Genomic DNA, 72,089 nt, shown 5'->3' with positions numbered 1-72,089 from the left:
TCCTGTTATTGAAAAGTTAGTGGAGGTGCTGGGGATGGTTTGCTGGAGATTGTGCTGTGAGCTGCCTCAGACATTCAGGGAGACCTGAGGACTTGCTGACCCAACTATGGATGGAACATGGGGACTGTAGTTACAGCATCTGGGTTTGTAACATGAACAACAAACGGAGCAGTGGCTGCAGATAGGAGAAGCTCTGGAATCACGGAGTGAGTGTGAGTGAGGAAAGGGATCTGCTGTATCCACCACAGGTTTTCGAGGAACAGCTTCCCAAGTTACACTTAACCCAGGAGCAGAGTGTGAGTGGAGCCTGTGAACAAGGAGCTGGTCACAGAACGGAGTCACCTCATTCAACACAACCTGCAGGGGGAGGATGGTGCTGCCAGTGACTGTTAGGGTCACTGTTTCATTCAGCTTCGATGATCCGTAACTTTCCAGGCAGGAGTCGGTGACAGCTCCATCATCTCCCATTATATCAACATCACTGGTGTCGTTCTGTCAAACTGATTTAGACTGATTTATCCGGAGTGCCTGCTTCCTGTTTGATAACCAGTCCTCCCCAATTCCTGTGTAACACATTCGAAGGGCTGAATAAGAACAAGGAACATCAGTCAGTAATCCAGCCCCTCCAGCCTGCTCCAGCACCGAATACAATCATGGCTGATCTCACCGTTGCCTCTGTTCCTCTTTTCTGCCATCTCCATCCATCTGGTCTGTTGTTGTAGATTGCAGCACATGAACAATATCCACTCCACATCTACTCTTTCAAATACTTTTAGCATTTTACAGACCTCAGTGACGTCTCCTTTCACCATTCTAAACTCGAGAATATCGGCCTGAACTGCTCAATCTCGCTTCATAAAACAGATCCCTCATCTCTGGAATCAATCTAATGAACCTCTTCTGATTTACCTCCAATGCAAATGCATCCTTCCTCATCCAAACTGTACTCCAGTTGCAGACTCACTAATGTCTTGCATAGCTACAGCAACACTCCCTACCTTTATAATCTATCCTTTAACAAATAAAAGCTGAAACTACGCTTGCCTTTCTCACTACTTGCTGTAGCTGCAGGCAGGTTTTCTGTGATATACACGTGAACACATAGACCTCTCTGCACCTGAGCACTTTGAAGTTTCTCCGCATTTAGATAATAATTTGCCTTTCTATTTCGCTGGCCAAATTGAATAATCTCATAGTTATTCACTTTAATTTTCATTGCCAAATGTTATCCCATTCACCCAACCTATCCATATTGATTTTTAAACCTCTTACACCTTCATTCCGAAGTAATTTCCCACCGATATTAGTGCCGTCTGAAAAGTTGGTTATAGTATTTTCTGTCCTGTCAACCGAGTAATAATATTGACGGCAAATAGTTAAGGCATGAGTACAGAAATCTGTGGCACCCTACAAGGTGCATTTGTCAAAAGAAAATATCACATTTATTCCAAATGACTGCATTTTGTTGGTTCGCCAATCCTCCATGAAAGCTAATAAATTACCCCTAAACCCATGTTGTCTGATCTTACTGTTACTCTTTGGAGAAGCGACATATCCAATCCCTTCTGGAAGACCAGAAATATTCCATCTCCCGGATTACCACTATCCACCTTGTTTGTGACATCTTTAAATACCTCAAGCTAGCAATTCAAACACTATTTAGCCTTCGTAAAACCACGTTGACTCTGATGGATTGTGGTTTAAATTTGCAAATGTCCTGAACAATGGATTCTAACAATTTGCCTTAAATTACTGTAGTTTATCGTTAAACTTTACTCCCTAATGTATACCATTATTATAAGTCCTCCCCATTCGAAAACCTTTACGTATTCTTTGAATTCCTGTTTAATGGGCACAAGGCTTTAAGAGATCTGCTCCAATTGTTGTGTAAGAGCCATGTGTGGCTTAATGGACTCATCATCCTGCTGATGTACAATATCGATGGGCTGACGTCTTTCTGGTGTTCCCATGTTGTCATCTCGAAGGCCAGAATGACCTCCTCCTGTTGATGTGTTAGAGGATTGGGCGATTTTGGAATCTTCATGTTGCTGTGTAACAGCTCGAGTGGATGTTTGGTCTTCTCATATTCCCACATAACAGGCTGGAGAAACTGAACGGTCTCCTCATGCATCCCTGAGATGGGACTGAGAGAGAATTGATCGGCTCCTGTTCCCTTACAACAGACACGTGCCTGAATTATCTCTTCCTTTCTCATAAATAAGTCTCAGATAGTTTGTATCCTTATACAATTCACTTGCAATATGCTCAGTGGGTCGTACTGGTCTCCTGTTATCCCAGTGTATTAATCTCCAGTCACTGTGTGGTCTCTTCCAGTTCCTGTGTAACAGACTGAGCAGCCTGAGTGGACTGATCCTGTTGCTCTGTAATAGGATACTGGTCCATTATCGCCTACTCTGGGTCCAGTGTTATATGCTCGAGGGGCTGATTGCCCTCTTGTAAAAGCATGTAAGGCTCCAAGGGCTGAATAGCCACGTTCAGTTCTGGTGTAACGAGTCCTGAATATTCTTCTGTTGTTCCTGTGTAACAGGATGGATAATGGCATGGATTTCTCCATTATGCGCGTAATTGGCTTCTGTTGCTGACTCCTTCTGGTAATCTGTGCTGCAATAAGACCATCTTTCATTCTTGTAAAGTCCAATGTGCATTAGATCAACCTGACCATCCTTTCATTATAAACTAACAGCTTCATTCCACGAATCAGTTGGGGGAACAATCTCAGAACGGCTTCCAGTGTAACAATATCCTTTCTTCAGTGAGGAGATTAAATCTGTACACACTACTCCAGATGTGATCTCACTAAGATCCTGTACAGCAGCAACAACGCTTCACCAGCCTGTTCCCACCTAAGGTTCCCACCCAGGTTAGAGCAGTCTCAGCTGTCGCGGGAGTACACAGCATTGTTGAAAGATTATTGTCCTTCTCTACTCCACCAGCATAACGGGAGATCTGGAGAAAATCTCACAATAAATCTTGAGAAGAGCATAAATAATGTGGCGAGATGATTTCTACCGTTAATCTCCCCAGAACCAACTTCACTGAGATTTCACTGAATCATGTAAGGTGGAGCTCAGAAACAGCAATGAGAAGCAGACATTGATGGGAGTTATATATCAAAGTGAAAGCTGCAATACAAACTTTGGGCATGTTATAAAACAGGAAATGAGATATACACGTTTGTGGGTACTGCAGTAATAATGTACTGTTTAAATTATATCTAAGCTGCGTTAACCCAACTGAAAGCTAATGCTGGGAAAAATGGATTTCATGAGAATGAGTGAGATGGCTTGCATTAATATTATTTCGAGAACCGAGGTCGAGATCAGGATATTTAGGAATTGGTGTTGGATGATCAGTTGAAAAAATTGAAAAATTTGCTGAAATGACCTTTTGGAAACATTGACCTCAATTTTTTATTTGAGATTAAATTCCCTACAGTATAGAAACAGGCCCTTCGGGCCAGCAAGTCCACATCAACCCTCCAAAGAGTAATCCACCTAGACCAGTTTCCCTCCGATTAATGCACCTACCACCATGGGCAGTTTAATATGGCCAATTCACCTGACCTGCACATCTTTGGACTGTGGGAGGAAACCGGTGCACCCGGAAGAAACCCACGCAGACGCAGGGAGAATGATAAAACTCCACATAGACAGTCACCCGAGGCTGGAATAAAACAGGGGTCCCTTTTGTTGTTAGGCTGCAGTGCTAGACAGTGAACCACGTTGCTGCCTGTATTAGTTTTCTGATGTTGGAGTACAAGACCGTTGTTTCATTTGAAGTAACCGTTATAAAGCTGAGTCATGCAAGCCATGAAGGTGTGAGGAGAAAGTGGAGACTGCAGACGCTGGAGATCAGAGTCGAAGAATGTGGTGCTAGAAAAGCACAGCCGATCAGCCAGCAAATTAGTAGCATGAGAATCGACGTTTCAGGCATAAGCCCATCATCAGGAATGAGACTTGTGGGCCAAGGGGACTGAGAGATAAATGTGAAGGGGGTGTGGCGGGTTGAAAATGATAGGTGATGAAGGGAGACAGAACGCCTCATCTACTGCATTCATTAAGCCCGATATGGTCTTCTCTACAGTGGCAAGACAGGACGTCAACTTGTGGATCGTTTCAGAGACCATCTCTGGTACAGCCGCACTGGCCAAATTCACCGCCTTGTGACTAAACACTTTAACCGCCCCTCCCACTCCACAAAGGAAATGCAGGTCCTGGGCCTCCTCCATCACCAAAACCTAACCAACAGAGTAATGGAGGAAGGACGCCTCATCCTCTGCCATGGACCCTCCAACTTTAGGGGATCAGTGTGGATTTCACGAGTTTCCCCATTTCCCCTCCTTCCACCTTATCCCAGTCCAACCTTGCAACTCGGCACTGCCCTCTTGAATGTTCCTATTTGACCATCTTCCTTCCCACCTATCCACTCCACCCTCCTCTCCGACCTATCACTTTCGCCCCCCTCCCCCCATCTACCTATTAGATCAAAGGAAGCAGCTTAGAAAAATGCCAAGTATTGTAGTAAGCCAGTGGATTCAGAGAAATGTAGGACCCAGCAAAGGAGGAAAAAGAAACTGAGAAAAAATCATAAGAGAAAAAAACATGCCAACAAAAATAAACAACATAACAACTGCGAAAAAGCTTCTATCAATGTATGAAACAAAAATAAAATCAAGGTTAAACGTGGGACAGTGAATGTGCGGGCAGGATAATTTATTGTATAGAACAGAGACATTACAGGGAAAAGAAACAGTTTCTTTATGTCTCTCTTCATGGGAGAATATCCAGAGATTTTCCCAGAAATACCAAGTGATCATGGGACTTGTGCAAGTAAAGTTTAAGATTATTCATATCAGTGATGAGGTAGTATTTGAAAAGACAGCTGGATTGAGTGTTGATAAATCTGACAGACCAGATTTACTTCATACAGAAATTTCAGTGGAAGCAGCAATAGTCATATTGATTGCATTACGGATTTTCACGTTATTTTCCGACACATTCCCGAAAGGCAGGTAGCCAATCGGGATAAGGGACGGTCATAAATATTATCCGCCAGTTTAAGTAGGGATGACGATGGAGAGTGGTGAACTACAGACCAGTAACTTGTCATCTGCAGTCGGGTGTCTGTTGGACTCGATGACAAAGGACATGCTACTAGATATATCGAATGTCATGGCAAAACTGGGGAGTATGATAATGCATCGATGAAAGGAAAGCCAGAAATGGCAAACAATGTTTGGGACAGTTTGAAGATGATTTTTGTAGACATCAGCAATGAGTAACCAATGGATAATGCATAGTTGGATATTCAGGATCATTTTTTTAAGAACTCACATACTAATATCATAAGGAAAGTTAAAGCAAAAGGTATTGGGCAGAACATATGCAAATGGGAAAGTAAAAATTAGGTTTACATTCATGTGAATGTACCTGGAATATAGAAGCTGTCGTGCACCCGTTGCATAGCGTGTTGCTGAGACCAAACTGAGAGTATTGTGTACTGCTGTGGAGTCTCCATCTAAAAAAAATATACTGAGTAAAGAGGAACTGTAAAAGGCATTCTCCAGATTAATCCCAAATATGGCAAGATTGTTAGATTGGGAAACTCAGCCTGTGATCTCGAATTTCAGATAATGAGAAGTGATCGTAGTGAATCTTAGAAACTTAGAAACATAGAGGGGATTGAATGACAGAGGGACATGGAGAACTGGAAGCAGGCGCGATTAGGGAGAATCCCATGATATTCTACACAGACAACAAGTAGAACAGAATAATCAGTGAACAGTTAGTGTCCATCAGAAATCAAGGGGGCAATCTGTGTGTGAAGCTGGAGAGCATTGAGAGATTGTGACATGAGAGCTTCACATCTGTTTTACTTGGGAGAAGGCGGAGGCAACGATAGAATTCAAGAAGATGGATGGGGAAGCTCTTGAACAGATTGATCTAAAATGCGAGCAGGAATTTGAGGCTTTGGCTGGTAGAATATTGGACGGATGGCCAGGTCTGAGTGAGTTGTATCGCAGGCTGCTATTGGAGTCAATGGAGGAAAGATTGAATTTTCCTGAATGAAAAATTGAATTTGAATCTGACCATAGGGGAGGTGCCAGAGGGCTGGAGAACAGCTAATGCGATTCTACTTCACAGTAAGGATGGTAGAGATAGACCAGGGAACTATAGACGAACGATTTATTAGATCACTGTTCGGGAAATTACTGGAGAAATAAGGGAAGGAGAAAATTGAACTCCAATCAGAGTGGCAAGGCTTGGTCAGGGATAATTATCATGGCTTTAGCAGAGGGAAGTAACATTTAATGAGGTTGAATTGGTTTGAGGAGGTCTCTTAATTAGTTTTTCAGCAAGGACATTGACAAAGCTCCACATGCGAAATTGAAGAATAAAGTAAAATCTCATGCAATCAAGGATAGCTTGGAAGTTTACAACGAAAATTGTCTTCGTGGCAGGAGACAGAGGATGGTGGAGAAGGCTGTTTGTGTGACTGGAGACCAGTGTCCCCTGGTGTACTACAAAGATCAGTAATGTGTCCCTTATTGATTGTGGTATTCATAAATGGTGCAGATGTGAATGGGGAGGGGGTTGTTGGGTGGATGGGGTGGAGGTTGTGATAAGTAAGTTTGTGTTTGCCCGTTTAGTTGACAGTGATGTTGGAAGGTCTTGTGTTACAGAAAAATACAGATGGATTGGATCAATGGCAGATGGAATATAAAACTGATAAATATGAGGCGACGCAGTTTGGAAGAAGGAAGCAGACAGAGGAGGACTCAATGAATGGCAGCACATTAGGAAGCTCAGAGGGTGCTTCTCCACACATCCCTGAATGTGGCTGGACAGGCTAATACGTTAGTTAAGAAGTGGACCTTGAGTGTAGCATTTATTAATCGGGGTGTAGATTATAAGAACTATACAGGGCTTCGGTTAGGCCAAGATGGAATATTGTGTGTAGTTCTGGGAGCCACATTACAGGAAGGATGTGATGGTACTGGAGGTTGTGCAGAGGAGATTCACCAGGAGGTTCCCTTAGATGGAGCATATTAGCAGTGGAGAGAGGCTGGATAAGCTCAGGTTTTTTAGTTTGAAGCAGAGAAGGCTGAGGGGGATGTGATTCAGAAGGATAAGATTATGAGGGGCATGTACAGGGTGGCTAGACAGCAGCTGTTCCTTCTAGTCAGAGTGTCAAGAACAAGGGAGCACACTTTTAAAGTGAAGGGTTTGAAGCTTAGTGAGAATTTAAAGGTTGTTTCTTTCTCACCCTGAGGGCGTTGGGGTCAGGAATTTATTTCCTGAGAGGAGAGTTATCACGGGTATCCTCACAACCATTAAAACGTGCTTGAACGAGCACTTGGAAGTGTCATAACATTCCCAGCTATGGGCCTGGTGTATGAAAGTGGGACTACTGTAGATCATGCTGTATTTCTGACAGTACAGAATATATACTCCTGTGAGTGTATGGCTGTACAAGGTCAATAATTGAGCAGCCTAAGGCAGGAATTGATGGGTTCTGAAGAGTATATTCACAAGGGTTATAAAAGTGAACTGTAATAGCTTGTCAAATTATGACAATGCGAGAAATATCATAAAACAAGTGCAGCTTCCTTACAATCTGAAACCAGAGAATGGAGAATGGGGAACAGGGAAATGGCAGAACTATGAAACAGCTACTTCACTTCTGTCTTCACAAAACTTTCTAACAATACTAGGAAAACCAAGTCTGGTATGGAAAACGATATAGTACATGGAACATTTGAACATAGTAAATAAATGGGTTAGGAGCAATTAATGGGGCTGAAGTAATGATCATAGAAAACACTAACATAGATTTATGAAATGGGAATTATTTTTGATAAACAGACTGAGAGACAAATGAATGAGAAGCAATGGACGTGAAACATCTGGATTTTCAGAAAAGAATTTTGGTAAAGCTCCAAGCCCAGTTTGCAAAATCAAATCTTAGTGAATTGGGGCGAATATGTGGACATGTTTCTAGAATGGAACAGCTGGCAGAAATAAACAGACTCATCAAACTAATGCATGACATTATCTGTAAGGCATGATTCTGTGAGTATGACTATGTCGCAGACACCCCATCACCTTCCCCAGATATCTCCTGTCTCACCAACAGGACAGATAATAGACAATAGACAATAGGTGCAGGAGTAGGCCATTCAGCCCTTCGAGCCTGCACCGCCATTCAATGTGATCATGGCTGATCATTCCTAATCAGTATCCTCTTGCTGCCTTATCTCCATAACCTTTTATTCCACTATCTTTGAGAGCTCTATCCAACTCTTTCTTAAATGAATCCATAGACTGGGCCACCACTGCCCTCTGGGACAGAGCATTCCACACAGCCACCACTCTCTGGGTGAATAAGTTTCTCCTCGTCTCAGTCCTAAATGGTCTACCCCGTATTTTTAAGCTGTGTCCTCTGGTTCGGCAATCACCCATCACCGGTAACATGTTTCCTGCTGCCAGAGTGTCCAATCCTTTCATAATCTTATATGTCTCAATCAGATCCCCTCTCAGTCTTCTAAACTCAAGGGTATACAAGCCCAGTCGCTTCAGTCTTTCAGTCTAAGGTATCCCGCCATTCCAGGAATTGACCTCGTGAACCTACGCTGCACTCCCTCCGACACAGCAGAAGAGGCGGTACAGTGGGATACAGTTGGAAGGGAATTGCTCTGGGAGTCCTCACAGTGACTCCGTGTCCCATAAAGTCTCATGGCGTTAGCTTACACATGGGAAAGGAAACCTCGTGCTGATTACCATGTACCAGCCTCTCTCAACTGATGAGTCAATGCTCCTCCATGCTGACCAACACTTGGATGAAGCACTGAGGGTAGCACGGACGCAAGATGTACTCTGGCTGGTGGATTGCAATGTCCACAATAAGTGTGGCTCGGCAGCAGCATTATTCATTGAGCTGGCCGGGTCCTAAAGGATATAACAGCTAGACTAGGTCTATGGCAGATGGTAAAGGAACCAACAAGAGGAAAATACATACTTGAGCACATCCTTACTAATCTGCCAGTTTCGGAAGTATCTGCCCATGACTGTATCGATAAGAGTGACCACGGCATAGTCATTGTGGAGACAAAGTCACATCTTCACATTGAGATTAACATCCACCGTTTTGGGTGGCACTATCACCGTGCTAACGTCAAGCAGATCTAGCAGCTCAAGTCTGGGCTTCTATAAGGTGCTGTGGGTCAGCAATAGCAGCAGAATTGTACTCCAGCAAAACCTCATGGCCTGACATACACCCCTCAAAACAATTACCATCAAGCCAGAGGATCAACCTTGGTTTAATGGAGTGTGCAGGATGGCAGGAGCAGCACCAGGCATACCTGACAATGAGATGTCAGCCTGGTGAAGCCACCAACCAGGGCAACGTGCGTGCCAAACAGCATAAGCAGTAAGTTATGGACAGAGCTAAGTGATTCCCACAAACGACGATTCAGATCTCTGCAGTCCTTCCACTTCTAATTGAGAATAGTTATGGACAATTAAGTAAATCATTGGAGGAGGAGATTCCACAAATATCCTCATCCGTAATGATGGAAGAGCCCAGCACTTCAGCGCAAAAGATAAGGTTGATGCATTCGCAACAATCTTCAGTCAGAAATGCTGAGAGGATGATCCAACTCAGCCTACTTCAGTGGTCCTCAGCAATTCAGTTACCAGTCATCAGCCAAGTCGATTCAGTCCACGCGATATCCAGATTCAGTTGTAGACACTGAATACTCCAAAGGGTACATATCCTTACAATATTCTGGCTATCGTCCTGAAAACGTGTACTGCAGAACTTGTCACTGCCCTAGCTAAGCTGCTCCAATATCGTTACAACAATGACATTTCACCGATTACGTGGAAATTACCCAAGTATCTCCTATACATATAAAGCAGAACAAATCCAATCCGGCCAATTACCAACCCATCAGTAAAGTGATGGAAGCTGTCAGTGCATTCAAGCAGCACTTGCTCAGCAATAACCTGGTCAATGACGCCCAGTGTGGGCTCCACCAGCGTCTCTAAGCTCCTGACCTCATTACCTTGGTTCAAACATGGACAAAAGAGCTGAATTCAAGAGATGGGGTGAGAATGACAACCCTTTACAACAAGGCTGCCTTCGACCAAGTGTGGCATCAAAACACCTTAGCAAAACTGGAATCAATGGGCATCAGAGGCAAACTCCCCGCTGGTTAGAATCATGCGACAAGATCTGGACAGTATCCAGGCTGACAAGTGGTAAGTAATATTCAGGCCACACAAATGCCATCACCATCACCACGAAAATATAATCTAACCACTGCCCCTTGGCATTCAATGGTGTTACTATCACTGAATCCGCAGTGGACTACAGTGGTTCAACAAGGCAGCTCACCACCACCTTCTCAAGGGGCACCCAGGGACAGGCAATAAATGCTGGCCCAGCCAGTCACACCCAGATTCACGAAATGCATAAATTGAAAAACAGCATTTTTTTTAACAGAGACAGTTGCTGAAGTATCACAGGGATCGGTGCTCGGGTCCCAGCTGTTCACAATACCCAATCAACATTTGGTTGTGGGAATCAAGTCCAATATATCCCAACCTACGGACAGAACTAAAGGATGTTGGATTGTGAGTGGGTGAGGAGGTTGTAAAAAAGCTTCTAGCTCACTAAGGCAAATGGAGTGAATGGACAAATATGAGGCACACGCAGAGCAAGGTGGTAGAGGTAACGGTGTGCCCTTTGGTGGGACCAAGAGATTGGCATTCTGGATCAGTGGTGCTGGAAGAGCACAACAATTCAGGCAGCATCCGGCGAGCAGCAAAATCGACGTTTCGGGCAAACCGTTTGAAAAGGGATTGTTTGAAACATGTTGATTTACAAAGGGACATATGCTTCTTTTTGTTGTTTCCTTCTGCACAGCCCTCCGAGGTCCCTGAAACGCAGTGAGGTCTGAACCCAGAAGGAAATACGGTAATGACATTGGCACGCTGCCCCGTGTACATAGACCCACCAAGTGGGGAGCTGTAACATTGCAAAGGATCTGGATCTCCCTATAGATCAGTTACTGAAGGCAATATTGCAGGAACAGAAAGCAAATAGGAAGGTAAATGGTATGCTGACCTTCATTTCAGGGTGATTTGAATCTACAAGATGTAGGTGAGAACCCATCTCAAACATTGTGCAGTATTGTGTGCAGTTTTGAATCTCCGTACCTAATAAAGGGCAAACCTGACATTGAGGGGAGCAGTGAAGGATGACCAGACTGATCCCTGGGATTAAAAGCAAATTACTGCGGATGCTGGAATCTGAAACCAAAACAGAGAAAATGTGGAAAATCTCAGCAATTCTGGCCGCATCTGTAAGAAGAGAAAAGAGCTGATGTTTCGAGTCTAACTGACTCTTTGTCAAAGCCTTTGACAAAGGGTCAGTTAGACTCGAAATGTCAGCTCTTTTCGCTCCTTACAGATGCTGCCAGACTTGGTGCGATTTTCCAGCATTTTCTCTTTTTTGATCTCTGGGATTACAGGCTTGTTGTGGGAGCAGAGTTTGGAAAATGGGTGGAGATCTCAGTGAAATATATAAAACTCTGACAGGGCGAGACACATTGGTAGCAGGGATGATAATTCCCAGGCTGTGGTGTCTAAAACAAGGGGCCACAGTATTAGGTCCAGATAGGCCATTCTGTATGAGATGAGAATAAGTGTCTGTACTCAGAGACTGGTGAACCTGGAGAATGCGCCCGAACCTGGAAGCCAACACACTGAATATAAATAAGGATTTAGAGACAGTAAAGGGATGAGGGGAGAGCAGGAGTATGGTGTGGAAATAAAGGGCCAGCCATCATTATATTGAATTGGGTAGCAAACTCAACAGACCAAAGGGACTACTGCAATTCCTAATTTATAGCTTCCTAAGGTTAATCGCATTAACCGATATATTCATTGTGTGGGATCAGTACATTATGCAGATGTTTGAACATGAACGACAATGAGGAAGGCTCAATGTGTTGAATGGCATACTCCTTTCCCGATGTTTCTGTGCAATCTATGGGAAAGCTCTGTAAATGTTGTCACAAGCTCTCGGATGTTAGGAAGGAGGTCTCTGCAGGGTAGACAGGACTGTGCTTCCTGTTCCCTTTACCGATACCGAGACTGTTGCTGGGTGTTCTGTCCAGGTTTATCCTTTAAGAACTTAAAGCAGTTTGAGACAATAGAGTGTCTTGCTTGGCCTATTCAGAGACCATTGAAGAGTTTATTACATGTCTGTGTGTCTGGAGTCACTTTTAGGCCAGACCAGGAAAGCACGGGAGATTCACTTCCTGAAAGTACATTGGAAAAACAAATTGGTGTTTACAATCGACATTGACTTCAAGGTCACTGTTACTGACACCAAATTTTGCATCTTAATATTTTATGAATTGTTTTTAATTTCCTCCAGCTGCCAGAGCATTAGCCTGGTCTGGATTACTAATCCTGTGACTTTTGCACAACAGCACCATCTCCACATGGGGACTTATCAGAAACCACACTGAGCAGGTTATTTCTGTACCTGCTTTACAGCTCTGTCAAAAAGAACTCCCACCAATTTGACTATCGTGCTAGGTCTGAGGGTTTGGTAATTGGTCAGATTTTAATTACTCCTCTCTTAGAGAACTGGGCATAGCTGAGTAATTTTCCACATTGCCAGGGATATGTCAAGGTTGGAGATGGAATGAAATAGCTGACCCAGGGACACGGCTTGTTGTGCAGCACAAGTTTTCAGTCCTATTGCAGGAATGGGGTCAGGGTCCATTGCCTGTGTCATATCTACTGTGTTCAGCTGTTTCTTCATGTCACGGACAGCAAATCGGATTGGTTGAAGACTGGCATCTGTGATTCTCTGGGCATCATGGCGAGGGTGAGGTTGATCATCAACTCAACACTTCTGGCTGAGAATGGTGCAGATATTACATCCTTGTGCTTTAAGCTGGTGTACAGGGCAGTTCTGTTATGTAGTATGGGGATATTTATGGAATCATGTCCTCCGGTCATTTGTTTAATCGTCCATCACCATTTATGACTGAATGTGGCAGGACTGTAGAGTTTCGATCAGCTCTGTTGGTAGCTTTAATGTGTTGGCATCACGTTTAGGTTCACATGATTCTGACTGTGACATGTTCACCCACAGTCATTACTGAGCTATCGATCGTGTTGATGGTAATGACAGACTGAGGGGATTATCCTGGGCAAAGATGTTACAGGTTGTGGTTGAATGGTGTTCTGTTTCTCCTACTGCGTTCAAATGTGTTCAAATACTGGGTCTGATGCCAGAATTTTTATCTCCAATAATATGACAGACACTAGTTTTGGAAAGAACCCAGCAGGCCAACATATTGAAGTCCCGGTAGAAAGGGATTTAACTGAAATAAGTTGGACACCAGAAGCAAGAATTTATAATACACTTCCTGATAAGAATGAGAGACTAGAGTCGAGAATTCCAGAAAACAAGGGAACATTGAGAGAAGGGGAACATATCACTTTAGATGAACATCAAATAATGTTTTATAAATCTTATACATCATGTGCATCATTTTTCGATAACCGTGTCTCCGTTGTTCATTTAGACTGCTATGCACATAGGAAAAATGTTTCTTATCTGCACACACATTGAGTAAACAATGTATAAAAGATAATTTTTCCACCATTGAAATGGTCCTGTTGTCGTGTTACCAGTATACATGAACACCAACTGGCCACCAAAAAACACGACCCATTATCACTATGTTCCATACATACAGACAAAGAAGGGCACCACTTTGATTGGGACAACACACACACACATACGAAGACACGCAAGGTGGTTCTTAGAGGAATGGCATTCTAACCAGAAGTCCATCAATAAACGATTAATTTAGATCCTACCTATCTTCTCTTGTAACAAAAGAAGCGGAAATGACATCACCCACCTTAAGAAACCAAAATCTATAAATACAGAGGCGGAAAATACCACCAGCGCTTCAGCAGAGACTCTCACTGATGATGTCACTTAGTTATAGTGACGAAACGTCTGAAAACAAACCTTCAAGCTCAACCAGCGAGCTTGCATACATGTAAATTGATATTTTTCGTTTATTAGTGGGATTCGGAAGTTCTCTGCCACTCACTTTAACAGATTACGAGGTGAGGTGAGCTTTTCTGGGTGTGTGGTTTCAATTAACAGAGGGTTGATGTCATAACAGTTTGAGGTCTTGCCGTATGGGATTTGGACAGACTTGAACAGAAATGGGATACAAAAGGTCCCAGCAAATTCCAGCACGTGGCAACTAGTGACCAAGATCTTCAAATAAAACCGGTGGGAAAATTCATTTAATTTTGTTAACTTGTGGTTGGTTGAACTAAAAGTGAGAGAAATGGCTTTTAACATTACTAAAGAGGTTCCCAAATTTGCCAAGGAAGATTAAAAGTACAGAAGGACATATCTTTAGAATTCACAAATAGGTTGGAATTGGGTTTAACCAGGAACAAAAGGCAAGTTGAAATTGTAATGGAATCGGCCAAGACCTTGGATGTGTCAGAGAACCAAGCAACTGCAGTAGAGTTAGAAAAAAACTTAAATTACATACGTAGCAACTGGAATTAGAAGATGAAAAAAGACATGGAAACAGAGAGAGAAGAAAGAGAAAGGGAAAGAGAGGAAAAAGAGAAAGAGAATTTGAAATTAGAAGTTGGGAATTAGAAAAGAAAGTTAAATTAAGATGATGGAGATGAAGGGAGAACGTAGGGACGGATACACCAATGTTAATACATTGCCATATTTCGGTGAGAAATCTGTCAAAATCTGTTTTTATTTCATTTGAAAAAAGTGGCTCAGCAGATGGTGTGCCCAGTGAACTTGTGGGTAATGCAAGTTCAGACTAAGCTGGTGGGCACAGCTAGTGAGGTATGTGCAGCACTGTCGGATGAGGGTTCAAGAGATTATGCAGATGCAAAACTAGCTACTTTGAGTGGTTATGCATTGGTACTAGAAGCATATAGATAAAGGTTAGGAAATAAAGAGATGGAACCAAGTCAGGGTTATGTTGCATTGAAAGAATTAAACACAGACGTTTTGATAGATGGGTGCTGGCCTAAAAAATAGCTAAGACCGGTGAGGCCCGATGGGAGATTATTCTGCTGGAGGAGTTTAAAGTCTCACTTCAAGAGATGGCAAGCATTCATGTGAATGAACAGAAATTTCAACAAGTGAGAAGCGCAGCAGAAATGGCAGGTAAATACGGGTTGGTGCATGAGAAGAAATTTAGATTCTGGGAGGATTTTCATCATGTGAGGGATAGAAATTGGGAAAAGGGGCGATCCTACACTACAAAGCGAACAACAGAGCACACTGGCAATAGTTTACCATAGGTGAAAAAATAAGCGCAAGGGGATTGAAAGGTGATGAAAGGCCTCACGTGTTCTCACTATAAGCGAGTGGAACACATAAAATTACAGTGCTGAAGGTTTAAGAAGGGCACTGGGAAAAAGGTATTTTCACTGCTGTAAGTTGGGACACCCAGTGCTGGGGTTTGAAGGAAGACACTTTGGTAAAAGATGTGTAGAAGAGGCTAAGCCAGCGACATTAGTGAAACTGGTAAAGGAGACCCCAAGTGGAGCCGAGGAGCTGCAGGAGAGTGCACAGCCGAGGCAGGGGCTGGATATGGAGGCAGTGCCTGATCTCTGAAATAATTCGCCTCTGTGGATAAAGTTTACTCAGAAAGAACAGGGGGAGAAGAACAAGAAGTAATGATTTTGTGAGATACGGGATCTGCTCAGTCTCTAAAAGTTATGAAGTGGAACATTGGAAAAGCACAACAGATCAGGCAGCATGCGAAAAGCAGGACAATCGACATATCAGGCATAAACCCATCGTCAGGAATTTGGCCGGGAGCCAAGGGGACTGAAAGATAAATAGGAGGGTAGGAGCTGGACTGGCGGGAGTGTCACTGGGAAGGCGATAGGAAGCTGTCGGTGGGAGTGATAGATATGTCCGAGGGGAGGGTGGAGTGGATAGGTGGGAAGGAAGATGGACAATTGAGACAGTGCAAGAGGGCGGTGCTAAATTCAACGGTTGGATCTGGGATGAGGTTGTGGGAGGGGAGATTTGGAAATTGGTGAAATCGATGTTAATGCTGTATAGTTTGATGGTTCCAGCTGTCCTACCACCTATCCACTTCACCCTCCTCTCCGACCTATCACCATCACACCCCACCTGCATCTACCTGTAGCCTTCCAAATTATCTCCCACCCACCTCCTATTTATTTCTCAGCCCCCTTCCCCCTCCCTTACCTCCCATTTTCCTGATGAAAGGCTTGTGCCTGAAATGTCGATTCTCCTGCCCTTTGGATGCTGCCGACCTGCTGTGCTTTTCCAGCCCCACACTTTCTAACACTGATCTCCAGCATCTGCAGTCCTCACTTTCTCTCAGCCTCTAATAGTAAGAAATGAAAGTATTTTCACTCTTTCTGACATGTCACTCAAGAGCGTGATAATTTGTGGAATGGGGACAGATATTAAGCATTCCCTTGTGTAACATCAGATTGGAGTGCCAAATCAAGGTTGGGGAAGTAACAGTGAGAGTGACAGAGAGTGTCAATTCCAGGATTACAGTTTGTTCTTGGGAACGATTTAGCAGGATTCAAGGTGGGAGAAACATCCCTTGTGTTGGAGAAGTCAAAGGAAGAGTAGGGAACGAGGGAGCTAAAAGAAAAATACCCAGGAATCTGTGCAGACTGTGTAGTGACAAGATTCCACTGTCATACGTTACAGCAGGATGGAAAACCGAAAGAAAAAGCCAAAGGAGTTGATGTTCAGTGAACTGACACCCTGTTTGATGTCATGGCGCAGGAAACAAAACCTGAACAGACAGAGGGTCAGGCCGTGGTGTTCAGCCCTGAAAGGCTATTGGACTTACAACAGGTGTATATAAACACACATACACATGCACACATAGAGAAAGGAAATCAGAATATATTATCGAACGCCCTTAATTTATAGATAGAATCCTACCATTAAAATGGAGACCACGACAGGTTAATGCAGAGGGGAAATTTGCTGAAGTGCGCCAGATTGTGTTGCCGGTAGCATGCAGTGTTATGGATAGCACATGAACTAACTGCAGGTGGTCACCGAGGTGTACAGAAGGCTCAGGCTAAGGTACAGAAGCATTTCTAGTGACCTGGAATGCACAAGGACGTGGTTAAGTTTTGTTTTACATGACATGCATACCCAATGGTAGGTAAATCACAAGCAGTAATAAAACCAGCATCTTTATTGGCAATTCTTGCATTTGAAGGACCTTTCACGTGGCTTATGATCAATTGTGTACCTCCTCCTTCAAAACTAAAAGTGGAAACCAATATTTGCTGTCCCTAATGCATGTGTCTATCAGATTTCCAGAGGTGATTCCATTACAGAGTGTTAAGGCAAAAAGGGAGGGGGAGGGTTGGTAGCTTTCTTTTCTCACTATTGCCTACCCAGACAGATTCAGTCAGACCAAGGGTCTCATTTTACTGCTCAGCTGTTTTAGGAATTCATGGATAGCTTAGATATACAGTACTTCAAATCAGATGGGGCCCATCCTGAATCCCAGGGAGCCTTGGAAAGTTAGCATCAGATACTGAAAACTGTGTTAACATCGTACTGTCAGTATTACCAAAATGATGGGGATAAAAGTGTCCCATTAAATTGTTTGCCATTAGAGATGTCCCATATAAATCTCCTCAGTTTACTTCCTTTGAGATAATATTCGTGAGAGGTACTTTGAAGTTAGTTAAATATAAATTGACAACCGAAGTCCGAGATCTCGCAGTTGAATTATGAACGTGAGGTGAGGGAGAGATTAGATGGAGGAGGTGAGTTAGCTAAACAGCACCTGAAGAGGGCGAAGCATGGAATGAAGCAGGTGGCAGATAAAAACTCTGAAACTTTGATGATTTCCCGTGGGGATGACGTATTAGTATCGCCACCAGTGGTAAGAAATCCCTTCAAAGCCAGGTTTAGTGGCCCCTTTCAAATTAAAAGAAAAATGAGTTGAGTCAGTTAAACTATCTCGTAAAGATACCGGATATGATAAAAACGTTATCAAGTATGTCATGTGAATGAATAATGCTCCAGTCACATTTAAGACTCAGGAACAGAGTAGTGGCCAGCTGAACAAATTGTGCAGTTTATCTGTATGATGTAGTGATCTTTAGCAAGTGATTGAAAGCAAACATGTTACAGTTGGCAGAGCATGTTGAACGATTACAAGAAGCAAACATGGTAATGAAATTCAAGAAAACAGAATTCGTGAAGGCAAAGGTGATGTCCTTGGGACATTACATTGGACATGAAAGGTTGACCCCATGGAACACAAAGACAAAGGGCTTTGAGGAATTTCCACGACCATCCTCGAAGAAAGAGGCGCTTTGATTTTTGGAACTGAGTGGATTCTATCGGAAGTTTGTTGCAAACTTCAGCAGCGTATTGGCACCACTGATGGATGTACTAAAGAAGAACACAGAATTGTGGTGGACAGAACAATGCCAGGAGGCATTTGAGAATTTTAAAGCAGGATTAATCACCGCATCAGATTTAGCGACACCAAATATTTTGAACCGCTTTGAAAGTTGTGCTTGATGCAGGGGATATAGGGCTCAGATATGTATTGATACAGAAGGTTGACGATAGAATTGATTGGCCAATTAGCTACTTGTCAAAAAAAACTCAATATCCACTAGAACAAAAATACAAAATCTCCATTATTGAAAAAATCATGATTAAGTTTCGTACTAGCCTGAAATTTTTTTAATGTTTATATGAAAATCAAATTGTCGAAGATGGTTGTGCACAACGACAAACCTCTCGCATTTTTGGAATATTTAAAGACCAGAATATGAGACTATTTCATTGGAGTCTTACGTTACTGATTTTGAAATTACAAAATGTACGTGCTGTTGGTCCTAAAATGTGATAGTAGATGTGTTATCGCGGATTTAAAGGAAAACTTTTAGATAAGATTTGACTTATTCCAGTGGTACATAGGTATGCAGAGTTAATATGAATGGTATAACTGACATTGATACTTTTGTATTTCATAATAATGTGATTAATAATCTGAGGAAAAGGAATGATGCCATCTTCTCAATCTGATGGTTCATTTTCTTTTCTGAAGTGGGGAGGTGTTATGAAGCCGAAAGCTTGTCTAGTCACTTTAAGACAGAACGGGGTTTGCTGAATACAAAGTACTGCCACAGATGCCAGCTGAAGGTCACACTGTTCCACATGTCACCATTAGTTGGGAAATGGATACCTGGGTTTTGGGTTGCTGTTTTGACAGCAATTCAAATGCAACCAAAGAGTTTAAATAACGTTCAGGATATCAGAAGCCAAAGGGATTTGAATATTATTGTTTGCACAACTGGCAAGCAATCAATATGTGAGAAATATTGTATCATGGGGAATATATAAACCCAGCATTTTGAACACTAGAGGGAGAACCACTGCCATCCAATAGCCGAGTAACCGCTGTAGAGCAGGAGTGCTAACTGGTCATCTCAAACACTCTCTCTCAAAGATACATGTTCATGTCAAACCTACTTGCAGTAAAGAAGAATGATCCAGAGAGATCAGCAGCTGGAAGAGTGAACACAGTGGGGAAGATGGAGACTAATGATGGTCTTGAGATTGTATGTTTAATATGTGGGTTGTTGGAACAGCATATTCTTACAGCGTTAGAGTCAGATAGTAAAACATAGAACAATACAGCGCAGTACAGGCCCTTCGGCCCTCGATGTTGCGCCGATCCAAGCCCACCTAACCTACACTAGCCCACTATCCTCCATATGCCTATCCAATGCCCGCTTAAATGCCCATAATGAGGGAGAGTCCACCACTGCGACTGGCAGGGCATTCCATGAACTCACGACTCGCTGAGTAAAGAACCTACCCCTAACATCTGTCCTATACCTACCCCCCCTTAATTTAAAGCTATGCCCCCTTGTAATAGATGACTCCATACGTGGAAAAAGATTCTCACTGTCGACCCTATCTAAACCCCTAATCATCTTATACACCTCTATCAAGTCACCCCTAAACCTTCTTTTCTCCAATGAAAACAACCCCAAGTGCCTCAGTCTTTCCTCATACGACCTTTCTACTATACCAGGCAACATCCTGGTAAACCTCCTCTGCACCCGTTCCAGTGCCTCCACATCCTTCCTATAGTATGGCGACCAAAACTGCACACAATACTCCAGAGGTGGCCGCACCAGAGTCTTATACAACTGCAACATGACCTCAGTACTCCGGAACTCAATTCCTCTACCAATAAAAGCCAGTACGCCATATGCCTTCTTCACCGCACTATTTACCTGGGTGGCAACTTTCAAAGATTTGTGTACATGGACACCAAGATCCCTCTGCTCATCCACACGACCAAGTATCCGACCGTTAGCCCAGTACCTCATCTTTTTATTACACTTACCAAAGTGAATCACCTCACACTTAGCTACATTGAACTCCATTTGCCACCTTTCTGCCCAGTTCTGCAGCTTATCTATATCCCGCTGTAACCTGCCACATCCTTCCTCACTGTCGACAACTCCTCCGAATTTCGTATCATCCGCAAACTTACTCACCCAACCTTCTAACCCCTCCTCCAGGTCATTTATAAAAATGACAAACAGCAATGGTCCCAAAACAGATCCTTGCGGAACACCGCTAGTGACGGCACTCCAAGATGAACATTTGCCATCAACTACTACCCTCTGTCTTCTTCCAGCCAGCCAACTCCTAATCCAAACCTCCAACTCACCCTCAATGCCATACCTCCGTATTTGTTGCAGTAGTCTACCATGGGGAACCTTATCAAACGCCTTACTAAAATCCATATACACCACATCTACTGCTTTCCCCTCGTCCACCTCCTTAGTCACCTTCTCAAAGAATTCAATAAGGTTTGTGAGGCACGACCTGCCCTTCACAAAACCATGCTGACTATCCTTGATCACATTATTCCTATCGAGATGTTCATTAATCCTATCCCTTACAATTCTCTCTATGATTTTGCCCACAACAGAAGTGAGACTCACCGGCCTATAGTTACTAGGGTTATCCCTACTCCCCTTCTTGAACAAGGGAACCACATTTGCTAGCCTCCAATCTTCTGGCACTACTCCTGTAGACAACGAGGACATAAAAATCAAGGCCAATGGCTCTGCAATCTCTTCCCTTGCTTCCCAGAGAATCCGAGGATAAATGCCATCAGGCCCAGGGGACGTATCTATTTTCACCCTTTCCAGAATTTCCAACACCTCTTCTCTACATACCTCAAAGCCATCCATTCTACTTAATTGTGACTCAGTACTCACATTGACAACAATGTCCTGTTCCTGATTGAATACTGACGAAAAGTATTCATTCAGTGTCTCCCCAATCTCTTCAGCCTCCACACGCAACTTCCCACTACTATCCTTGACTGGACCGATTCCTACCCTAGTCATTCTTTTATTCCTGACATACCTATAGAAAGCCTTAGGGTTTTCCCTAATCCTACCAACTAAGGACCTTTCATGACCCCTCCTTGCTGCTCTTAGCTCTCTCTTCAGGTCCTTCCTGGCTACCTTATAACTCTCAATCGCCCCAATTGAACCTTCACGCCTCATCTTTACATAGGCCGCCCTCTTCCATTTAACAAGGGATTCCAATTCCTTATTAAACCAAGGCTCCCTCACACGACCCTTTCCTCCCTGCCTGACGGGCACATACTTATCAAGGACACTCACTAGTTGCTCCTTGAACAAGCTCCACATATCAATTACACCCTTGCCTTGAAGCTTACTTTTCCAGGCCACACATCCTAAGTCATGCCTCACAGCATCATAATTTCCCTGCCCCCAGCTATAACTCTTGCCCTGTAGTGCACACTTATCCCTCTCGATAACTAGAGTAAAGGTCACCGAATTGTGGTCACTGTCCCCAAAGTGCTCACCTACCTCTAATTCTAACACCTGGCCTGGTTCATTGCCCAGAACCAAATCCAGTATGGCCTCCCCTCTTGTTGGCCTATCTACATATTGTGTCAAGAAACCCTCCTGCACACATTGGACAAACACTGACCCATCTAACGAACTTGAGCTATAGCTTTCCCAATTAATATCAGGAAAGTTAAAGTCCCCCGTAACAACCACCCTATTACTTTCACTCTTCTCTTGAATCATCCTCGCAATCCTTTCTTCTACGTTTCTAGGACTATTAGGAGGCCTGTAAAAAACTCCTAACAGGGTGAGCTCACCTTTCCTATTCCTAACCTCAGCCCAAACTACCTCAGATGGCGAGTCTTCATCCATCGTCCTTTCCACAGCTGTCATACTATCTTTGACAAGCAATGCCACACCTCCCCCTCTTTTACCCCCACCTCTGACCCGACTAAAATATTTAAACCCTAGAACCTGCAACAGCCAATCCTGTCCCTGTTCTACCCATGTCTCCGTAATAGCCACAACATCGAAGTCCCAGGTACCAACCCACGCTGCAAGTTCACCTACCTTATTTCGTATACTACTTGAAGTATACACACTTCAAACCACTTTCCTGTTTACAGGCACCCTCCTTGGAAATTGATGCCATGTTCCTAACCTCCCTACATTCCAGGTCCTGCACCCTAAAGCTACAGTCTGGGTTCCCATGCCCCTGCAGAGTTAGTTTAACCACCCCCCCCCCCCAAGAGCACTAGCAAACCTCCCACTAAGGATACTGGGGCCCCTCAGGTTCAGGTGTAGACCATCCTGTTTATAGAGGTCCCACCTTCCCCAGAAAGAACCCCAGTTATCCAAATACCGGAATCCCTCCCTCCTGCACCATCCCTGTAGCCACGCATTTAACTGTTCTCTCTCCCTATTCCTCGACTCTCTATCACGTGGCACGGGTAACAAACCAGAGACAACAACTCTGTTAGTTCTAACTTTGAGCTTCCAACCTAGCTCCCTGAAAGCCTACCTAACATCCTCAGCGCTCCTCCTACCTATGTCATTGGTGCCAATGTGGACCACGACTTCGGGCTGCTCCCCCTCCCCCTTAAGGACCCGGAAAACACGATCAGAGACGTCACGTACCCTTGCACCTGGGAGGCAACATACAAAACGTGAGTCTCTCTCGTTCCCACAAAACCTCCTATCTGTGCCCCGAACTATCGAGTCCCCAATTACTATTGCTCTGCTCTTCTCCACCCTTCCCTTCTGAGTAACGGGGCCAGGCTCCGTGCCAGAGGCCTGAGCCCCGTTACTTGCCCCTGGTAAATCGTCCCCCCCACAAGTAGCCAAAACGGTCTTCTTGTTCTGTGTAAGTAGTTAAGAAAGGAGGGGCTTGCATTTGTGAATAGTTGTTGTTTAGTGTTCACTATTAAAGTTGAGAAACTAACTTGTTAATTTTTGTTTAAATAGTGGAATGTAGGAGATCTGTGTCACTCATATTTTAACAGATTACGAGGTGAAGCGAGCTTTTCTGGGTGTTTGGTTTTAATTAACAGAGGAATTTTACTCCACCTTGTAAATGTCCATCTACACTAACCCCATTTCTCTGCAGTTGGCCCATATCCTTCCAGTCCTTTCCTATCCACATATTTATCCAAATGCTTTTGAAATGTTGTTAATGTACCCCCCCCCCCCACCGCCCCCACAACCACATCTGCTGGCAGCTCATCCATGTACCAGCCCTCTGTGTAAAGAAGTGGCCCCTCAGGTTCCCTTTTATTCCTTCCCCTCTAACCATAAACTGATCCCCTTCTCATCATCGATGCTGTACACCTTGGAAAAAGGCTGAGAGCATTCACTCTATCCATAACCCTCATGATCTTATACAGCTCTATAAGGTCCCCCCTCAGTCTCTTACACTCTATAGAAAAGAATCCTCGTTTGTTCAACCTCTCCCTATAACTCAGACCATTGGGTCCTGGCAATGTCCTTGTAAATTTCTTCTGCACTCTTACTAATTTCATAACATCCTCCCTAAAACAAGGTGACAAAACTGAACACAATACTCTAAGTGTGGCCTTACCAAAGTCCTTTAAAACTACAACATAAATTCCCAACTTCTATACTCAATGTCCTGCCTGATGAAGGCCAGTTTGCCAAAAGGCTTCCTCACTGCCCTGTCGGCCTGTGACTCCACTCTCAGAGAACCGTGCACCTCAACCCCAAGGTCTCTCTGCCAACTACACCCCATAAGGCCCTCCCATCCACCATGAAACTCCTATCTTGATTTGAGTTTCCAAAATGCAAGACTTCACACATTATATTCAATTCCATTTGCCATTTCTCGGCCCACTTCCAGACCTGATTAAGGGCCTGCTGTAATTTCTGATAAAATTCCTCACTGATCATGCTCCCACCTATTTTAGTGTCACCTGCCAAATTGCTAATCATGCCTTGTACATTCTCAACCAAATAATAGATAACGAAGAGCAATGGACCCAGCCTCCAGTTTGACAAGGATCCTTCCACTAAACCCTCTGCTTCCTACCATCAAGCAAACTGTGTATCCAATTGTCCAGTTCCCCCAGTATTACACGTGATGGAATCTTCCAGAGCAGCCTGCCAGGTGGAACCTTATTGAAAGGCCTTACTGAAATCCATAGAGACTACGACTACTGCTCTGTCCTCATCAACCTTCTTGGTTACTTCATCAAAGAACTCCAACAAATTTGGGAAGCATGATCTCCCAATCACAATTTTATGCTGATCTGTCTGAATGAAACCCCGTGTAAGTAATGGGTGCAGTCAATGGTATGCTGTCCTTCATTGTAAGATGATTCGAATACATAAGTACATCCATCTTCCTGCTGTTGTAGAGTCTTACTGAGAGAGTATTTGGAGCACTCTGTACAGATTTGATCTCCTTTGTAAGGAATGATCTCCTTACCACAGACACGGATGATGGTAACATGAGGATAGAGTAAAGAAGCTGAGTGTTTAATCTGTACATCTGTGGGAGATGAAGAAATGGTGACGCTGAAACACGAGGTGTGGCAGCGATAACTACTTCCCAAAAGAGACATTGGTCGGGTAAGAAATTCCATACTTTACCCAAGCATACAGATTGCACTGCACAGGACAAGCACTCGACAAGATCAACATGAAAATTGTCAGCATTATTTGAACTTAGATAGTCGATTCATCAGTCTAACGTGGCTTTCCTAATAGTTTATATGCCTAAATTAACTCTCCCCATGTTATTGTGCAATCGACGTGTGCAACCGTACTGAATGCCATGTTGCTCACAATCCCCAATAGCAGCCACAATATCTTCATTCTGAAACAGGTAGCCATTCCCACCAGCTTCCGCCCTCCATAGAGAACACCAGGCTGGCTTCTCGGAGATTAAAGATGCCTTCTTAAGACTTCACACAAGGTTTCTCTCCTCACCACTAGAAAACCACGTTAAAGTCCCACGTGTGTATCATGAGCAATACAGCCACGAGGATCAACGTGGAGCAATCTGTCTGTGCAGACTCTGCTCCACTTCTTAATCATGTTAGAGCATCAGTTAGGAGACGGTGAGGACTGCCGATGCTGGAGATCAGAATAGAGAGTGGATTTCTGGAAAAGCACAGCAGGTCAGGCAGCATCCGAGGAGCAGGAGAATTGATGTTTCCGGCATAAGCCATTCATCAGGAATCAGCATCAATTACCTCATTCTGTCCCTGTGTAAGTACTTTGAGGGGGGAATGGCCTCCTACTATTCCTGTGAAAGTGACTCAAGGGGCTGAATGGCCTCATCCCATTGCTGTGTATGTGACCCAAGGGACTGAATGGCTTCTTCCTCGTCCGATTGAACAGGAACAAGGGCCTAACTGGGTTACCACTAGCTCTGTTTGACAGCTCGATTTGCTGACAAGTGTGATGAGCTGCAGCTTTAAGAGGTTATTTTGTCCTGGTTTCTTATTAGAGAGAGATTGAACGACCGTTACCAAGCTGGCTAGTTAAGACCACTTGAGGAAACAGCGAGGGAGGCCTTGGGTTTATTTTAGTGCAGACTGAATGGGTGTGGCCAGCTCTCATAGATTAGGATCTCTGGGTTTTGGTTTCTCAGTGACATCAGAAACTATTGGGGTCTCCACAGAGTTGGAAGCTTCAGTGACTATCTCCTGGCTGCTACTCTCTCTGAATTTTCTCATGATGCTGTTTTTAATTCCTGGCTTGGAGAAATGTTTGTGACAATCTGTGTCTGAATATTCCTTTTTGCCAGGGGCTGTGTTTATGGAATTTCCCTATATTTGAACAGTTCATGAGTAATAGTTCCTAGATCTATTATTCAGTTAACTTGGCCAATAGAATTAGGTTATTCTAGATTCCTCTTCCTTTGGTTTCATTTTATCTTTCGTGTTTAAATGAATGGTGTTTTGCTTCAAACCAAGTAGTTTGACCAGTCACATTGTGTCGAGAACAGACACTTTACATTTCCTTTAAAATACAAAAATGAGTCTAGATTACCGCCTTCAAATATTTTCGAGGGGCTCTCGTGTGGCCGATCACACTGGACTCCTTCTCTTCCTGAGTAATAGGCTGGAGGCACTGAATGGGCTGTCCCTGTTCTTCTCCAACAGTGTCAATGGGCTGAACGACTTCCTCATATTCCTGTGAAAACAGCGTGAGGTGCTGAATAAGCTCTTGTTTTACTGTGGCAATAGGCAGTGTCAGGCAGTGCTGTTACAAGAATGTTACGGACCTTTTAACAACACAAGCCTCAATAGAGTCTGGGTCTTGCTGCTCATGGACACAGACCAGTTCAGGAGCTGATGGCGGACAAAATGTTCTGAACATTGTAGAAAATTCAGTGACCATCACCACTTCTGATCTTATGGTGGGGAGGGTGGGGGTGGGGAGACATTGATGAAGCAGCTGAAGCTGTTTGTGAAGAGGAAGCTCCCACAGAGTTGACCCAGGACTGAGATTATGAACATCTTCCTTTGTACCATGTTTGACTCCAAACACTGGAGAATTTACTCTGATTCCCATGATGTCCAGTTTTGTTCAGCTCCTTGATGTCAACAGAAGTGAACCACTGTCGTGATATCAGGGCCAGTCATTTTTACCTGAACTCTTGTGTCAACCTCTTTTGTTCATATTAATAGGCCATAGTATAGGAGCAGCAAGTGTTTTCTTCAAACAGGTGATATTGAATGTCAGAATTTCTCTTCTCAAAGTGTTGGGGGAGCTAGATGACTGAAAGTATTTGAAGAGGGGTACATGGATATTGACCTGTCAGAGAGTTGAGGGCTATGAAGAATTGGGTATGAAAGAGGATTTCAGACAGCCATGATCTGAGTGAAGGAAAAGGCAGGTTTGGGGAATGACCTGCCCCTGTTTCTGATGTTCTCACACACTGTTATTTTCATGAATATTCTGCTTGTGTATGTTGCAGTCAGGGAGAACAGGGGATTTTGTGGGTGAGGTCCATTGGCTGTATTCACAGTGAATCTGAGTCGACAACATGACCAACAAATGAAGCACAAGTTGCAGAGGGGGGAAGCTCTGTAAAGAGAGATGAGGGGCCTCTTTCGTACCCTGCCTGCGTTTTCCAATTACATTTCCCAAATCACCTCAAAGCGTGTGGGACAGTCTTGAGAGGCTGAATGGTCTATCTGTCTCTTTGCAACAGGTTATCGGAGTATGTAGCCTCCAACTGCTCCTTTCTAGCAGGTTTGAGGGGCTGAATAGAACACAGGAACATGGGAATGAGGAGCAGGATTGGGTCATAAGATACTTTGACCCTTCCCCACCAGACTCTAAGATTATGGATGATCAGGTTGTGGACTCAGCTCCACTTTCCTGTCTGTAGCCCATTATCCGTGACTCACTTCCCTGTCAAATATTTAGCTAATGCAGCTTTCAATCAATGTGAACATAGAGGCACGATAAACTTCCAGCAAAGAGAATTCCCACTTGAAAGGTCCTTTCAAAATTTTTCATCATCCCTCTTATAGAATCAGAGAGTCATGCAGAATGGAAACAGACGCTTTAGTCCAATCTGTTCACTCTGACCAGATATCAAACCTGATCTAGTTCCATTTGCCAGCATTTGGTCAATAACCCTCCTCTTTCAGATAACTTTAAATATGCGATTGTAACCTCCTTCACCACTTCCTCTGACCGCACTTTCTGTACACACACAACTCTCTGTGTGAAACATTTACCTACAGGTCGCTTCTAAATCATTCGCCCTCTCTCCTTCAGCCTATGCCCTCTTGTTCTGGACTCCCCTATACTGGGGAGCAGAACGTGGCTGTTCAGAATATCCATGCCCCTGATGGTTTTATAAACCTCTATAATGTCACCCCTCAACTTCTGACACTCCAGGGAAAAAACACCTCAACCCAATCAACCTCTCCCTAAAGCTCAAACTTCCAGTCCTGGGACATCTGTGTAAATCTTTTCTGCAGACAACCGCGTTGTATGCAGTATTCTTAAAGTGGCCTTAACAACTTCCTGTACAGATAGAACATGCCACCACAACTCCTTTCCTCAATGCTCTGACTGATTAAGGCAAATGTTCCAAGTGTGTTCAGCACCACACTGTCCACCTGCGACTCCACTTTCAAGGAACAATGCACCTGCAGTCCTATGTCCTTTTGTTCCACAACACTCCCCAGAACTTTACCACTACATGTATAATTCCTGCATGATTTGCCTTCCCAAAATGCAAAACTTCGTATTTATCTAAATTAAACTTCATCTGTCAATCCTTGCCCCTTTGTCCCATCTAATTGTTCTCTGAGATAGTCTACTACACCACTTCTTTGATGTAATCTGTAAACTTACTGACTATGCCTCCGAAATTCACACCTACATCCTTGACATAAATGATGAAATGTTGTGAACTCAGTACTGATTCTTACAGCAAACTGCTGCTCACAAGCCTCCAGTATGAAAAATACCCCACTTCCTTCAAGCCAATTGTGACTAGCTTCCTCTGTATCCCATGTGACCAAAATTTACTAATCGGCCTACCAATTGGATTGTTCTGAACAACTTGCTGAGATCCATATAGACAATATCTACCAAACTGCCTTCATCAGTCTTCTTTGTCACCTCTTCATAAAACTCAATCAAATTAATGAGACATGATTTCCCATGCAGAAAGCCACGTTGTCTATTCCGATCAGCCCTTGCCTTCCGAAATATATGCAAATCCTGTCCCTCAGAATCCCCTCCAACAACTTACCCAGCACTGAAATCAGGCTCACCGGTCTATAGTTCCCCGACTTTTGGGGTCACTGTTTCCTTTTCTAGTCCCACTGTTCCACTGCTCATAACAATATTTAAATGTAACCAGGTTGGTGATATGGCCGATGATATCGGTTTCCGACTGGTTTAGGATCAGTTTTAGCAACAAGTCAGGCTAGTTTCTTTAATCTGCTCAAATAGCATGCTTATGATCCAGAGCAATGTTACTCAAACTATGGTGGAAAGAAGAATCGCAAACTGTTTGGATGTTGCAAATACAGAATCCATATTTCCCTTTCTATAAACACTGACACACACACACACACACACACACAATCTGTGCAAGTTCAAGTTGAAATAACCTTGTACAGATATTAGTGTAACTCATGACAAAAGGAAAAAAAAAGAGACATTGTCCAAAATGTGATTTTGCTTCTGAAGACATTCTACTCACACAAGCTGCAAGCAATGGGATTTCATCCTGGGAAAGTTGGATTTGGCTGAATTCCTTTGCATTAGGCAGTGAGGAGGTTCCAATGAATTCTGGTCAGGGATTACCTAAAGGTTAGCACACTGGCTCAGTGGTGAGCACTACCACCTCCCAGCACCAGGGACTTGGCTTTGATTCCAGCCTCGTGTGACTGTGTGGAGTTTACGTCTTGTCTACTTGAGCTTCTAATGCTCCAGTTTCCTCCCACAACCCAAAGCTGTGTGGTTCAGGTAGATTGGTCAAATTGTCCATAATATTCAGCGTTTTCTAGTTTAGGTGCACTAGTCAGGGGTATCTGTAAGGGAATGGGCCTGGGAAGGTTACTCTTTGGGAGGTTGGTATGTTTTTTTGGGCCAAAGGGCCTGTTTCCTCCCTGCAAGGATTCTATAAAAATAAGAATGGTAATGATGACAGTAGAGGTTTTGTTTAAGCTCGCACACATTGCGGTGATGAGGAACAATGAAGGAGAGAGAGTGCAATGGGCCGTTCCTTCTCGGGCAAATGACATTTTCTCTCTCTCTGAGTTAAATCACACAATAATATCATCCTCTCCCAAACTGGACTATGTGAGGTCTCCTTGTACATTGTCTAAACTATGTCTCCATCACATTCCCTGTTCAATGTAGGTGCATCATTGATGCTGTCATACACAGAGCCGTACCCTTAGCAGGAAATGGTCTCAGTCGATTTGAAGATATGTTTATATGTCCCTGCGTCATAAAAACATGTGTAATGTATTCAGAATACCTGTGTAAAAATGAATGCAACTTTTTCAACAAATACAGGAATTGCTGGAAAAGCTCTGCAGGTCTGTCAGCATCCACATACCTTTTACATGTTGTAGTTGTACCAGCCTCCACCACTTCCTCTGGCAGCTCATTCCATATGCACACCACCCTCTGTGTGAAAAGGTGTCCTTTAGGCCTCTTCAAAATCTGCCCTCTAGTTTTGGACGCCCATAACCTGGGGGAAAACCCTAACTACACACTCTATCCATGACCATTCTGATTTTCCACACCTCTACTGCTGCGAAATGTGACTCCAATCAACACGAATGGCTATGCTTTAAATCATCCTGGGCCTAAATTCTGAAATTCAATACTGACACCTCTTCTTTCTCCATCAGGTCACAATTGTAAATCCATTTTAATCAGTTTGTTCAGATGTATTATGAAACACTTCTGTGGCATTTACACCTAAAACTCTGTGCCCTCAGGTAGGCACACTAGCACCACTCGGCAATACCCATTAAGCTGTAACAGTATTCTCCTGTGTGATTGCTCATCAGCCTGTTCTGACATGCTGTGACATACCTCTGCAACAGGCAGAACTTGAATCCAGGCCTTCTAGTCCAAAGCTAGCAACACTACCAAAGATGTTCAGGAACTGGAATCAAATCCAGAGCTCTGGCTCGAAGGCAGGGACACTATCCACTACAATACCATTTAAAGTACCAGCTTCCAGCTCGGTGTGGATTTATTATAAACAGGTTACCAATACTGAACTACACTTTGTATTGTTAAACAAATGCAAGGTATTGCAAGGTAATTTTGATGGCACAGCACGTGCACTCAACATCCTACAGTTGAGACAAATACCTTTAGATTAGATTAGATTAGATTAGATTACTTAGAGTGTGGAAACAGGCCCTTCGGCCCAACAAGTCCACACCGCCCCGCCGAAGCGCAACCCACCCATACCCCTACATTTACCCCTTACCTAACACAATGGGCAATTTAGCCCGTGCACTCAACATCCTAATCTAATCTAATCTAATCTAATCTAAAGGTATTTGTCTCAACTGTAGGATGTTGAGTGCACGTGCTGTGGGCTGAGGGGTGGCAGATGGAGTTTACTTTGGTTTAATATGAAGCATTGGATTTGGTAAATCAAACAAGAGCAGGACCTATACAATTAAAATTAGAGTCTTTGGCAATATTGTAGAACAGAGACCAAGGTTGTCAGGTATAATTCTTTAAAATTTGCATCTCATATAGATAGCGTGATTAAGAAGCTGTTTAACACACTTGTCTTCATTGGTCAGACCTTTGAGTATTGGACTGGGGAAGTCCTGTTGAGGTTGTACAGGATATTGGTGAGACCTCTTCTGGAATACTGTGTCCTGTCTGGTCATCCTACACGCTCATTCCATAGGCACATCACCCTCTGGGTGAAAAAACTGCCCCTTATGTCACTTTTAAATGTTTCCACTCTCACCTGCAATCTATGCCCTCCAACTTTGGAAACCCCGTACCCTTAGAAAACACCTTGACTATTCACTTTGATATTATTGACCTTGAAATAATTAAGCTAGAGAGGGTTCAGAAGAGATTAATCTTGATGTTGCTGGGAATGCAGGGAGTGAGCTATAAGGAGAGGCTGAGTAGGCGGGATTCTTTTCACTGGAGAGTATGAGATTAAGGGGTAAGTTTACAGAGTTTTATAAAATAATGAAGGGTACAGAGAAGCTGAAGGGCTGATGTCTTTTCCCTAGAGTTGAGGATTCAAAACTGAGGGATATTTTAAGGTGCGAGGAAAAAGATTTACAAAAGTCAGGAGAGGTAATTATTTTAGACAGAAGCTGGCATGTGTGTGGAATGAACTTCCAGAGGAAGTGGTGAAAGCAGGGACAGTTACACCGTTTAAAGGACATTTAGATCAGTACATGGATAAGACATCAGTTTGGATGGTGCTGTGAGCAGCTGCCCTCTCCCTCCCCCTCTGTAATGAATTCCTGATGGTTTTCACCCGCTGCCAATGCTTGTGCAGTGGCGTGTGGAGGCCAGCTGAGAGTGGCATTGCATCACTTGAAGCATCACAGAGATTACCAGACCTGCTTCACACAGAGGCACGCAGATACACACACAACAATTGTAAGGGCACTGCGTGAAGCTCATCTGGTATTTCAATGAAACATAAAGAAATGCTCAATTCGCCTCGTAAACTATTAAAATATGCATGACAGATCTGCCAGATTCCACTTTTTAAATAAAAACATCAATTTATTTTTTCGCTCCGAAAGTGAACATTTTACATCAACTATTCACAATTCTGGGACCCCCTTTCTCTTAACTGCTTACTACCCTACTCCAGCTCTATAGCTATGTACTGTTTCTGGATCTGCCATCCTCTCATATCACAGGTGCTTGTCTGCTCTGAGTTCAGAACGGCATTCACCCTCTCTCTTAAAGGTACAGTACAGGCTTTCAACTTCATCACATTATAACCTGATGAATATAGATAAGTGGAACCTATCCATATTTCTTTTGGTCTGTGGTTTGTCAATATTTCATCTACTCTGTCTCGTATGTATCAGGATTTTTGTTGCTCCATTGACAGCATGTCATTATTCGACTCTGTCCGTGGGAATATAGCAGTATTTCACTTGCTCATACTCGTGAGTATGGCAAGATTACAGTTGTTTTATGGGGACTGTGATGCTATAACAATCTCAATATTTGTAGATGGCACCGAACCTGGAAGAACTCTGAAGTCTATGGAGGACAGTGTGGAACTCTGACACGACAGTGATACGTTGGTGTAGTGTTCAGTTTGATAGCAGATGGCATCGATGCAGAGCAGTATGAGGTGATGTACTGTGATAGGAAGGGCATTGAAAGGCAGTTTAATACAGGCCGTACCGTTATAAAGAAGCGTGCCGGATCAGAGGGTCCTGGATGTATATGAGCACAGATTATTGAAGATGTCAGAACAAGTGAGGAGAGCAGTGACTATTACAGATTAGTTTCAGTATCTGAGCTGTTTACAAGGGAAGGTGTAGGATGGAGTCTCTGTGCTCCCTTCCTGGGAGGTGGTGGTGACGATGTGTTGTGAGCCCACCCTCCTGCCCACCGAGACTGTGTGGGTTCCATTTTTACCAGCTCGACACAAAAGGGAGATGGCATCATGGCAACGGGTTCTAAGTTTTGCCGGGGGGAAACGGAGCTGCCAGTGGGTTTAAAGTGAGAATTGCCCTTCACTGAACAGAGCTCCTTACTCGGTCGGTGGGACGTGGATGTTTCAGAATCTCCACACGAGGTGTCCCGGTCCTCTCCGGCTCCGACCAGTGTCCTCCCCACATGGCAGGGGGAGGGGGTGAGGGAACGGATATCGGGCACTCCACCACCCGGATAGGCCCTTTCTGTCCTATTCCAGGCTGTTTCTTCTGGAATGGGAAAAGGGGAGGGAGGGAGTGAGGGTGGGATTGGGTGGCCATGCTGTTAGTGCTGGTGCAAGTGGGGGACATTGGGAGGGGTTCGGATGGAGGCAGTCCAAAGTGTTGTATCCATGAAATGTTATTAGTGTGAGGGGTAAAGTGGAGGGAGGGAGTGTGAGAGCGAGAAAGGGAGAGAGAGAGGGAGAGACAGGGCGGTAGAGAGAGAGAGAGATAGAGCGCACGGCGGGGGGGGGGGGGGGGAGAGATATGCTATAACAGATATACAGTGAGTGTGAGGGAGCAGAGAGTATACAGTGACCCTTATCCTGACAGAACGGGGAAGGTTATTGATGCTTGCCCTGTATTGCTGGACATTTCCTCAGACCGCAGATACTGCACTAAGCTGGGTGGTGAGCTCAGACCAAGCTCGGTGGGACTGGTGGTGTTGCCCCCTCTGGGAAGAGAATGGTCTCCCTCTGTACTAGCCCAATCACCAGGACCTCCGTGCCCCAGTCCACAAACTGTGGTGTAATTGCCCCTTATCTGCCATGCTCGGGGTAAACTGTGAAGGGCAGCTCCAAACTGAGAAAGCTTAACCTTGTGCCCATTGGCCTTTTAAAGATGGCACCCGTGCCAGGGGTCACGGAATATCCGGGGCATCCGGGTGATGGTGAGTCCCTCCAGTCATGACGGGTGGGAGAATCGGGCTAGTATTGAATGAGAAGAACGCCATGGGTTGGGCTGGGTAGTTAATGAGGTGAGTCCGATAAGATAGCACCAGTAAACTAGCTCAGCCTCGTACAGACAATCCCTTTGTCACACTCAAGGAAAATGGCACTGAGAGAAATTATTGTTAGAATCTGCCCAATGAGTGTTGGACTCTGTTGAAATCAGTCCCATTTACAAAGCTGTAGAACAAATGTTCATCCAAAACTCTCCATCATTTCACCTCACACAAATATCCCTTTTTCCCATCTTTCCTAGGAAGACTGGCTCATGTTACAGGATGCCATCGAAGTGTCTACATTTCAGCATTCTGAAACCTGGGAACACAGCCTTCCATGACACTGTCTCTCAGTCTCCCCCTCTCTGTCTATCCCCCAAAACCTTCCCATTTGGTGATATTTAAACTGATTCCACCACGATCTCTCTCTGGCAGTGATGTTCACACCCACATCAGCCCCTTGTCATAGCACAATGGAGATATGAAGCTGTAAATGGATGGGAGCTGTACATGCTGTCACTTCCAGCATGGGCAGCAAGTTTCCCCACGCTGGTCAGGGATCTAACACAGTGTTACTAAGCAATGCACTGGGGGGCGATGTGCACAGTCCTACATGCTGGGAGGGTAAATGATCCTGGTTTACAGATCAATGCACTGGGCTGGTGAACCCTCTCTCTCTCTCTCTCTGTCACTCTCTCTCGCTCTCTGTCCCTCTCTCGCTCTCTCTTTGTTCCTCCCCGCTCTCTCTGTCCCTCTCTCTCTGTATCCCTCTCCCTCTCTGTGTCCCTCTCTCTCTTTCTGTCTCCCTCCCTGTGTCCCTCTCTCCCTCTCTGTCTCTCTGTCCCTCTCCCTCCCTCTCTCTGTGTCCCTTTCTCTCTCTGTCCCTCTGCCTCTCTGTCCCTCAGTCTCTGTCTCCCTCTCTCTCTCTCTCTGTCCTTCTCTCTGTCTCTGTCGCTCTCTCTCTGTCCCTCTCTCGCTCTCTGTCCCTCTCTCGCTCTCTCTGTTTCCCTCTCTCTGTGTCCCTCCCTCTCTGCCCTTCTCTCTCTGCCCTTCTCTCTCTCTTTCTGTGTCACTTTCCCTCTCTGTGGCCCTCTCTCCCTTTCTGTCTCCCTCTCTGTGTCCCTCTCTCCCTCTGTCTCTCTGTCCCCCTCTCTCTGTCTCTCTGTCCCTCTCCCTCCCTCTCTTTGTGTCCTTTTCTCTCTCTGTCCCTCTGTCTCTCTATGCCCCTCTCTCTCTGTCCCTCAGTCTCTGTTTCTCTCTCTCTCTCTGTCCCTCTCTCTTTCTCTGTGTCTCTCTGTGTCTCTCTCTCTGTGTCTCTCTGTCCCTCTCTCTCTTTCTATGTCCCCCTCTCTCTCACTGTGTTCCTATCTCTCTCTGTGTCTCTCTCTCTCTGTCTCTCTGTCACTCTCTCTCTGTCCCTCTCTCTGTGTCTCTCTGTCCCTCTCTGTCTTTCTATGTCCCTCTCTCTCTCACTGAGTCCCTCTCTCACTGTCCTTCTCTCTCTGTCTCTCTGTCCATCTCGATCTGGCCCTCTCTCTCTGTTTCTCTCTATCACCCTCTCACTCTGTGTCCCTCTCTCTCTCGCTGTGTCCCTTTCTTTCTGTCCCTCTCTCTCTCTGTCTCTCTCTCTCTGTCCCTCTCACTTTCTGTCCCTTCCTCCCTCTCTGTGTCCCTTTCTCTTTCTGTCACTCTTTGTCTCTGTCCCTCTCTCTCTGTATCCCTCTCTCTCTGTCCCTCTTTGTCTCTGTCCCTCTCTCTCTCTCTGTGTGTGTGTCTCTCACTGTTCCTCTATCGATCTCTCTCTGTCCCTCTCTCTGTCCCCCTTTCTGTCTCTGTCCTTCTCACTCTCTGTCTTTCTCTGTGTCCCTCTCTCGATCTCTCTCTGTCCCGCTCTCTGTCTCTGTCTTTCTCTCTGTCCCTCTCGCCCTCTCTCTCTGTCCCTCTCTCTCTCACTGTGTCCCTCTCTCTGTCCCTCTCTCTCTGTCCCTCTCTCTGTCTGTCTCTGTCTCTCTGCCCCCTCTCTCTTGCTCTGTCCCTCTGTCCCTTTCTCTCTCTCGGTCCCTCTGTCTCTCTGTCCCCCTCTCTCTGTGCTGCACTCAAATGTCTGAAGGACAAGGATTCCCCAATCAAAGACGCAGAGTTAAACTCAGTTAAAACTCTCTCCATCACACACACCCACACATAGAAACTGAATATAATGTGGAGAAATGTCCATGTGCAACACAGATTTCCGAACTAACTCAGAGGCAGATTAAAATCCCCGTTCTCTGCCCAGTCCCCACTTCCAGACCCAGGGAGGTTTTGTCCCTGACCCAGGGCAGGTTTCTGACTGGATATTATGACAATGTCATCTACTTTGCTGTCAGTGTTTTGTGAATTATATTGAAAACATTGGCAGGAGCAAGAGAATATTCTGTAAGGTGATTTGCAGTAAGAATAGATAAAGCACAATGTTTATGTTTAAGATGGTGAGAAATTCTGAAAAGTTATTGTCTAGGGGGTTTGGCTGATCATGCACATCAACATCATAAAGTTAACATGATGGTACACAACTTTACTGACTCCCCACGGTCCTAGTTTGAGGACTATCCTCCTCTGTTTTCCCCTTTCACTCAAGATATTGATATAGCTTTTATACTGCACTGCCATTCTGGTTACAGTGCTGCCTATCTCTCACTGTCTTATTTATCTTCAATCCTGTTGAAAGATACTTAAACCAACAGACACACAAAGTACCAGTAAGAATTTTGTTTGATTGCAGGTGCATTTTTTTTTTTATTATTTGTAGACAACACACAATGTGAACCCACAGAAGATCATTGTGCGATTTCAGAAACCCTTCAATTTGGGATGAGGCCTAGCCAGGCAGGATTGTGATCCAATGCTGTAAATCTACAATTCAGTGGCTGAGCTCTATCAGGTTTTGTATATTATGTTTCTCTCATATATTAGGAGCTTGTAAAGTAAGGCAGACCTTACTGGAATGTAACATTGTCTCTCCGCATTCACTGTAAACAGTTTCTGGGATTTGCATTTTAATCACCTTCAAAGAGCTGTCTCCATTTCCTTTATCTGATAGCATCAATAAATGGAAATGGCTTTTGACACGTTGCCCCCTCTCCCTTGCTGAAAGTATTCCTGATACGCCCGTTCACATACCACACTCTGAGTCAACAAGTTGCCCCTTAGGTCTCTTTCATATCTTTCCGCTCTCACACTAAACCTATGCCCTCTAGTTCTGGACTCCACCACCCTTTGGAACATACTTTGTCTATCTATCCTATCCATGGCCGTCATGATTTTATAAACCTCGATAAGGTCACCCCTGAGCCTCTGATGCTCCAGGCAATACAGCCCCAGCCTATTTAGACTCTCTCTGCAGCTGAAATCCTCTAAACCTGGCAAACTCCTTGTAAATCTTTTCTGAACCCTTTCAAGTTTCACAACATCCTTCCAATAGGACGGAGACCAGCATTGCACGCCATATTCCAACAGTGGCCTAACCCATGTCTAGTCCAGCCGCAACATGACCTCTTAATGCCTATACTCAAAACTCTGACGAATAAAGGAAAGCATACCAAACGCTGCCTTGATTATCTTATACAGTTGCCACTCTACTTTCACGGAACTACGAACTTCAAAGTCTCTGTTCAGCAACTCTCCCTCCGACCTGACCATTCAGTGTATAAGTCCTGCTCAAATTTGCTTTCCCAAAATGCAGCACCTTGTGTTTATCTAAATTAAACTCCATCAAGTGGAATAGAATTGAAGGTTTTGGGGTGTTTTTGAAACATGCCAGTCACACATACATGGAAGTGAGTTACACTTTGGAATCTAATCGAGGGGTTCCAGGTGATTCATGTAATCCCGACAGTGGGGAAACAAGCCCTTCAGCCCAACAAGAGCACACTGTTCCTCAGAAGAAAAATCCATCCAGACCCATTTCCCTACATTTACCCCTGACGAATGCACCTCACATACACACCCCTGAACACTATGGGAAATTTTAACAGGGTTTGGATTGGATGGTTAATATACAGAATAACAGATACCCAGGAGTTTGATACAGACTGGAATCTAATCAAAGGATTGAGGTGGCTAATGTGCAGAGCCCCTTAAAAATGGATGTCAGTTACAGATTGGAATTTTATCAAGAAGTTTCGGGACAATAATGTGTAGAATAACAAACATCTCGGAGTGAGTTACAGACTGGAACCTCATTGAGGGGTTCAGGGAGGTTAGTATACAGAGTAACAGATATTCCAGGGTGTTTTATAGCCTGGAATCTAATCAACGGTTCAGGGTAGTTTATATGCAGATTAACAGACATCACGGACTGAGTTACAGAATGGAATATAATCGAGGGGTTCAGGGTTGTTCAGATATTGAATAACAGATACCCCGGAGTGTGTTACAGCCTGGAATCTAATCGCGGGATTTAGGGTGGTTTATATACAGAATAACAGGTACCCTGCAGTGAGTTAAGGTATGGAACCTAATTGAGGGGTTCAGCCTTGTTTATATACAGAATAAAAGACAGCCCTGAGTGAGTTAAGGCCTGGAACCTAATCGAGGGGTTCAGTGTGGTTTATATGCAGAACCACAGATAGCCCGGGGTGTGTTACAGCCTGGAATCTAATCGAGGGGTTCAGGGTGGTTTATGTTACAGAATAATAGATCACCCGATGTGAGTTACAGACTGGAATCTATTCGAGGGTTTCAGGGTGGTTTATATGCAGAATAACAAGTAGCCCGGAGTGAGTTATTGAGTCATAGAATCATAGAGATGTACAGCATGGAAACATGTCCAACCTGTCCATGCCGACCAGATATCCCAACCCAATCTAGTCCCACCTGCCAGCGCCCAGCCCATAACCCTCCAAACCCTTCCTATTCATATACCCATCCAAATGCCTCTTAAATGTTGCAATTGTACCAGCCTCCACCACTTCCTCTGGCAGCTCACTGCATGCACGTACCACCTTCTGCGTGAAAAGTTTGCCCCTTAGGTCTTTTTCATATCTTTCCCCTCTCAAACTAAACCTATGCCCTCTAGTTCTGGACTCCCTGAACCCATTTATCCTATCCTATCCATGCCACTCAATTTTGTAAACCTCTGTAAAGTCGCCCTTCAACCTCCGACGCTCCAGGGAAAACAGCCCCAGCCATTTCAGCCTCTCCCTGTAGCTCAAATCATCCAACACTGGCAACATCCTTGTAAATATTTTCTGAACCCTTTCAAGATTCACAACATCTTTCCGATAGGAAGGGGACCAGAATTGCATGCAATTTTCCAAGAGTGGCCTAACCAATGTCCTGTACAGACGCAACATGACCTCCCAACTCCTGTACTCGGTACTCTGACCAATAAAGGAAAGCATACAAAACGCCTTCCTCACTATCCTATCTACCTGCGACTCCGCTTTGAAGAAGCTATGAACCTGCACTCCAAAGTCTCTTTGTTCAGTAGCACACCCTAGGACCGTACCATTAAATGTAGAAGTCCTGCTAAGATTTGCTTTCCCAAAATGCAGCACTTCGCATTTATCTGAATTAAACTCCATCTGCCACTTCTCAGCCCATTGGCCCATCTGGTCCAGATCCGGTTGTAATCTGAGGAAACCCCCTTCTCTGTCCACTACACCTGCAATGTTTTTGTCATCTGCAAACTTACGAACTGTACCTCTTATGCTCGCATCCAAATCATTTAAGTAAATGACAAAAATTAGAGGGCACAGCACCGATCCTTGTGGCATTCCACTGGTCACAGGCCTCCAGTCTGAAAAACAACCCTCCACCACCACCCTCTGCCTTCTACCTTTGAGCCAGTTCTGCATCCAAATGACTACTTCTCCCTGTCTTCCATGAGATCTAACTTTGCCAATCAGTCTCCCATGCGGAACCTTGTCGAGCGCCTTACTGAAGTCCATATGGATCACATCTACTGCTCTGCCCTTATCAATCTTCTTTGTTACTTCTTCAAAAAACTCAATCAAGGTTGTGAGAGATGATTTCCCACACACAAAGCCATGTTGACTATCTCGAATCAGTGCTTGCCTTTCCAAATTCATGTACATCCTGTCCCTCAGGATTCCCTCCAACAACTTGCCCACCGCCGAGGTCAGGCTCACCGGTCTATAGTTCCCTGGCTTGTCTTTACCAACCTTCTTAAACAGAGTTTGCCAAGCTCCAGTCTTCCGCCACCTCACCTGTGACTATCGATGATACAAATATCTCAGCAAGATGCCCAGCAATCACTTCTCTAGCTTCCCACGGAGTTTTCGGGTACACCTGATCAGGCCCTGGGGATTTATCCACCTTTAACAGTTTCAAGACATCCAGCACTTACTCCTCTGTGTATCTGGACATTTCGCAAGATGTCACCATCGATTTCCCTACAGTGTATATCTTCCATATCCTTTTCCACAATAAATACTGATGCAAAATATTCATTTAATATCTCCCCCATTTTCTGTGGCTCCACACAAAGGCCGCCTTGCTGATCTTTGTGGGGCCCTATTATCTCCCTCGTTACCCTTTGTCCTTAATATCTTTGTAAAAACACTTTTGATTCTCCTTAATTCTATTTACCAAAACTATCTCATGTCCGCGTCTTGCCCTCCTAATTTCCCTCTTAAGTATACTACAACTTCCTTTCTACTCTTCTAAGGATTCACTCGATCTATCCTGTCTCTACCTGACATATGCTTCCGTCTTTTTCAGAAACAAACCCTCAATTTCTTTAGTCAGCCAGCATTCCCTTAAACTACCGGCCTTCCCTTTCAACCCTGACAGGAAGTTACAGCCTGGAATCTAACTGCGGGTTTCAGGTTAGTTTATATACAGAATAACAGATAGCCCGGAGTGAGTTACAGCCTGATATTGAATCGAGGTGTACAGGGTGGGTTATATACAGAATAAAAGATAGCCCAGAGTGAGTTACAACATGGAATCTAATCGAGGGGTTCAGGGAGGTTATTATAGAGAATAACAAATAGCCCGGGGTGTGTTACTACCTGGAATCTAATCAATGGGTTCAGGGTGGTTTACATAGTGAATAATAGATAGCCCGGAGTGAGTTACAGCCTGGAATCTAATCCTGGGGTTTAGAGTGATTTATATACGGAAAAACAGATACCCCGGTGTGAGATAAGGCATGGAATCTAATTGAAGGGATCAGTCTGGTTTATATACAAAATAACAGATAGTCCAGAGTGAGTTACAGACTGGAATCTAATCGAGGGGTTCAGGGAGGTTAGTATACAAAAAACAGATATTCTGGGGTGTGTTATTGCCTGGAGTCTAATCAGTGGTTCAGGGTGATTTATATACAGAATAACAGACAGCACGGAATGAGTTACACCCTGAAATATAATCGAGGGGTTCAGGGTTGTTTATATACAGAATAACAGATACCCTGGAGTGAGTTAAGGCATGGAATGTAATTGAGGGGTTCAGGCTGGTTTATATACAGAATAACAGACAGGCCGGAGTGCGTTAAGGCCTGGAGCCTAATTGAGGGGTTCAGGGTGGTTTATTTACAGAATAACAGATAGCCCGGGGCGTGTTACAGCCTGGAATCAAATTGAGGGATCCAGGGTGGTTTATGCTACAGAATAACAGATCACCCGGAGTGAGCTCCAGACTGGAATCTAATCGAGGGTTTCAGGGTGGTTCATATACAGAATAACAGATAGCCCGGAGTGAGTTACAGCCTGGAGTCGAATCGAGGTGTTCAGGGTGGGTTATATACAGAATAACAGATCGCCCAGAGTGAGTTGTAGCCTGGAATCTAATCGAGGGGTTCAGGGAGGTTAGTATAGTGAATAACAGATAGCCCGGGGTGTGTTACTACTTCGAATCTAATCATTGGGTTCAGGGTGGTTTACATACAGATTAACAGATACCTCGGACTACGTTACAGCCTGGAATCTAATCGAGGGGTTCAGGGTTGTTTCTATCCAGAATAACAGATACTCCAGAGTGAGTTACAGCCTGGAATCTAATCGAGGGTTTCAGGGTGGTTCAGATATTGAATAACAGATAGCCCGGAGTGAGTTACAGCCTGGAATCTAATCGTGGGTTTTCAGGTGGTCTATATACAGAATAACAGATACCCTGGAGCGAGTTAAGGCATGTAATCTAATTGATATATACACTGGTTTATATACTGAACAACAGATAGACCTGAGTAAGTTAAGGCCTGGAATCTAATCGAGGGGTTCAGGGTGGTTCATATACAGATTAACAGATGCCACAGAATGAGATACAGCCTGGAATCTAATCGAGGTGTTCAGGGTGCTTTATATACAGAATAACAGATAGCCCGGGGTGTGTTACAGTTTGGAATCTAATTGAGTGGTTCAGGGTGGTTTATCTTACAGAATGACTGATGCCCCGGAGTGCGTTACAGCCTGGAATCAAATCGAGGGATTCGGAGTGGTTTATATACAGAATAACAGGACCCTGGAGTGTGTTAAGGCATGGAATCCAATCGAGGGGTTCAGGGAGGTTAGTATAGAGAAAAACAGATAGCCCGGAGTGAGTTACAGCCTGGAATCGAATTGAGGGGTTCTGGGTGGTTTATGTTACAGAATAACAGATCATCCGGAGTGAGCTCCAAACTGGAATCTAATCGAGGGTTTCAGGGTGGTTCATATACAGAATAACAGATAGCCCGGAGTGAGTTACAGCCTGGAATCGAAACGAGGTGTTCAGGGTGGGTTATATACAGAATAACAGATCGCCCAGAGTGGGTGCAGACTGGAATCTAATCGAGGGGTTCAGGGAGGTTAGTATAGAGAATAGCAGATAGCCCGGGGTGTGTTACTAACTGGAATCTAATCAATGGGTTCAGGGTGGTTTACATGCAGATTAACAGATACCTCGGATTTAGTTACAGCCTGGAATCTAATCGAGAGGTTCAGGGTTGTTTCTATCCAGAATAACAGATACTCCGGAGTGAGTTACAGCCTGGAATCTAATCGCAGGGTTTCGGGTGGTTTATATACAGAATATCAGATACTCTGGAGTGAGTTACAGCTTGGAATCTAATCGAGGGTTTCAGGGTGGTTCAGATATTGAATAACAGATAGTCCGGAGTGAGTTACAGCCTTGAATCTAATCGTGGGTTTTAAGGTGCTTTATATAGAGAATAACAGATACCCTGGAGTGAGTTAAGGCATGTAATCTAATTGATGCATACACTGGTTTACATACTGAACAACAGATATACTTGAGTAAGTTAAGGCCTGGAATCTAATCGAGGGGTTCAGGGTGGTTTATATACAGAATAACAGATGCCACAGAATGAGATTCAGCCTGAAATCTAATCGAGGGGTTCAGGGTCCTTTATATCAAGAATAACAGATAGCCCAGGCTGTGTTACAGCCTGGAATCTAATCGAGGGGTTCAGGGTGGTTTATATGCAAATTAACAGATACCCCGGACTGAGTTACAGCCTGGTATCTAATCAAGGGGTTCAGGGCGGTTTATATACAGGCTACCAAAAAGGCCGGAAAGAGTTACTTGCCTGGAATCTAATCGCTGATTTCGGGGTGGATTATGTACAAAATAACAGGTAGCCCGAAGTGAGTTATATCCTGGAATCTAATCGTGGGGTTCAGGGTGGTTTGTCTACAGAACAACAGATACCCCGGAGTGAGTTACAGATTAGATTAGATTAGATTAGATTACTTAGAGTGTGGAAACAAGCCCTTCGGCCCATCTAGTCCACACCGACCGGCCGAAGCGTAACACACCCAGATACATTCCCCTACATTTACCCCTTCATCTAACACTACTGGCAATTTAGCATGGCCAATTTGCCTAACCTGCACATTTTTTGGATTGTGGGAGGAAACCGGAGCACCCGGAGGAAACCCACGCAGACACGGGGAGAACGTGCAAGCTCCACACGGGTCTCTGGCGCTGTGAGGCAACAGTGCTAACCATTGTGCCACCGTGCCGCCCACACACCTTGAAACCCTCGATTAGATTCCAGATTGCAGCCTGGAATCTGATCGAGGGTTTCAATGAGGTTTACATAGCGAATAACTGATACCCCGGAGTGAATTACAGCTTGGAATTTAATCGAGGGATTCAGTGTGGTTATGTACAGAATAAAAGATAGCCCTCAGGGACTTACAGCCTTGAATCTAGTCAATGGGATCCCAATTTGAACCCACAGATGGTCAGTGTGGGATTTGAGAAAACCTTCAATTTTGGATGAGGTCTAGCCAGGCAGGATTGTGATCCAATGCTGTAAATCTACATTTCATTGGCTGAGCTCTTTCAGGTTTTGTATATTATGTTTCTCTCATATATTAGGAGCTTGTAAAGTAAGGCAGACCTTACTGGAATGTAACATTGTCTCTCCGCATTCACTGTAAACAGGTTCTGGGATTTGCATTTTAATCACGTTCAAATAGCTGTCTCCATTTCCTATCTCTGCTAGCATCAATGAATGGAAATGGCTTTTGACACATTTCCCCCTCTCCCTTGTTGAAAGTATTCCTGACACAAATCAGTCAGGCAGACATTTTAGATTTGTCCACAGCCACCATTTTATATCAGCAAAACGATGACATTGTGTTTATAAATACGGAAAAGCAAGAGAGACTGACAACATCAATACTGTTTGAAAATATATAAAACATTGAACACGCACACAGAATCACTCACAAACAGACATACACAGACACAAAGAATCTCACACACACAGAGATACAGACACCTTCCAGGGGCTGTCTCCATTTCCTATCTTTCAAGGGGATTCCTGTTATGATGATGCATTCATGCAGGACAGTAAACAGCTTTTGAGACTTTCCCCATTGTGACAGAAATTCAGCCCCAATCTGAAACTTGGAGATATGTAACAGAACAGAAATGAACCAGCAGCTTTCTGTGCTCCTGCTCCCAATGTAACATTTGACCATGTAGTTTATCTTGTCTTCAGTCTAACATCCAAAATGGATCACTTCACAGATCCAATAACAGATCCCCAGGAGTGAGTTCCAGACTGGAATCTAATTGAGGGGTTTATGGTTTATATACAGAATAACAGATACGCAGGAGTGAGGGAGAGACTGAAAGTCTAATCGAGAGGTTTGAGGTGGTTTACATACAGAATAACAGATAACAAGGAGTGAGCCACAAAATCGCGGAGTCATACAGTCATAGAGATGTACAGCATGGAAACAGACCCTTTGCTCCAACCCGTCCATGCCGACCTGATATCCTAACCTACTCTAGTCTCTTTTCAAGCACTTGGCCCATGTCCCTCTAAGCCTTCCCATTCATATACTCATCGAGCTGCATTTTAAATGTTGCAATTGTACCAGCCTCCACCACTTCCACTGACAGTTCTTTCCATTCATGTACCACCCTCTGAGGGAACAAGTTGCCCCTTATGTCTCACTCATATCTTTCCCCTCTCACACTAAACCTCTGCCCTCTAGTTCTGGACTCCCCACCCCAAGGAAAAGACTTTGTCTATTCATTCTATCCATGCCCGTCATGACTTTATAAACCTTGTTAAGGTCAACCCTCAGCCTCTGATACTCCAGAGAAAACAGCCCCAGCCTATTCAGCCTCTCCCTGTAGCTCAAATCCTCTAACTCTGGCAACCTCCTTGTAAATCTTTTCTGAACCCTTTCAAGTTTCACAACATCCTTCCGATAGGAAGGAAACCAGCATTGCACGCCATATTCCAACAGTGGCCTAACCCTTGTCCAGTCCAGCCGCAACATGACCTCTCAATGCCTCTACTCAAAACTCTGACCAATAAAGGAAAGCATACCAAACGCTGCCTTCATTGTCTTATTCACCTGCCACTCTACTTTCACGGAGCTACGAACCTGCATTCTAAGTCTCTTTGTTCAGCAACTCTCCCTCGGACCTGACCATTAAGTGTATAAATCCTGCTCAAATTTTCTTCCCCAAAATGCAGCACCTCGTGTTTATCGAAGTGGAATAGAATTGAAGGTTTTGGGGTGTTTTTGAAACATGCCAGTCACACATACATGGAAGTGAGTTACACGTTGGAATCTAAACGAGAGGGTTCTGGGTGATTCATATAATCCCGACAGTGGGGAAACAAGCCCTTCAGCCCAACAAGACCACACTGACCCTCTGAAAGATAATCTATCCAGACACATTTCCCCACATTTACCCCTGACTAATGCACCTCACCTACACATCCCTGGACACTGTGGGCAATTTTAACAGGGTTTGGATTGGATGGTTAATATACAGAATAACAGACATCCAGGAGTGTGATACAGACTGAAATCTAATCAAAGGATTGAGGTTACTAATGTACAGAGTCCCTAAAAGTACAAGTCAGTTACAGATTGGAATTTTATTAAGGGGATTAGGGATGATTATGTGTAGAATAACAGATACCCAGAAGTGATCTGCTGATTGCAGTCAAATTGAGGTAATTGGGCGATTTATGGACAGAGCAACGGGATGCGAGAGGAGAGAAAGCAAAGGAGAAAGTACCCACCATGGACCAACTCAGCAATGAGCTGAGCCAGAGAGGATTCAACTGCTGTACGTGGAGGTTTCCATGTGTTCTGAAAGATGGGAGAGAAACAGGCATATACTCTCACATTCTATGATGCTGCAGTCAAATAGCGGAAGGACATGGAATCCATCAGCAGAGACGCAGAGTTATACTCAGTTTAAACTCTCTCCATCACCCACACCCACACATAGAAACTGAATATAATGTGGAGAAATGTCCATGTGCAGCACAACACAAACTAACTCAGTGACAGACGAAAACCCCGTTCTCTGCCCAGTCCCCACTTCCAGACCCAGGGAGGTTTTGTCCCTGACCCATGGCAGGTTTCTGACTGGATAATATTACATTGCAACATGAAGGTACTGAATGTAACAGTTTGCTACATCCCATCATGTCATCTACGATACTGTCAGTGTTTTGTGAATTATATTGAAAACATTGGCACATGCAAGAGAATATTCTGGAAGATGATTTGCAGTAAGAATAGAAAAGGCTGAATGTTTCTGTGTAAAATGGTGAGAAATTCTGAAACAGTATTGCTCAGATGCTACAGCTGATCATGTACGTAAACATCAGAAAGTTAACATGATGGTAATGCCAGCAGATAGGAGGACCAGTGATACATTGATCATGATTGAGATTAGATTGTGTTGGGAACATGAGCTTAACATGACAGGAAGTGGAATCAAATCAATGTGTTCAGGGTGGTTAATATACAAAATAATAGATAGCCCGGAGTGAGTTAAAGCCTGGAATCGAATCGAGGGGTTGAGGGTGGTTTACGTACAGAACAACAGCTACCCTAGAGTGAGTTACAGCCTGGAATCTAATCGAGATGTTCAGGGCGCGTTATATACAGAATAACAGATACCTGTGTTAAAATGAATGCATTTTTAAAAGCAATACAGAAATTGCTGGAAAATCTCGGCAGGTCTGTCAGTCCCCAGATGCCTTTTACATGCTGTAGTTGTACCAGCCTCCAACACTTCCTCTGACAGCTCATTCCATACGCACACCACCCTCTGTGCGAAAAGGTGCCCTTTAGGCCTCATCAAAACCTTTCCCCTCTCACTTTCCACCAATGCCCTCTAGTTTTGGACACCCCTAACCTGGGGAAAACCCTGACTACTCACCCTATCCATGAGCATTCTGCTTTTATAAGCCGCTACTGCGGCGAAATGTGACTCCAATCAACACGAATGGCTGTACTTTCAGTCATCCCGAGACTAAATTCTGAAATGCAATACTGACAACTCTTCCTTCGCCATCAAGTCACAATTCTAAATCCATTTTGATCAGTTTGTTCAGATGCATCTCAATACAAGTAAACGTAGAGCCTTTGGCAGTGCTGTAGTACAGAGACCTAGGCCGTTAGCTACAATTCTTTAAAATTTGCATCTCATATAGATAGTGTGGTTAAGAAGGTGTTTTGCACACATGTCTTCATTGGTCAGACCTTTGAGTACTGGAATTGGGATTCATGCAGAAGGGCTCTATGCCCGAAACGTCGATTCTCCTTCTCCTTTGATGCTGCCTGACCTGCTGCGCTTTTCCAGCAACACACTTTTAAGCTCTGATCCCCAGCATCTTCAGTCCTCACTTTCTCCTATTGGAATTGGGATGTCAATGTTGAGGTTGTACAGGATATTGATGAGACCTCTTCTGGAATACTGTGTCCAGTCTGGTCATCCTGCCCGCTCATTCCATAGGTACAACACCCTCTGGGTGAATCAGCTGCCCATTAGGTCTCTTTTAAATGTTTCTCCTCTCACCTTAAACCTATGTCCTCTAGTTTTGGATTTCCCGTACCCTTAGAAAACACCTTGACTATTCACTTTGATATTATTGACCTTGATATTATTAAGCAGGAGAGGATTCCGAAGAGATTAACTTGGATGTTGCAGGGAATGGAGGGAGTCAGCTATAAGGAGAGGCTGGGTAGGCTGGGACTCTTTTCACTGGTGAGTATGAGATTGAGGGGTTGACGTTACAGATATTTATAAAATAATGAGGGTTACAGAGAAGCTGAATGGCTGATGTCTTTTCCCTCGAGGTGGGGATTCAAAACTGAGGGATATTTTAAGGTGCAAGGAAAAATATTTACAAAAGTCATGAGAGGTAATTATTTTAGACAGAATCTGGCTTGAGTGTGGAATGAACGTCCAGAGCAAGTGGCGAAAGCAGGTACAGTTACAACGTTTAAAGGACATTTAGCCCATGGATAAGACATTCGTTTGGGTGGTGCTGTGAGCAGCTGCCCTCTCCCTCCCCCTCTCTGAATGAATGAATGAACTGCACCCTCTGCCAATGCCTGTGCAGTGGCGTGTGGAGGCCACCAGAGGGTGGCAGTGCATCACTTTAAGCACCACAGAGACTGCCAGACCTGCCCCACACAGAGGCACGCAGATACACACACAACAATTGTAAGGGCACTGCGTGAAGCTCATCTGGTAAAGAAATGCTCAATTCGCCTCGTAAACTATTAAAATATGAGTGACAGATCTGCCAAATTCCACTGTTTAAATAAAAACATCAATTCATTTTTTCACTCTGAAAGTGAACATTTTACATCAACTATTCACAACTCTGGGACCCCCTTTCTCTTAACTGCTTATTACCCTACTCCAGCTCTACAGCAATATACTGTTTCTGGGTCTGCCATCATCTCATATACACAGGTGCTTGTCAGCTCTCAGTTCAGAACAGCATTCCCTCTCTCTTAAAGGTACAGTACATGCTTTCAACGTCATCACATTATACCCTGATGAATATAGACAAATGGAACCTATCCGTATTTCTCTTGCTCTGTGGTTTGTCAATATTTCATCTACTCTGTCTCGTGTGTGCCAGGAGTTTTGTTGCTCCATTGACAGCATGTCATTATTCGACTCTGTCCTTGGGAATATAGCAGTATTTCACTTGCTCACACTCGTGAGTATGGCAGGATTTCAGTTGTTTCATGGGGGCTGTGACGCTATGACAACCTCAATGTTTGTAAATGGCATCAAACCTGGAAGAACTCTAAAGTCTATGGAGGACAGTGTGGAACTCTAACACGACAGTGATACGTTGGTGTAGTGTTCAGGTTTATGGCAGATGGGGATTAATGCAGAGCAGTGTGAGGTGATACACTTTGGTAGGAAAGACAATGAAAGACAGTTTAAAGCAGGCTGTGCCATTATAAAGGGGGTGCAGGAGCAGAGGGTCCTGGGTGCATATGAGCACAGATTATTGCAGATATCAGGACAAGTGAGGAGAGCAGTGACTATCACAGATTAGTTTCAGTATCTGAGCTGTTTACCGTAGGAGGTATAGGAGGGAGTCTCCGTGCTACCTTCCTGGGATGTGGTGGTGACAATGTGTTGTGAGCCCACCCTCCTGCCCACCGAGACCGTGGGGATTCCATTTGTACCAGCTCGACACAAAAAGGAGATAGCATCAGGGCCACAGCTTCTAAGTTGTGCCGGGGGGGAAACGGAACTGCCAGTGGGTTTAAAGTGAGAATTGCCCTTCACTAAACATTGCTCCTTACTCGGTCTGTGGGACGTGGATGTTTCAGAATCTCCACACGAGGCGTCCCTGTCCTCTCCGGCTCCTACCAGGGTCCTCCCCACATGGCGCGGGAAGGGGGTGAGGGAAAGGATATCGGGCACTCAACCACCCGGCTTGGCCCTTACTGTCCTATTCCTGGCTGTTTCTCCTGGAATGGGAGGATGGGAGGGAGGGGGTGAGGGTGGAAGTGGGTGGCCCTGCTGTCGGTGGGGGACAAAGTCATGGTGAGGAGTCCAGAGGGAGTCAGTCCACAGTATTGTATCCATGCATTGTTATTAGTGTGGGGGGTTGGGGGAGAAAGGGAGGGAGGGAGCGGGGTAGGGGGAGAGGGAGAGAGAGTGAGAGAGAGCGAGCATTGTTCGGGGGTAGGTGCTATAAAGATACACAGTGAGTGTGATGGAGCAAAGAGAATATGGTGACCCTTATTCTGACACAGCGGGGTAGGTTATTGGTGCTTGTCCTGTATTGCTGGGCATTTCTTCAGACCGTAGATACTGCACTGAGCTGGGTGGTGAGCTCCGACCATGCTTGGTTGGTCTGGTGGTGTGGCCTCCTCTGGGAAGAGAATGGCCCTTCTCTGTACTAGCCCATCCACCAGGACCTCCGTGCCCATGTCGACAAACCGTGGTGTAATTGCCCCTTACCTGCCATGCTCGGGTTAAACTGTGCAGCACAGCTCCTAACAGAGAAAACTCAAACATGTGCCCATTGGCTTGTTAAAGATGGCACTCGTGCCAGGGATCACGGAATCTCCAGGGGCACCAGTGCGGTGGTGTGTACCTCCAGCCATGATGGGTGGAAGAATCGGGCTAGGATTGAATGAGAGGGATACCATGGGGTGGGCTGGATAGTTCATGAGGTGAGTTCGATACGATAGTACCAGGAAACTAGCTCAGCCTCGTGCAGACGAACCCTCTGTCACACTCAAGGAAAATCAAACAAAGATAAATTATCGTTAGCATCTGCCCAATGAGTCATAGATTCTGTTAAAACTAATTCCAGTTACAAAGATGCAGAACAAATGCTCTTCTGACCTAACACCAATATCCCTTTTTCCCATATTTCCTGGGAAGACAAGCTCATGTTCCAGAATGTTATCAAAGTCCTTCCATAACACTGTCACTCAGGCTCCCCGCTCTGTCTATTTCCCCCCTTTCATGTGGTGATATTTAAACTGATTCCCCCGCCATCTCGCTCTGGCAGTGATGTTCACACCCACAGCACCCCCTGGTCAAGGCATAATACAGATATTGACCTGTAAATGGTTGGGGGCTGTATATCCTGTCCATCCTGTCACTTCCAGCATGCAAGTTTCCCCACGCTGGGCAGAAACAGTGTTACTGAGCAATGCACTGGGGTGGGGTACACAGTCCTACGTACAGGGAGGGTAACTCTCCTGGTTTACAGACCAATGCACTGGGGTCGTGTACACAGCCCTACATGCAGGCAGGGTAACTACTCCTGGGTTACAGATCAATGCACTGGGGTGGTGTACACAGTCCTACATACTGGGAGGGTAACTGCTCCTAGTTTACAGATTAATTCACGGGTGATCACTGCACAGTTCGCTGTGCTGGTCAGACTATCTGGTTGAGGGTTATAGATAATGCAATGATGTGGTTTGTGTAGCTCCTTCTGCTGGATGGATATTTGTTTCAGGTTCACACATTAGGGCCCTGCTGTGTACTGCACAGCTCCCGGTGTTGGACAGATATCTCGTCCGGGTTGATAGATCAATGCACTGCTGTGGTCTGCGCAGTGCTCCACTCTGGACAGATTGATGGATTGTCTTGACCAGTGCAATGGATGAATCTGGACAGATTGCTGGGTTATACTAACCAGTACACTGGCCTGATCTACACAGTGTTCCACGGTGAACAGATATCCCCCCTGGATTTATGGTGTCTGGACTGGTTCTGTGAGGTGGATTGAGAATGTGCTATATCGATTAGATTAGATTAGATTACTTACAGTGTGGAAACAGGCCCTTCGGCCCAACAAGTCCACACCGACCCGCCGAAGCGTAACCCACCCAGACCCATTCCCCTACATTTACCCCTTCACCTAACACTACGGGCAATTTAGCATGGCCAATTCACATTGTGGGAGGAAACCGGAGCACCCGGAGGAAACCCACGCAGACACGGGGAGAACGTGCAAACTCCACACAGTCAGTTGTCCGAGGCGGGAATTGAACCCGGGAATCTGGCGCTGTGAGGCAACAGTGCTAACCACTGTGCCACCGTGCCACCCGAACTCTTTCAGCTGATCTGGCAATGCCTTTTGTTCCCATTCCTGTGGTTGGGCCCTCTGTCTATCACCCCATTAATGCTACAATGTTTCCATGCTCAGTGCATCATGTTGGTGGCGTGGATAGAGGGAAAGGTGATGGACAGGTCAAGGAGTTCCCCGGAACGTTCTGTCCCCAACACTCTATAACTAACATTCCCCGGAACGTTCTGTCCCTGACACTCTATAACTAACATTCCCCGGAACGTTCTGTCCCCGACATTCTATAACTGACATTCCCCGGAACGTTCCGTCCCTGACATTCTATAACTGCCATTCCCTGGAACGTTCCGTCCCCGACATTCTATAACTGACATTCCCCGGAACGTTCTGTCCCCAACATTCTATAACTGCCATTCCCTGGAACGTTCTGTCTCCAACATTCGAAAACTGACATTCCCCGGAACGTTCTGTCCCTGACATTGTTTGTGAACGGCCGGACGTCAGTGAATTGAACAAACGATAAGATCCCGAGGGACGAGATCCCGTTCCAGGGAGAATGAGGCACTGTTCCGGTGGCCCCTCAGGCAGTTAAAGGGGTGAATACCTTTTCCCTGCATTTACATTTCTTCCCGACACAGGATCAACCACAATTTAGACCAAAATACAGGAATTCCCAAACTCCGTTTGTCTTCAGGAAACTGGGAGAGAATCCTTCAGGACAGCAACGTTTCCACCCTCCGTATTAGGAACTGGGAAGGAGTGACCTGTTACTGCTCTCCAGTAATCGAGTGTGTGGGAATGTTCTAGAAACCATCTGTCCTTATGGATGTGTCTCTGTGTGTTTGGGGAGGGAGGGTCTCTTGTGATTTATGTCACATTTTTGTCAGGAATTCTGACCTTCCCATTTGTTATTTCAGCTCCAATTATTTTAAATAAATATCTGAATACAGGGACATATTTGAAAGTCTCACTGGGTCCTCGATCTAACGGGTCCCTTTGCCTCCAGACTGATGGATAATGTGTTTATTTTCCTTCCTCACAGTTAACGTAGTGACCATCTATGTCCTGCTTTATAAAGATTGTGGATTGTCTCCATGTGTCAGACGTTACTTGGGGGCCATGGCAGCGGCCGATCTCCTGGTCATTGTCCTCGACCTGATACTGAGACACATTCCCATTATTTATCGGGAACAGTTTTATTTCCTGAAAGACTCCGTCCCCGTGTGTAATATCCACGCCGTCCTGCTTTATGCAGCCACTGACTGCTCTGTTTGGTTCACCGTCACTTTCACCTTTGATCGGTTTGTGGCCATTTGTTGCCAGAAGCTGAAAAGTAAATATTGCAGTGAGAAAACGGCGGCTGTGGTTCTGGGAGCAGTGACTGTGCTGAGCTGTTTAAAGAACATTTCCCGGTATTTTGTGGTCAAGGCTCGGTATTGGCTGCGGAATGCCCCCTGGTTTTGTGATGTAACAGAAGCTGTTCTATCCTCCAGTGTCTGGGTCACAATCGAGTTCCTCCACAACATTCTAACCCCGTGTGTCCCATTTCTCCTGATTCTGCTGCTCAATGTACTCACCGTCAACAACATTTTAGTGACCAGCAGAGCCCGCAGGAGACTCCGCGCTCACACCAATGGGGATGCTCAGTCTGACACTGAAATGAGAAACCGAAAAAAATCCATCATTTTACTGTTTGTGATCTCGGCCAATTTCATCCTGTTATGGTCAACGTTAATGTTGTTTTCTATATGGAGACGGATGTATCATATTGGGTATAAGTCTGTGTTTCTCCATTGGTTTGTGCAGGATTTGGGCTTCATGCTGCAGCTCCTTAGTTGCTGCACAAACACGGCGATTTATGCCGTGACCCAGACTAAGTTCAGGCAGCAGCTGAAGAATGTGCTTAAATATCCCTTCACCCAAATCCATCCATCCATCAAATTCCCTCATTAATCAATCCATCCGGGATTTTCTCATTTCAGTTCAGTGTTTCAGCGATGGAGTAGCCTGTCGCTATGGTAACAGACTGAGGGTAGCGCTGGTTTGTCCATCCTTATCCCACAGGGAGGTTACAGGGAAACATTTCAATGTTTCTCACAACTCGGGGGCCAGTGAGAAAGGGCACCATCCCACTGACTGTATCCATCACTTCCATTTGTAAACAATAAAAATGTTCATTAAAGCATGCCGAGCAGCAGAGTGATCGATGTTGTTGTGTGTCTTTGTGTTGGAGAAGCTGAGCTGGCAGAGACAGACTCAGCCCCAAGTCCTGTTCCTCAGGGAAGGGGAGGACACCGCGCCCTGAGCTCAGGAGCTGGGTTTAACTCCCTCTGTCCTTACTACCCTTCTGGGTCTCCCACTCCAACTTGTCTCTCAGCAGAATTCACCTTGCTCCCTTTGTCACTCTCCCTCCATATATCCCTCCCACTCTCACACTGCACTGCTATTTCTCTCTCCTTTTCCCATTTACACACTCAATTCCACTGTCCTTGCCTTCCGCAATCTCATTCACTCTCTCTCCATCTTGCGATCATAACCTCCCAATGTTACTGTCTTCCTCGAATCCTTCGGTGCTGGGGGAACAGAAGATGGTTATCGATCTTCAGGCCAATGTTAGGGAACAGAGATTGGGACATCATATCAGGCCATTGCTAGTGCAACAGTATGGAGCTTGGGCCAAACGCCATTGCTCGGGGACATAGTGGGTGTGAGAAATCGAGCCGTTACTAGGGGGTAATAGTTGGAGTGGCACCGTAGGCTGTGGCTGAGACTAGTACAACAGGATATCACAAACAGAACACATTGTGTGGGACATACTGTCTGTTACTCAGGGAATAGAATGGGGATGGGGTTAAAGGCTATTCAGAGGGGATCAACTGGGTCGGAGTTCACAGGCAAGAGCTCAGTTTAAGGTGTGTGAGGAGTGTGATGGTGGAAGACTGCGTGGGCGTGTGAGTGTGATGCTAGGGAGTGTGCGAGGGAGTGAGCCTGATGGTGGGAGAATGTGTGGGGGAGGGAGTGTGATGGTGAGGGAGTACGCAGGGTAGTGAGCCTGATAGTATGGAAGTGTACAGGGGAGAGAGAGTGACGATGGGGAAGAGTGTGGGGAAGTGAAATTGACGATGGGGCCGTGTGTAGGGGAGTGAACGGGACAATGGGAGTGTGCGGGAGAGAGAGCGTGATGGTGGGGTAGAGTGCGAGGGAGTGAACAGGGCAATGGCGTGAGTGGGAGAGGGAGCGTGATGGGGGGTGCACGGGGTCTGAGAATCAGCGTGGGGCAGTGTGTTGGGAGTGAGCAATACAGTGGGGAGAAGGTATTTGAGGGAGTCTGATGGTGAGGATTTGTGCAGGGTGAGTGAGCATGACAGTGGCGCATTGTGTGATGGAGTGAGTGTGATGGTGGGTGTCTGTGCAGGAGAGTGAACATGGCGGTAGGTGAGTCTGTGGGAGAATGGTGGAGTATGTGGGGGTGAGTGTGACGGTAGGGGTGGTGTGGGGCAGTGTGTGTGATGTTGGTGGAGCGTGTGGGGGTGAGTGTGGTGGTGGGGTTGTATGGGGCAGTATGTGTGATGGTGGTGGAGTGTGTGCGAGTGAGCGTGACGGTGAGGGTGGTTTGGAGCTGTGTGTATGATGGTGGTGGAGTGGGTGGGTATGAGCGTGACGGTGAGGGTGGTGTGGGGCGGTGTGCGTGAGGGTGATGGATTGTATGGGGGTGAACGAGACGGTGGAGGAGGTGTGGAGCAGTGTGTGTGATGGTGGTGGAGTGTGTGGGGGTGAGCGAGACGGTGCGTTTAGTGTGGGGCAGTGTTTGTGATGGTGGTGGAGTGTGTGGGGGTGAGCGAGACGGTGGGGGTGGTGTGGGGCAGTGTGTGTAATGGTGATGGAGAGTGTGAGTGTGAGCGTGATGGTGAGGGTGGTGTGGGGCAGTGTGTGTGATGCTGGTGGAGTGATGGTAGTGGAGTGGGTGGTGTAGGGCAGTGTGTGATGGTATTGGAGTGTGTGGGAGTGAGCGTGACGGTGTGGGTGGTGTGGGGCAGTGTGTGTGATGGTAGTGGAGAGTGGGGGTTGAGAGTGACAGTCGGGGTGGTGTGGGGCAGTGTGCGTGATGGTGGTGGAGGGTGTGGGGTGAGCGTGACGGTGATGGTGGTGTGGGGCATTGTGTGTGAGTGTGATGGAGTGTGTGGCGGTGCGCGTGACGGTGAGGGTGGTCTAGGGCAGTGTGTCTGAGATTGGTGGAATGTGTGGGGTTGAGCGGGACGATGAGGGTGGTGTGGGGCAGTGTGTGTGATGGTGGTGGAGTGAGTGGACGTGATCGTGACGGAGTGGGTGGTGTGGGACAGTTTGTGTGATGGTGGTGGAGAGTGGGGTGCTGAGCGTGATGGTGGAGGTGGTGTGTTGCTGTGTATGACGTAGTGAATGTGAGGGGATCTGTGTGTCGGTGACGGAGTGAGTGTGAGTGGGTCAGGGTGACGGTGATGGACTGAGTGTGAGGGGGATCAGTGTGACACGGATGGAGTGAGTGTGAGGGGATCAGTGTGACGATGATGGAGTGAGTGTGAGAGGGTCAGGGTGACGGTGATGGAGTTACTGTGAGAGTGTCAGCGTGACGGTGATGGAGTGAATGTGAGAGGGTCAGGGTGACGGTGATAGAGTGTGAGGGAATCACTGTGACGTGATGGAGTGAGTGTAAGGGGTTCAGGGAGACGGTGATGAGCTGAGTGTGAGGGGTTCATGGAGACGGTGATGGGGTGAGTGTGAGGGGTTCAGGGAGACTGTGATGGGGTGAGTGTGGGGTGTTCAGGGCGACGGTGATGGAGTGAGTTTGAGGGTGTCAGGGTGACGGTGATGGAGTGAGTGTGAGGGAATCAGTGTGACGGTGATGGAGTGAGTGTGATGGGGTCAGGATGACGGTGAAGGAGTGAGTGTGATTGATTTAGGGTGACTGTGATAGAGTGACTGTGAGGGCGCAGTGTGACGATGATGGAGTGAGTGTGAGGTGGTCAGAGTGGCGGTGATGGAGAGAGTGTGAGGCGATCAATGTGACGGTGATGGAGTGACTGTGAGGGGGATCAGGGTGATGGTGTGAGTGTGACGGGATCAGTGTGACGGTGATGAAGTGAGTGTGAGGGGGATCAGGGTGATGGTGATGGTGTGAGTGTCATGGCTCAGTGTGACAGTGATGGAGTGAGTTTGAGTGGGTCAGTGTGATGGTGATGGAGTGAGTGTGAGTGTGTCAGGAAGGCAGCGATGGAGTGTTTTTGAGGGGTTCATGGTGACGGTGATGGAGTGAGCGTGATTGATTTAGGGTGACTGTGATAGAGTGACTGTGAGGGCGCAATGTGACGATGATGGAGTGTGTGTGAGGCGATCAATGTGACGGTGATGGAGTGACTGAACGGGATCAGGGTGATGGTGTGAGTGTGAGAGGATCAATGTGATGGTGATGAAGTGAGTCTGAGGGGATCAGGGTGATGGTGATGGTGTGGGTGTGATGGCTCAGTGTGACAGTGATGGAGTGAGTTTGAGTGGGTCAGTGTGACGGTGATGGAGTGAGTGTGAGTGTGACAGGAAGACGGTGATGGAGTGTTTGTGAGGGGTTCATGGTGATGGTGATGGAGTGAGCGTGACTGGGTCAGGGTGTCGGTGATGGAATGAGTGGGAGTGGGCCAGGGTGACCGTGATGGAGTGAGTGTGAGGGATTCAGTGTGATGACGATGGAGTGAGTTTGAGAGGGTCAAGGTGACGGTGATGGAGTGAGTGTGAGGCTTCAGTGTTACTCTGATGGACTGAGTGTGAGGGGGGCAGGGTGACAATGATGGAGTGAATGTGAGGGGGTCAGGGTAATGGTGATGGAGTGAGTGTGACGGGGTCAGGGTGACTGTGATGGAGTGAGTGTAAGGGGGTCAGTGTGATGACGATGGAGTGAGTTTGAGAGGTCAGGGTGACGGGGATTGAGTGAGTGTGAGGGGGTCAGGGTGACGCTGATGGATTGAGTGTGAGAGGGTCAGTGTGACTGTGATGGAGTGAGTGTGAGGGGGTGAGGGTGACGGTGATGGAGTGAGTGTGAGAAGGTCAGTTTGACTGTGAAGCAGTGAGTGTGAGGGGGTTAGGGTGATTGTGATGGAGTGAGTGTGTATGGGTCAAAGTGACGGTGATGGGGTGAGTGTGGGGTGGATAAGGTGATGTAGATGGAGTGAGTGTGATGTGGTGAGGGTGACTGTGAGGGAATGAGTGTGAGACGGTCAGGCTAACGGTGTTGGAGTCAGTATGAGGGGGTCAGGTTGACAGTGATGGAGTGAGTGTGAGGTGGTCAGGGTGAATGTGATGGAGTGGGTTTGAGTGCATCATGGTGACGGTGATTGAGCGAGTGTGATTTGGTCAGGGTGATGGTGATGAACCGAGTGTGAGGGGGTCAGGGAGATGGTGAGGGAGTGAGTGTGAGGGGGTCAGTGTGACGGTGATGGAGTGAATGTGTGAGGGCTGGTGTGACGGTGATGGAATGAGTGTGAGCCTTCAGGGTGACTGTGATGGAATGAGTGTGTGGGGATCAGTGTAACGATGATGGAGTGAGTGTGAGACAGACTCAGCCCCAAGTCCTTGTCCTCAGTGAATGGGAGGGCACAACACCCTGAGCTCAGGATCTGGGTTTAACTCCCTCTGTCCTTACTTTCCCTTCTGGGCCTCCCACTCCAACTTGGCTATCTGCAGAATTCATCTTGTTGTACCATTTCCAATGTTGTGTAAAGCTGTTTGTCTATGCATAAATATTGTTTTGCATTGGAGCTGATCTGTATACAAGTAAATATTACATGCATCGAACTATCTCAGTTGATTTCGATTTTTTTTGTATGGGAACTGTTTGTTTATAAATATAAATATTGTTGTGGATGGGAAGTGTTCATGTTTATATTTAAATCCTGTTTTGTTTTGGAGATGGTCATGCTTTTTCATAAATATTGTGCATTGGAATTGATATGAATTATATCCCATACCACAGCAACTAGCTGAATCAAACCATCTGCCCCCTTGATACCTTTTGCTCAAATCGATGGGCCCTGATAACATCAGCGACAGCACATTTGCTTGTGTGTCAGAGAGAGTCGTTACATTTCACTTAACATCTTCCTCAATCTCATTAAGAAGTGATTAATCAAAGAAACGACATGTTTTTTACAGTTCAACCAAATATTTTTTTTTTTTGTTCAAAGTTAGAAAGATAGAATAATCTGGTGTGTATATGTCCATCCCTGTTTCCCTTCAGTGTTGTTATGGATTTGTTTGGACTGGGAACAGGGACAGCAGTTTAGAAATAATTGAATGAACAACAGAAATGAATGTTTTTTTTTAATTTCACTGGAATTTCAGTGAAGATTCTGAAGTCTGCTCTAAACCCACCAGATCGCAGACTATTGTAAACTCCCCATGGAGCAGTCAGACACACTCACAGCAATGTGCTCTGTCCCCACTAGAGGGCAGACTATCGTAAAATCCCCATGGAGCAGTCAGACAGACTCGCGGCAATGTGCTCTGACCTCACTAGAGGGCAGACTATTGTAAACACCCCATGCAGCAGTCAGACACACTCACAGCAATGTGCTCTGACCCCACTAGAGGGCAGACTATCGTAAAATCCCCATGGAGCAGTCAGACAGACTCGCGGCAATGTGCTCTGACCTCACTCGAGGGCAGACTATTGTCAACACCCCATGCAGCAGTCAGACAGACTCGCAGCAATGTGCTCTGACTCCACTAGAGGACAGACTATTGTAAACTCCCCATGGAGCAGTCAGACAGACTCAAAGCAATGTGCTCTGACCCCACTAGAGGGCAAACTATTGCAAACTCCCTGGAGAGCAGTCAGGCAGATTCTGGAAAAGATCATGATAAAATTCCATTAAATGTATGCACTAAAGACAAGAAACAGTATAAAGTTCACCACATCTTACATCTTGGTAATGCACGCTGTAATGAGAAGGAGAAAGGAACCATTATGTAGCAATCCAAACTAAACAGCTTTTGGAGAGAATTACAGATTTAAAAGAGGATATCTTCAACTGGACGTTACTTTAATGCAGCATTTTTTTTTCAGGATCATCCAAATGTGACAGGACTGATGCTTAAACCCAGAAAAGGAAAGGGACAGTGTTCATCCGGAGAAGATGTATTCTCATTCGGATCAAACTCAAACTCAGAAAGTTCGCAGAGGCTCACTATTTCATTGTATTTGCATCAGTCTGTGCAAACACCTTGTGTAAACATGTGGAATAAACTTGTGTTACTTTGGGCAAAAATGTTATATCAATCTGCACAAAACTCTAGTCTTAATTTGTGAAGTAAGCCTGTGCTCAGCCAGGCAAAAACGTTGGATGAATTTGTCCAAAGGATGTGTGTTAACATGTCAGTTTGTTGGGGAAACTTGTGTGGTGTTGTGTTGTGTGTGTCTGGGGTTGTTCAGGATTTGAACCTGCAGCTTTGTGTCTGTGTCTGTGTATTTATTCTCAGGCTGGGCTGAGTGGGTGGTTTGGGGGGGGTGAACAGATACAGGAACAGACTGGGTCGGCCCTGGTCTAACCCATTTACCTGCTGTTTCCTCCCAGACCCCCTGTAATCTCACAAAGATGGTAGTTGCTATATTCCATACCTGGGGAGGTGTGTTCCAGGTAATGGAGCTGACTGGATCAGCTGGGACTTGGGAGGAGATGGGGCTTGAGTGACAGACCTGGGGCTATTTAAACCAGGTTCAGGAAGCCATCATTCCTTTTGCCATGTGGTGTGCTCAGGAGCGAGTATTTGGGAATTAGCGTCTCTGTGTGTGTGAGAGTTAGAATGTGTGAATCCAGTCCCAGGGTTTCCCCTTTAAGCAGCCTCAGTCCCTGATGGGACACAGAGAGAGACCTTGGGGAGATGGAGCCGAAAGCAGCTGGGGATGGTGTGTTTACCCTCTCCATATCTCCCCTTGCCTCACCTTTCTCTCGACCTCACTTTCCCCCTTCCCTCTCTGTCTCTGTGTCTCTCCATCCACTTTTCTGTCTGTCTTGTGTTCTCTCCTTCTATCTCACTTTCTTTGTCTCTCTCTGCCTTTCTTCCATTTTTCTCTTTCTGTCCCTTTTCTCTCTCTCTCTGTCGCTTTTCTCTCTCTGCCGTTCTTCCATTTTCTTTCTCTCTGTCCCTTTTCTCTCTCTCTCTTTGTCCCCTCTCTCTCTCTCTCTCTTTGTCCCTTTTCTCTCTGTCTCTTTCTCTCTCTCCGTCTGTTTTTTCTCTCTCTCCCTGTCCCCTTTCTCTGTCTCTCTCTCTCTATCCCTTTTCTCTCTCCCTATCTCCTTGTCCATTTTCTCTCTCTGTGTCCCTTTTCTCTCTCTCTCTGTCCCTTTTCTCACTCTCTCTCCCTCTCTGTCCCTTTTCACTCTCTCTCCCTCTCTGTCCCTTTTCTCTCTCTCTCTCTGTTCCTTTTTCTCTCTCTCTTTTCCTCGATTTCCCCCTCTCGACTTCCCCTCCTCGACTTACTCCCCCTCGACTTACCCCATCTCGACTTCCCCCCTCGACTTCCCCTTCGACGTCCCCCCTCGACTTCCCCCCTCAACTTTCCCTCCCTCGACTTTCCCCCCTCGACTTCCCCCAACTTTCCTCCTCGACTTACCCCACCTCGACTTCACCCCCCGACTTCCCCCCTCGACTTCCCCCCCTCGACTTTCCCCCCTCGACTTCCCCCCCCTTGACTTCCCCCCTCGACTTGCCCCCCTCGACGTACCCCCCTCGACTTTCCCCCCGACTTTCCCCCCGACTTTCACCCCCTCGACTTATCCCCCCTCGACTTAACCCTCCCGACGTCCTCCTCCCCCACCCTCGACGTTATCCTCCCCCCTCGACGTCCTCCTCCCCCTCAACTTTCTCCCCCCTCGACTTTCCCCTGGATTGAATGACAGATTAAAAAGAAGATCTCTTTTAATGCAGCGTTCTTTCTCCATCCCACTACAACAGGACCCTCACATAACCACCCCCCCCAAAAAAAAACACACAGCTACACCTCCCCTCTGTGTCTATATATATCGAAATACAACGTTAAACATCACACAACACTAGCTGTCGGAGAATCCTGTTACACTATAACCTGGTGTTGTCCCAGTCCAACCCCGGCATCTCCATCATCGAAATATAAAGATCACCATCGAGCTTTTAACCAGATGCTTCCCCGTCTTGTGCTCTCTCCATCTGGGATCTCTCCCTGTTCTCTCTCTCTGTACCCCTCTCTCGCTGTCTCCATCTCTGACCTGTCTTCCCTCCCTCTCTCTGTTCCCCCCTTACTCTCTCCATCTCCGAGATGCCTCTGTTCCTCCCCTCTCTCCCTCTGTCCCTGAAATATCTTCCTCTGTGCTTCACCCTCTCGCTGTCTCCATCTCGAAGATCTTTCTCTCTTTCTATCAGATTTCTCACATTTCATCCCCCTGGCCTATGCACATGACTCTGACATTAGAATGGTGCTTCGGAGAGAGTTTCTCATGTTAAGATATTAATTCCCTCTTCCGGGTGTCCTTCCTCCTCGACCCTGGGTGTGTAACCAGTTTGTGTCACAATCCCAAGGCCCTGGTTCCTTTAAACCCCGACCTCAAATCCATATTAAACCAATGAACCTTCCATTGGGACAGTCAGCGCTCTCTTTCATTACTTTCTCTCTCTGTCTCTCTCTCTCTCTCTCTCTGTCTCTCTCTCTCTCTGTCTCTCCCTCTCTGTGTCTCTCTCTCTGTGTGTCGCTCTTGCCCCGTTCATACCCCAATTCTCCCTCCACCCCTCTCTCTGTCCTTGGAGCTGGAGTGAGAGAGGGAGACAGTGACATCTGTGGGATCAGACTGTGCAGCAGCACCCCCTCCATCTTTCCCCCCCTTTGTCACCCCCAATCCAGACCAGAACACGCCCCTTTCTGGTAAAAATCCCAGAGACATCCTGAACCCCACCATTCTTTTCCCCACGCGCGCGTGTGTGTGTAAATGAACGACAAGGAGACAGGACAGTTTCTGCTTATTCTCCCTCTGTGTCTGATGATTCCTCGCGGCAGAAGTGATTTAATTCTCTCTGTTTCTGCGTCGTCCCGAGCTTCAGCTCCTGTATCCAATCTCCTCCTCACCCCCAGGGTTAGGGAGAGCAGGAGGTGGGAAAACACACTGAGAAAGAAAAAAAAATCAATTTGAAATAAAATACAACAATGGCACCAAAAGCACAGCAAGATCATACAGCTCTCTGTCTTCCCCAATCTCCCACGTGATCCTGGTTCAGTTTAATTATTGCAAAATGAATGAATTGCTGACCATCACAGCAACATTGAAATATACAGTCATCATAGCACAGCAGTTGATCAGAGGCTAAAAATATTAATAAGCACGGACAGCAAGTTCCCACAAGCAGCAATCTAACCCCACACACATCGTGGGTGTTGCTGGTTAAGGGTTGACGTATTTGTGTCAAATCCCAAGGCCCCAGTTACCTTAGTTCCAGGGTTCAAACCTGTTCAAAAACGACAAGGCCGCAATCCGTCCGGACCCGGTTAACCAGAGGTCCCGTAAAGCCATCCCCCCTCCGCAAAGAGAGGAGATTAAACCTTGGGGTAATACACAGATAAAACTCACCTGGGCCCAACAGGCTGCAGCCTGTCAAACAGGCCTCAGAACTGCGTTTCCCCCTCTGGAGAAATCTCTTGTTTGAAGGGTTCCTGCTCCCAAACACACCCTTTTCAAATCCTCAAGTGGCCAGGAAGATCACTTTTGGAGAAAAGAGGCAGCATTAGTGGGAAGGCTGAGCAGGAAAATCTTGCACAGGGAGATAGCACAGCAAGATCCCAGGTTTTCCCCTCTCAGTGAGACAGACAATTTCTCAGCAACATCCAAACACAAACACGTCGGGTGATGAGTTGAGTTTTCATGTTGGAAAGTTTTTGAAATGATGGGTTAGCTGATTAAACCACTCACTGCCTGCGACTATGGCATTAGGGCAATTGACGCACAGCAAGTTCCCACAAGTGACAGCGCTGAAGAAGCTCAATAATCTGATCATTTTTATTTCCATTTTAATTATTTCCTGTCACCCCACATTCAATTATTGCAGCTATTTCACAATCTCACACTGCCCCCACTCCTGTTTCTCTTGCTCTCACCATTTTCCATTTCTTTCTCTCACTCTCTTTCTCTCCGTGTCGAATTCGATTATCCTGCCCTCTCTATGACCCACTTTCCTCTGATAGTGTGACAATTCTTTCCAGGGGGTCAGACATTTTGGGTTACAATTCCCTCCGGAGGGAGTCCCGTCTCCCAGATCCTGGGGGTTTCACCTGTTTGTGTCCCCAATTACCCGGTTACTTTAACCCCAGGCTTCAAACCCGTTGGAAAACCGACAAGGTCATGATCTGAGAGGATCAGTGGTGCTGTAAGAGCACAGCAGTTCAGATAGCATCCGAGGATCAGTAAAATCGACGTTTTGGGCAAAAGCCCTTCATCGGGAATACAGTCAGAGAACCTAAAGTGTGGATAGATAAGTGAGAGGAGGGTGGGGGTGGGGAGAAAGTAGCATAGAGTATAATAGGTGAGTAGGAGTGGGGATTAAGGTGATAGGTCGGAGGAAGGGTGGAGTGGATATGTGGCAAAGAGGATAGGCAGGTAGGACAAGTCAGGACAAGTCATGGGGACAGTGATGAGCTGGAAGTTTGGAATTGGGGTGAGGTGGGGGAAGGGGAAATGAGGAACTGGTGAAATCCACATTGATGCCCTGGGGTTGAAGTGTTCCGAGGCGGAAGATGAGGCATTCTTCCTACAGGCGTCGGGTGGTGAGGGAGCGGTGGTAATAGAGGCCCAGGACCTCCATGTCCTCGGCAGAGTGGGAGGGAGAGTTGAAATATTGGGCCACAGGGCGGTGTTGTTGATTGATGCGGGTGTCCCGAAGATGTTCCCTAAAGCGCTCTGCTAGGAAGCGTCCAGTCTCCCCAATGTAGAGGAGACCACATCGGGAGCAACGGATACAATAAATGATATTGGTGGATGTGGAAGTTAAACTTTGATGGATGTGGAAGGCTCCTTTAGGACCTTGGATGGAGGTGAGGGAGGAGGTGTGGGTGCAGGTTTTGCAATTCCTGCGGTGGCAATGGAAAGTGCCAGAACGGGAGGGGGGGGGGGGTTGTAGGAGGGCGTGGACCTGACCAGGTAGTCACGGAGGGAACGGTCTTTGCGAAGGGTGGAAAAGGGTGGGGAGAGAAATATATCCCTGGTGATGGGGTCTGTTTGGATGTGACGCAAATGTCGGCGTTTGATTTGGTTTATGCGAAGGTTGGTAGGGTGGAAGGTGAGAACTAGGCGCGTTCTGTCCTTGTTACGGTTGGAGGGGTGGCGTCTGAGGGCGGAGGTGCGGGATGTGGACGAGATGCTTTGGAAGGCATCTTTAACCACGTGGGAAGGGAAATTGTGGTCTCTAAAGAAGGTGGCCATCTGGTGTGTACTGTGGTGGAACCGGTCGTCCTAGGAGCAGATACGGCTGAGGGGGATGAATTGGGAATACGGGATATCATTTTTGCAAGAGGTAGTGTGGGAAGAGGTGTAATCCAGGTCGATGTGGGAGTCGGTGTGTTTGTAAAAAATGTCAGTGTCAAGTCGGTCGTCATTAATGGAGATGGAGAGGTCCAGGAAGGGGAAGGCGGTGTCTGAGATGGTCCAGGTAAATTTAAGGTCAGGGTGGAATGTATTGGTGTAGTTGATGAATTGCTCAACCTCCTCGCGGGAGCACGAGGTGGCGCCAATGCAGTCATCAATGTAGTGGAGTAAGAGGTGGGTGTGGTGCCGGTGTAATTACGGAAGATCAACTGTTCTACGTAGCCAACAAAGAGACAGTCATAACTGGGGGCCATACGTGTGCCCATGGCTACCCCTTTGGTCTTGAGATGGGCGCCAATCCCCACCTCTTCCTCCACTACATTGATGACTGCATTGGCGCCACCTCGTGCTCCCGCGAGGAGGTTGAGCAATTCATCAACTTCACCAACACATTCCATCCTGACCTTAAATTTACCTGGATCTTTTCTGAAACCTCCCTCCCCTTCCTGGACCTCTCCATCTCCATCAATAACGACCGACTTGACATCGACATTTTTTTACAAACCCACCGACTCCCACACCTATCTGGATTGCACCTCTTCCCACCCTACCTCCTGCAAAAATGCCATCTCATATTCCCAATTCCTCCGCCATATCTGCTCCCAGGAGGACCAGTTCCACCACAGAACACACCAGATGGTTTCGTTCTTTGGAGACCGTAATTTCCCTTCCCACGTGGTTAAAGGTGCCCTCCAACGCATCTCGTCAACATCCCGCACCTCCGCCCTCAGATCCCACCCCTCCAACCGTAACAAGGACAGAACGCCCCAGGTGCTCACCTTCCACCCTACCAACCTTTGCATAAACCAAATCATCTGCCAACGTTTCTGCCACTTCCAAACAGTCCCGAACACCAGGGATATATTTCCCTCCCCATCCCTTTCCACCTTCCGCAAAGACCGTTCCCTCCATGACTACCTGATCAGGTCCACGCACACCTACAACCCACCCTCCCAGCCTGGCACCATCCCCTGCCGCTGCAGGAATTGCAATACCTGCGCCCACAGCTCCTCCCTCACCTCCATTCAAGGCCCTCTCCGGGACACCCGCACCAATCAACCAGACCGACCTGTGGCCCAACATTTCAACTCCCCCTCCCACTATGCCGAGGACATACAGGTCCTGGGCCCTCTTTACCACCGCTTCCTCACCACCAGACGCCTGGAGGAAGAACGTCTCATCTTCTCCTCGGAACACTTCAGGGCATCAATGTGGACTTCAACAGTGTCCTCATTTCCCCTACCCCCACCTCACCTTAGTTCCAAACTTCCAGCTCAGCACTGTTCCCATGACTTGTCCTACCTGCCTATCTTCTTTTCCACCTATCCACTACAACCGTCCCCCCCGACGTATCACTTTCATCCCCATCCCACTCACCTATTGTACTCTATGCTACTTTCTCCCCACCCCCACCCTCCTCTGACCTATCCCTCCACCTCTGCCTGCATTCCTGATGAAGGACCTTTGCCCAAAACATCGATTTTCCAGCTCTCGGATGCTGCCAGAACTGCTGTGCTCTTCCATCACCACTAATCCAGATAATGAACAGAAGTCCTTGTGGAGCATTGAGGAACACAGGGGTCTTGGTATCCAAGCCAATAGATCCCTTAAGGTGGCAGCACAAATAGACCGGGTGAGGAAGGCACCTGAACTGGGAGCGGGAAGGTGGCCCATATGCTGATGTGATGAGTTGCTGGAGCTGCTCAAGAAGATTTAAACTAGTCTGTCAGGGCTGTGTGGCCCTCAACCGTTAAGGCAGATGAACCCAGGGCACGGATGGGGTCCTGGGACTGGGATATAATAGGTATTGAAGAATTGTACAACAGATGGATTGGCAGCAGCTCATTGTTCCATGGAATAGATGCTATAGGGAGAATTGAACAGGAGGCAGGACAGGAGCATCGGTGATGGGTTTGATTGGGGGAAACATCGCAGCAGTATTTAGAGAGAATATTCATGCAGACTCACCCAGTTAAACTATATTATGGAACTGAGAAATAAAAATTGTTCATCGGTTTGCTATGATTGAACTGCAATTGTACTACAGTGGTAGTCAATGGGAGATGGAACAGCAAATCTGTCAGGAGATCTCAGATATCTGTTAGAATAAGAGAGTTTTAATCGTAGGGGATTTCAACCTTTCAAAACCTGGACTCAGATTGCTGCAGTGTTAAACATTTGAATGGAAAGAATTTATTAAGTGTGTTTCTGAAAGTCCCATTCAAAATGTAAACGGACCAACTGGAGAATGGTGCTCAACCTTTCCACCCCTTGGGAAACAAGGTAGGTAGGGAACGGGACTGAGGTGTTAGTGAGGGAGCACTTTGGAAAGTCACCACAATTGTTAAAGTTTGAAAATAATTTTGGTAAAGCACAGGCCTGGTCCACAAGTTCAAATTAGAAAATGGAGCAAGACCAATTTTGATGGTATTAGACATGATGATTTTTAAAAGTGGAAGCTATTTGCAGGTAAAAGGAAGTCTAGCAAGTGAGAATATTTCAAATTGGAGATAAAATGCAGGTTCCCGTTTGTGTACAGCTCGATGCTGACAGCATTCGGAAACACTGGCTGACTCTTCAGGCTGTGGTCAAGGAAAAGAGGGCATATGTCAGGTATAGCCAGCTGTATCAAGGGAATCCCTGAGGATGACAGGGGCTGCACGAATACACTTTGGATGGAAATCAGGAATGCAAAAAGGGTCATGTGATAGCTTTGGCAGATAAGGTTGAGGAGAATCCAAAGAGAGTTTACACTTTAGATTACTTACAGCGCAGAAACACGTCCTTTGGTCCAACAAGTCCACACCGACCTGCTGAAGCACAACCCATGCAGATCCATTCCCCAACACCGAACACTACATGCAGTTCATCACAGCCAATTTACCTAACCTGGACATTTTTGGATTGTGGCAGGAAACGCTCGGAGACATGGGGAGAATGTCAAACTCCACACAGAGAGACACTTGAGGCGGGAATTGAACCCAGGTCTCTGTCGCTGTAAGGCAACAGTGCTAAGCACTGTGCCAACGTGCCGTCCATATGTTAATAACAAAAGATAGCGAGGGACAAAACCGGTATCCATAATGATCAACAAAGCCAACAGTGTGTGAAACCACAACATCCGAAACAAATATTTCACTTTGGAATTTACTGTGGATACAGACTGAGGAGCTCTGGAAACTAACACTGCTTGGCTTGACCTCTTCTGGAATACTGTGTGCAATTCTGGTCTCAGTGCCATCGGAAGGATGTTGTGGAACTTGAAAAGGTTCAAAAGAAATGAACAAAAATGTTGCCAGGTTTGGAGGGTTTCAGCTCCAGGGAAAAGCTTAATTAACCGTGGCGATTTTCACTTGAACATAGGAGGCTGAAGAGTTATCTTATAAATGTTGTTAAAATCATGGTGGGCATGAATAGGTCAATAGTCAAAATATTTTCTCCCGACTTGGAGAGTCTAAACTTAAAGGGCATAGATTTAAAGTGTGAGAGGATGTGTGAAAGGGACCGAAGGGACAGCTGGTTCCCACAGAGGGTGGCAGATGTATGGAATAAGCTGCCAGAGGAAGTAATGGAGGCGGATACAAAGTTAACAGACATCTGGATGGGTATATGAACAGGAAGGGTTTACAGGGCTTTTGGCAAACGTCTGGCAAATGGGACTCGAAACATCAAGTAGGAGTTGGTCCGAAGGGTCTGTTTCCATGCTGTACATCCCTACGACTCTATGTTTTGAAATGAGTCCACATTATAGAAGAGGAGGTGCTGTAGGCTTTAAAATACAAAAGGTAGGTCAATCCCCAGGATTGATCCAGAGTATCTCAGGACACTTTGGGAAGGTGGGGAACTAATTGCGGCGAGATGAGCAAAGATATTTTTACCATTTACACCATGTGCGTGATGTACTGGAAGACTGGAGGGTGGCATAATGGACAGTGAATGAGGTTTTGTAAGATTACAAAGGGATCTTGAGGATATGGGTGAAATGGCTGAAAACCGTAGATGGAGTTTAATCTGAATAAATGCGAGGTAACGCATTTGGTACAACAAACAAGGTTCGATGTTATATAATAAATGGCAGGATCTTCGGTAGTGTTGTTGAACAGATCGCGGGGTTCAGGTATATGATTCTTTGAAGTTTGCAACATGGAGAGACAGGATGGTTGGAAAAAAGGTGCTTGCCACACTGGGTTTCATTGCTCAGACCTTTGGATAAAGGAGTGGGAAGTCGCATTGAGATTATACAGGCCATTGGTGAGGAATGCTCTTCAGGAATACTGCACCAGTACTGGCCACCCAATTATAGGAAGGATCTTATTAAGCTGGAGAGGGTTCAGATAAGATGTACCAGGATTCAGCTGGGTGTGGAAGGTTTCAGTAATAAAGAAGGCCTGGATAGACTGGAATTTTTCTTTGAAGCCTGAACGTTGAGAGGCGACCTGATAGAAGTTTATACAATAATGACGGAGATAGATATAGTTATCTTTTACCGTGGAAAGGGGAGTTTCAATATGTTCTACATTTTTAAGTTTAGAGGAGAGGCATTGAAAAAACACATGAGGGACAAATTGCTGCACAGTGGGAGGCTTGCATGTGTAATTAATTTTGCGAGCAAGGGGGGAATGTCAAGACAATTACAATGTTTAAAAGACATTTGGATTAGTACAGGAATAGGAAAGGTTTGAAGGGACATGATCCAGGAACAGGCAGGTAGGATGAGATTAGTTTTAGATTTTATTCAGTTGACGCTGAACAGTTTCCATGCTGTATGACTCGAAATACAATGTTGTGTCATTATTTGATAGGGAATGCAAGGGAAAGCCAGGGAACAACAGACTGATGAGGCAGACATCAGGGTGATTGAGTTGTTGGAGATCATTCAGAGAGATAGGTTTCCCATGCATTTGTAAAGACAAGGACTGACCACAGACAGTCACCATTGCTTTGTACATGGGAAAACATGTTTCACAAACTTGACTAAGTTTGTTGAAGATGTGAGCAAGGAGAGAGATGAAAGCAGAGCAACAGACGTCGTTTCTCGATTCAGCAAGGGGGTGAACACAGTTGAGCATGATACATTGGTTAGTATCCCAAGGGATCAGGGGGAGCGAGCCATGTGCATACAAAATGGGATGACAGTGGGAGACACAGGGTGGTGGTAGAGGTCTGTTGTTCGGACTGAAGGACTCTGACCAGCGGTGTACCGTAAGGATTGGTGCTGAGACCAATGTTGTGCATCATTTATATAAACGATTTGCGTGAAAATATTGGAGTCACTATTAGTACGTTTGTGGAGACCAGGATTAGTGCGATAATGGGCAGGGAATAAAGTTATCAAAAGGGGTCTTAATCAACGGGGCCACGATATGAAAGATGGATTTTAATTCAGGTGTTGGATTTTTGTTAAGACAAAACAGGGAGTACTAACATAGGTAATGGTCGGGCCCTAGATGGTGTGGTGGAATGGAGAGAGACTAAGGGGTGCAGTGACATTGTTCTTTGGAAGTGAAATCACAGGTGGACAGGGAGGTGAAA

Source organism: Chiloscyllium plagiosum, unplaced genomic scaffold, assembly GCF_037043375.1.
Source record: "Chiloscyllium plagiosum isolate Xiang-an unplaced genomic scaffold, Cpla_swu_hap1 HiC_scaffold_29, whole genome shotgun sequence".
Lineage (NCBI taxonomy): Eukaryota > Metazoa > Chordata > Chondrichthyes > Orectolobiformes > Hemiscylliidae > Chiloscyllium > Chiloscyllium plagiosum.
Note: the sequence above shows the minus strand (reverse complement) of the source record.